General features: G+C 33.9%; 6 protein-coding genes across 13 annotated transcripts in view; 1 reads left to right on the forward strand and 5 right to left on the reverse strand.

The window, feature by feature from the left end:
• Positions 1–2,988, reverse strand: part of LOC140892142 (protein RRP6-like 2) — a 9,784-nt gene extending 6,796 nt beyond the window's left edge. The window contains exons 1-2 of one of the 2 annotated variants that reach the window (XR_012152746.1): positions 2,119–2,988; positions 1,308–1,463 (exon numbers count right to left, since the gene is read on the reverse strand). Coding sequence is in view for 1 of the 2 variants with exons in the window: in XM_073300901.1 (XP_073157002.1) it covers positions 1,308–1,463; positions 2,119–2,811 (849 nt within the window). In the remaining variant the exon portion in view is untranslated. The remainder of the gene's footprint in view (positions 1–1,307; positions 1,464–2,118) is intronic. The other variant, XM_073300901.1, reaches the window with a different exon arrangement.
• A 2,353-nt stretch (positions 2,989–5,341) lies between these two features.
• Positions 5,342–9,604, forward strand: LOC140892143 (probable inactive leucine-rich repeat receptor-like protein kinase At3g03770). 6 transcript variants are annotated; one of them, XM_073300905.1, is made up of 9 exons: positions 5,565–5,859; positions 6,022–6,077; positions 6,218–7,629; positions 7,711–7,844; positions 8,037–8,277; positions 8,360–8,565; positions 8,648–8,694; positions 8,828–8,939; positions 9,046–9,604. In XM_073300905.1, the coding sequence occupies exons 3-9, from the start codon at positions 6,279–6,281 to the stop codon at positions 9,322–9,324; spliced, it is 2,370 nt and encodes a 789-aa protein (XP_073157006.1). In that variant the 5' UTR covers positions 5,565–5,859; positions 6,022–6,077; positions 6,218–6,278; the 3' UTR covers positions 9,325–9,604. The 6 variants fall into 6 exon arrangements, with proteins under 6 accessions (XP_073157003.1, XP_073157008.1, XP_073157006.1 ...); XM_073300902.1 differs by lacking the exons at positions 5,565–5,859; positions 6,022–6,077 and adding an exon at positions 5,342–5,469; XM_073300907.1 differs by lacking the exons at positions 5,565–5,859; positions 6,022–6,077 and adding an exon at positions 5,386–5,469 and having other exon boundaries at positions 6,252–7,629.
• Positions 8,129–11,014, reverse strand: LOC140892145 (histone-lysine N-methyltransferase SUVR3). 2 transcript variants are annotated; one of them, XM_073300909.1, is made up of 6 exons: positions 10,386–11,014; positions 9,872–10,312; positions 9,615–9,781; positions 9,188–9,295; positions 8,385–8,475; positions 8,129–8,266 (listed from the first exon to the last, which is right to left on the reverse strand). In XM_073300909.1, exons 1-2 carry the CDS (start codon positions 10,975–10,977, stop codon positions 9,924–9,926), a joined length of 981 nt encoding a protein of 326 aa, XP_073157010.1. In that variant the 5' UTR covers positions 10,978–11,014; the 3' UTR covers positions 8,129–8,266; positions 8,385–8,475; positions 9,188–9,295; positions 9,615–9,781; positions 9,872–9,923. The 2 variants fall into 2 exon arrangements, with proteins under 2 accessions (XP_073157010.1, XP_073157009.1); XM_073300908.1 differs by having other exon boundaries at positions 9,615–10,312.
• A 2,927-nt stretch (positions 11,015–13,941) lies between these two features.
• Positions 13,942–14,597, reverse strand: LOC140892627 (uncharacterized). The gene has a single exon (XM_073301571.1). It carries the CDS (start codon positions 14,552–14,554, stop codon positions 14,042–14,044), a length of 513 nt encoding a protein of 170 aa, XP_073157672.1. The 5' UTR covers positions 14,555–14,597; the 3' UTR covers positions 13,942–14,041.
• A 2,489-nt stretch (positions 14,598–17,086) lies between these two features.
• LOC140893393 (calcium-transporting ATPase 10, plasma membrane-type-like) lies at positions 17,087–45,313 on the reverse strand. Its single transcript, XM_073302457.1, has 38 exons — positions 45,186–45,313; positions 39,906–39,988; positions 38,132–38,202; positions 32,763–32,870; positions 32,361–32,572; positions 30,392–30,508; positions 30,272–30,311; positions 29,714–29,832; positions 29,474–29,605; positions 29,283–29,372; positions 28,617–28,686; positions 28,115–28,185; positions 27,951–28,034; positions 27,718–27,795; positions 27,559–27,633; positions 27,097–27,180; positions 26,939–27,021; positions 26,737–26,845; positions 26,599–26,654; positions 26,066–26,108; positions 25,878–25,961; positions 25,589–25,726; positions 25,105–25,170; positions 24,924–25,022; positions 24,663–24,773; positions 24,240–24,410; positions 22,782–22,841; positions 21,734–21,898; positions 21,521–21,637; positions 20,947–21,045; positions 20,315–20,452; positions 20,077–20,177; positions 19,367–19,412; positions 18,837–18,971; positions 18,012–18,119; positions 17,798–17,889; positions 17,554–17,639; positions 17,087–17,463 (listed from the first exon to the last, which is right to left on the reverse strand). The coding sequence occupies exons 5-38, from the start codon at positions 32,520–32,522 to the stop codon at positions 17,459–17,461; spliced, it is 3,234 nt and encodes a 1,077-aa protein (XP_073158558.1). The 5' UTR covers positions 32,523–32,572; positions 32,763–32,870; positions 38,132–38,202; positions 39,906–39,988; positions 45,186–45,313; the 3' UTR covers positions 17,087–17,458.
• A 12,965-nt stretch (positions 45,314–58,278) lies between these two features.
• On the reverse strand, positions 58,279–58,759 carry LOC140893462 (uncharacterized). Its single transcript, XM_073302530.1, has one exon. It carries the CDS (start codon positions 58,630–58,632, stop codon positions 58,429–58,431), a length of 204 nt encoding a protein of 67 aa, XP_073158631.1. The 5' UTR covers positions 58,633–58,759; the 3' UTR covers positions 58,279–58,428.
• Between the last annotated feature and the right edge of the window lie 13,330 nt (positions 58,760–72,089).

Here is a 72,089-nt window from a genome sequence, read left to right on the forward strand (position 1 = left end):
AAAAAAACAAAAACACAAAAAACTCAGAAATAATGTTATGAAAGTCAAGTATCAAACTCTCCAAGTGAAAATAGAAGAGTATACACTTTTTTTTGGGTTCCACTGGATATCTCATAATTTGTATCAACCAACGTAATAATGCCTACACAAGCCTTTTAGAAATTTATAGCAACTATCACCAGATTAAGAAAATACATACCATGGTATGTTTTTACACGACTGAAAGGGGAAAAAAGTAAAAAAACTGACGATGACCTAAGCTGCTTTAATATTAGAAAATTATTTTTCATAAACTAAGTTTAAATATTCTGATAGAACCAAGTTAATATCCAAAACATGGACTATTTATTTTTTGAGGTTTTTGAAGAACCTGTCTCACTCACAAGGCAAATAAAAGAGCTTGAGCTCAAACCACAAACCCCTTGCTATGAGTTACACCATGCTTATTACAGGAGAAGTGAAAAACATATTAACAAATAACAATGCATATATATATGCAGGCAGAGAATATGGAGAGCTCTAGAAAATGTCAATAGCTAGATGTCGATAGATGTAGTTCAAGTGATGTGTTCAGTTCTGAAATGAGTAGTGACACATTAGGCAGGTGTCTGAAGGAAACTGAAGTCCCTCTTACAATAAAAATCACATGATCATAGGCAAATCCATCAACAAAGATTTCTTCTAACTAGCTCTCATCTGAAGCTCTTGAAAATTCTACTTAATATAAGATAAGTTGATATACACTAATTTGGGACCCACCACCATGAATAAAAAAGTGATAGATAAACATTACGAAACTAAAATACTTCATACATCATGACTTTAAGAACATGAAGCATGGACATCTGAGCAAGTGCTGTCTCATGCATTTGAGAACATAGCAGACGGTCCAATAAGAACAAAAATTGTCCAGTTCAAACCTTTCAAGCCTAGATGTTTCTCCTTTTGGAGCATGTCTGTAACTCAAAGGTGAGACATATTCATGATAGTGCTTGAAACATATTAAAACATTTGGGGAAGCTCTGGCATTTAATGAGTTTAGCAGGAGAAGTGATTCCATACATCGGTGAAAACAACTTTAACACAAAAATCGGAAAGCAGCTCTCAATAGGTAAGTCGTAACCATGAAGAAAGGCAACATAGAATATCAAGAACAACAAAGCCTCTATACCCTGTACTATCATATGAACCAATAATTGACGTAGATACAGTCAAATCAATATATCAATGAACAGATACATATATATATATATATATATGTATATAGTGTGTGTGTGTGTCTCATCAATAAACAGGACATAATTTACCGCAAACTCCTCCACGTTAGACAATTTTAAAGCCAGCCGTCTCAACTCATTCACATCTTCAACAAGTTTAAATGGGGTAAGTTCTATTGGAGGAGGTTTAATAGGCTCCGCAGTGCTATCATTTTTATCAACGAAGTCAAGGACAGAGAGCTTTTCCTGTTAATGTATGAGAAAAATAAGTTAGCAGTTAGCACCATTAAATATTTTCATATTTTAGCTTATTAGATGTACAATTAATAACATAATGAGCCATGAGAAACATCTAATCAAACAATCACCGAGAAGCTAAAGTCAATATGTGCATTTGGTGATCATTTCGTACCCAAGTGTGAGCAGAGAGATAGAGATATGTTGTGGACATAATGATTTCAGAAGGCTCATTTTCTCTGCCGAAACTTTTTTAAGAACATACAATATATTCAGAAAAGCATTCCTGGTCCCTTCAAACATTGTCATAAGCTAAACACATTCAATCTTAGACAAACTCTTTAACTTTAATTAAACAAAATGAGGGTTGTCACTTTGGCAAGGCAGAATAATATGATGGGGAACTGTTTGAAATGAAACTGCAAAGAAAAAAGGCAAAAGCAAACAAGAACTTACAATAGTCAACAGATAAAGAATCTGGGTAATCCAATCCAATATTTCTTGTAAGCACATAAACACAACAATCATCACCAAGACACCTAACTCTACGGCAATGCAAGAACATAAGCATAACCCAGACAAGTAAGAACACCGCAAGAAACAAACAAAACAACAGACAAATACGAACAGAAGAAAGAAGAACAAATGAAAACCAGTATCTAACCAAGTAGTGTACGAAGGTAGACCCATCTTCACTCCTATCCAACCAGACGTGCTCGAACGGCTGATTCAGATTATTTACAATGATTTTGTACTCGTCTTGCGGCCTGGGTATCGTGGGTATGTGAAATGGAATCTTAGGCTTCACCTTTTCTGCTACCTTCACTTCTTGACGCTTCACTCTGAATTCTTCCACATTGGCATCCAAACTCGAAAACATTTTCTTATTCTTCTTCCCATAAACCATCTGAAACCCACTTTCGGAATCATCATCAACAGCATTAACTTTCATCTTCCAGACACCACTCTCCTCTTCCTTCTTCCGCATCATCTTGAACTCATCCACTGACACATCAAACATTTCAAAAACATCATCATTCACATTTTCAAGCCAGTCGTTCGCCACATCGTCGTCCAATTCCGTCTTTTCATCAGGCGGGAACATAACCGCCTTTCCTAACAAATCTTCCGATGCCCCAATTTTCATCAAAAGATTTTTCGATTTCTCGCTGATTTCTCTAACAGGGTTCTTGAATTCCGGAAAATTATTATAAAAATAAAAATCCTTCTGCGAGGGTAAGATTCTCGATGAGCCGGAAAGCTTTCCGATTGACGTCCGCAAGGAACCCCTCGTTGCCAGATTCCGCAGAGTCTCGGTTCTTCCTGGAGTTGGTTCGTCAGTTTGATCAATATCCATGATTTGTTTCTTTTATCCCCTCGAAACAACACACACTGAAATGGGAAGTTACAGAGAGGGACTAGGGTTTATGGGGTTTTTATCGTAACGCCCATTTTCAGTTCAGAGGTTTCAGGTACATAACAGAATGCAGACTGTACAACGCATGCATTTCTTGTTTTTTTTTTTTAATCATTTCTTCAACGGCGTGACAAGTGTACGGTCCCGATGGTGTCTCTGAATATTTGTAGAAAAAATCATAAAAAAATCCACGCAATTATATAATTAGTTTTAAGTTATGCTTTTAATTAACTAATTAAGCATGTTATTATGATTAAACATACGAAACAAAATCAAGATCACAACAAAGCTTATAATTAATTATTTTTCAAAAGGGAACAAATATTTCAGGCCCCAAAGCTAATTAAGATTTATATGAAAAATCAAAAAGGCAAATTGTTAATTTTGATCGTATATATATTGATATGTGATATTTTTGGTCTAGCATATTTTGGTGAATCAATTATAGTCTTGTAACTATATCCTAACAATAAATTTAAATTAGTTCTTCTTTTTAAACTCGTGTAATTAATTGACTAATTTCATTATTATTTTTTGATAATTGTATTGTCAAGCATGCGTGTATGTTACAAAAGGTTTTTTTTAAAAACCATGAAGTTTAGCATAATATTAGTTATTTAATTACATAATTTAGACGAAGACTAAATCTGATAATTGAAAGGTAATTACAAGACTATAATTAATTCAATAAAAGACACCGAAATTAAAAAAAAATTATTAAACACCAATATATATGACTAAAGTTGATATTTTCCAACATCAAATGTTAAGAACAAGATTGAAGCCAAATCAAGATTAAAGTCATGAATTTTAATTATCAGAATATATTAATTGATTTATAATACATAAAATCATTTTAATTGTTTCTTTATTATATAAAAAGGAACAAAAAAATTAATGTAAAATCAATAAGAGACCATGATTCATTATCTGTTCAATGCTGATCTCAGATAAATAAAAAGAGATGTTCTTTAGAGAAGATCTCACGAATATTTATTTGTTTTATCTGTTATACCGGTTAACTTTCCATATATATAAAGTTATACATAAAATTTTTAGCATAAAAAAAATACTTCTTAATAGATCTAAACAATTAAAAGATATATCTCACAAAATTAACACGTGAAACGATTTCATAAGAATTTTTGTGAAATAAAAATATATAACTACAGAGTACATACTACGTAAGATTAATGTATGATATTAATTTACATGTACTTTTTCATGTCTCAATTTCTCCATGGGTGAAATTGAGATCAATTCTCCATAATTTTGTTATTGAAATTTCTTTATAAGTCTCCACATGCGAGCATTGAAACTGGGAAATAGGGGGAATATTGTACTGTACATGGGGCCGTACATAATTTTGGTATATTTGATTGACATGGTCCATGTTTAAAATGGCATTAGGCTTAGATAAAAGCTGATAAAGTTCCATCCTTTATTCTTTATTGTTTTTGTTTCGAACACGAGAATTTTATAATATGTTTAAAATAGGCTGAAATATATTGAGGGCTGGGTGTGCCATAAAGTTTAGATAATTTACATTTATGATATATGAGTTATTTATATATGTTGAAAATATATTTCTCTCGTTCTATGAATAAAAGACATGATGTGTTTTCAACTGCCATAATAAAATCATGCTATTTCATTAGAGTTTAGAGAAAATAATCGAAGAAAGAGCTTTAGTATTAGATATATAATAATAATTGACATTATGCCCAAAAACACCATTTTCATCCATCGAATTCATACCCTACAATCCCACAATGTACAACTAGCTAGTCAACTTCTCGATAATTCAATCATGAATTTCTATAATGGAGTAGGAAAAAACCCTACAAGAAATGAGGGGGAGGAATTGAGTGAGCAATACAAAAATAAAAAATAAAAAAAATGAAGATTATGATGTCAAATTCTATAACATAATTGATATCAAGCATCTTATATTAGCCATCACATAATTCACATTTAAATATGTGTTGTTTTAACAATATTTTCTCTGAACAAGGAGTAGAAACAATGAGGGAACCGATAAAAGGGATAATAGTAAATTTCATTTTCAAAAAATGTATTAAATCATCATCTGTTATTTATGTCTCGCTTCTATTATCTCAAATCCCTATAACTATTTTATGTGCTTTTTATATTTGTTGGATCAAGTCATCAAACACTCTCTAATCACCGAAAATTGTAAAAGTTATTTTAGTTTTTGTGAATAAAATGTAAATATGATTTAGAATTCCACAGAAGGAAAAAAGTGCAAAAGTGCCAAAGGCAAAATGACCAAGCAAATCAAGGCCACAATATGCCAAGGCAACCATATTTAAAGCCACCAAACCAAAAGCCAAAGCCCCAAATGCTTGTGACACACTGAAAGCGAAAGCTCCCTGTCCAAGACAAACGACCATTAATTTCCCATTTTTTCTTGGAAAAATTATTCAGTTTATATAAAGAAAATTTACAAGAAGAATACAAATCTTGAAATCTAACAAATTTCTCTCATGTCCAAATCCCACCATGTAAAATAAGAAGATGTTGTGCATGGAGCTGATAATGAATGAATGCTCCCCTACCCTTGAGGAAGAATAAAGGGTCAAGAATCTTTCTTTCTTTCTTTCTTTTATGATTTTTGCTTTTCCTTTTGTTGTTCAGTGCAACCAACATTGAGACTCCATTGAAGCTTCAAAAGTATTAAATATCATTATGAGCAAATGTGGGGTATAAAATTTGGAGAAAGACAAACATACCAAGACATATAATGCAGATTTTTTTTTTTTTTTGCTTAATGGTGGTTGAAATGTAGTTTACTCAGAATTTGTCACTTCAATTGTCTTGATCTCTGCGTGGTTAGAAGCCTCCAAACTTATAATATGAGAGAACTTGGAAGATTTTTGCTTTGAAATGAAGAAAATTGGGGCATTGGGATATTTGTTCAAGTCTTGTGAAAACTTATTTTGAAGTTTATGGTTGCTTCCATTGAAGGTCAGTAGTTGGTGAGGTGAGATATCACCTGATTTTTTGAAGCTATCTTGTTGGGTATTTTTGTTGGTTGCTTCATTTGTGGGTAGTAAATTAGTAATCCACTGATTGTCACCCTGGGGACAAGGAATTTCTAAATTTTGAATTTATTTTTATTTTTCCAAGACGTGTACATTTATCCAGAATCTGATCCAAGAAAATTGTTTCTGTGGCCAAGAAAGGTATCAGTCTGAATCCCAAAATGAAGAAATCATGAGAAACTTGTAAATATTTTTGGTGTCATAGCATTATCCTGTAAAGCATTTGCCCTATTTCTCATGTTAATAATTCATATGCTTGTTCGCCTTCATGACAAAAGCAGAGCAATTCTGGACTGAGAATCTTCAAAACTTTAGGTGGAAACGCAGTCGAATCGACTGTTGATGGCGCGTAATTCAGAATGGAGAAACTTAGTCCAAAATGCCTTCCCAGTTCTGTTTCTCCTGATGATTTCAATCACATACACGGAGCAGCTTGAATCATCCCAAATCCGAGCCCTTCTGAAAGTTCGACAACTTCTTGGTTTCCCACCCTTTTTGAAAAGCTGGAATAAGGCCACAGATTTCTGTAACAGTGAACCATCGTCGAATCTTACCATTGTTTGTTATGAAGAGAACATAACTCAGCTGCATATCGTGGGAGAAACAGGGGCTCCTCGATTACCTGAGAATTTCTCTATCGATTCTTTTGTTAGCACACTTGCTAGGATTCCAGGCTTGAAAGTCCTAAGATTGGTTTCTCTTGGCTTATGGGGACCATTTCCCGGTGAATTCACTAATTTATCGTCCTTGGAATTACTGAACTTAACTTCAAATTTCTTCCAAGGCAGCATATCCCCAAGTGTATCATCAATGACACGGCTTCAAAGTTTAATACTCGATAGCAATAACCTCACTGGTCGGATGCCAGATGGGATAGGTTCGCTTTCATCTTTGGTTGTTTTGAGCGTGAGGAGCAATTCTTTAAATGGAACTTTGCCACATTCATTGGGGAACTTGGGGGACCTCAGAGTTCTTGCATTGTCAAATAACAAATTTTCTGGTGAAGTACCGGATCTTAGTGGGTTGACAAATCTTCAGGGGCTTGACTTGGAAAACAATGCTGTCGGGCCTCGATTTCCTGAGGTTTGCAACAATATCGAGAGCATTGTGCTGAGGAACAACAAGTTCACTTTTGGGATTCCAGAGAAAGTCCGATCTTATTATCAGCTCAAGATCTTGATCATTTCCTCCAACAGATTCGTCGGACCATTTCCAGTATCTTTGCTATCTCTGCCACATCTCACCTATCTTGATATAGCACAGAACAAGTTCACAGGCATGCTTGTTGAAAACCTACCTTGCAGTGACGAACTTAGTTTTGTGAACTTTACAGCTAATCTGTTTACTGGAAAATTGCCCAGATGCTTCTTGTCAGGATCAAGAAAAAGGGTTGTGTTGTACGCCGAAAATTGTTTGTCAACAGGAGAACAAACTCAGAACCCGATTTCTTTATGTAAGAATGAGGCTTTAGCTGTTGGAATTTTACCTCATCACCGAAAGAGAAAGCAAGCTTCCAAAGTTATTCTTGCTTTAGGCATATCTGGTGGAGTTATTGGGGCAGCCATTTTAGCAGGTGCTACCTTTCTTGTCGCAAGAAATGTTCTTGCCAAGAGCGAAAAGGAAAAATCTCCTCCTAGACTTATATCAGAAAATGTATCAGCTGTATACACCTCAAAGTTGCTCAAAGATGCAAGTGAGATTTCTCTCCTTTGTACATCTTTTTAGGTGGAAAGTTTAATTGATTTAATGAATTTTATATGTTTATTCCTCATAGGATACATAACTCAAGCCATGAAAGTAGGAGCGCTTGGCCTCCCTTCCTACCGGACGTTTTCACTGGAAGAGCTTGAGGAGGGAACTAAAAATTTTGATACATCGACTTCCATGGGAGAAGGATCTCACGGTCAGGTACTTGCTGGCTGCTGCTTTTGGTTTCCGAATAAAATCACGTTTATGCAAAGCATACATAAACCAAATCTAAAAAATTCTCCAGGAGAGTTGTAAAAAATGTGCAATGAAAGAAATTAACATCTTTTTCAATTCAAAATCTAAAATAATGCTTGGCATCATTGGTGATGAGCTGCCTCTACATGGACTCAGATGTACAGAGGTCGACTAAGGGATGGCTCCAATGTGGCAATTCGATGCCTGAAATTGAAGAAAAGCCACAGCATGCTGTACTTAATGCATCATATTGAAATGATCTCAAAGTTAAGACATCACCATCTGGTTAGTGCTCTTGGGCACTGCTTTGAGTATTACTTGGATGATTCAACGGTGAGCAGGGTAATTCTTGTCTTTGAATATGTGCCAAACGGGACTCTAAGAAGCTGGATATCAGGTAAACTAAAAGACGTAATTCTTGTGAATTCATTTGTGTTTTTATGTTAAAAACTGCCACAGCTCATTGTCATTTCTGGCAGACGAGCGAGTTAGCCGAAAGCTTACATGGGTTCAACGAATAGCGGCTGCTACAGGGGTAGCAAAGGGCATCCAGTTCCTTCACACAGGAATTATGCCTGGTGTCTTTTCCAATAATCTGAAAATAACAGATGTTTTACTGGATCAGAACCTAGCTGCAAAAATCAGCAGCTACAACCTGCCATTGCTAGCAGAAAACACGGAAAAAGTATAAATAAATAGTTTTCCAAATTTGTGTCTTCACATCATCTTTGCACAACCTGACAGTCTAAAATTGCTCGATTTCACAGGATCGTCTCCAAAATTTCCTTGGATCCAAGGAGGCCAAGAATGCAAGGTTTGTTATTATGATTCATGAGTACATGTGGATGTATAACATTCAACAAAAAGTTATTAAGAAAATGCTTCTTCAGGAAAACAGTCTCTTCCGTCTTCAATATATTTATTGCCTATTATTAATTGATTCTCAGGGCAAAGCATCAAAACAAGTTGGATATTTATGACTTTGGAGTGATGCTACTAGAAATCATCTCAGGGAAGCCCATATATTCCAGAAATGAAGTGGAGTTTCTAAAAGATCAGGTACTCACTGAACTAAACTACATTTTTTCAGTTTTCATCCCAAAGCACCAAATGATGCACACAATTCATTTATTAATTACTGATACTTTTTTTTAACGTTAAGCAGTTCCAAGCCAGCATAGTAGCGGATGATACATCAAGAAACAGCATCGTTGATCCAGAGATTAGAAACTTATGCTCGGGTGAATCATTGAAAACAATGATGGAGCTATGCTGTAGATGTTTGATAAAGGATCCAGCTGATAGACCTTCCATCGAAGATGTACTATGGAATTTGCAATTTGCTTCTCAGGTTCAGGATGCATGGAGGGGTGATTCCCAAAGCAGTGAGAGCTCTCCAACTTCGCCTCTGAAATCTGCACGATTAAAGCGCAGCATCAAATAATAGATGTAGCAGGTGCTTCTTCTTTTCAGTTAAAAGCCTTGACCAACCAGAATTGTAATCTCTACTTTCTGTGCCAGATATTTGAGGTTATAAACTGGTATGCCAAGTTATGGTGGTATCATTTTACTTTTTCATGTTAGTGGATATGTTGATTGACAAAAAGATATGATTTTGTTGAATCTCTCTTTTCGTAGAGATTGGCACTTCCCATAAGAAAACACATCAAAACAAAATTTTCATGGTCATAACTCGTAATGCATCAAAAAAATTATTAGCGAGAGTTGACGTACGGGCTGGATGATGTTCCCTAGTTCCATCTTCTAAGACTAAATTCTTGCAGTTCTCTTTGTTGGTTTCCAAAGAGCATTTTCATCTGGAAACACGTGCTTAGGATCAACATCGATGCATCTCACTCTTGCAATGGTGGAAATCTTGTCACGTTGATCGTGTCTCCTTGCTTCCAAAGAGAATCAGGAAAATGAAGAGCTCTTTCTTTTAGTTAATGAAGTTAGGCATGCAACAGTCAAAGAAAGTTAAACTAACTTACAAATGTATTATTGAACACAACAAAAGATTATTCTGTGTCGATTTGTAGATGTTCAAGTGTGTTCTGATGGAAGGAATCCAGTACAAGAAGAAGTGTCACAAAAACATCGTTGACCATTTGGCTCAAGACTAGAACTTCCATAACTAAATGAAAGCTCTTCATTCTCCTGAATTTCTCTAGAAGCAAAGAAGCAAACGCGAGACAACAGAGACCCCGAACTGCGCACAATCACCGGGTCAAGATTTCCACCGTCGCACGAGTGATTAATGAAACGTGCAACATTCCCGATTCTTGTTGCATCAATGTTGATCCTAATGCTTACATTCCCAGATGGAAGATGCTCCTTGACAACCAACAGAGCCGGGGTCAAGCATCCATTCGATGCAAGTCCATCATATTTCTGCTGCCGTTGTCTAGATTCTTTGGTAGAGATAAGTTCACCTTCAAGTTGAAGAACACTAAAATCAACATCTTCTAAACATGGCCTATAAATTAAGTAAAAAATTTAAATTACCTGCATATTCACACACAAATTTCCCCTCAGGAATCAACTCAGCAGCACGCAATCCCCAACCTTTTCGATCATCTTTCACAATCTTCAATTCAACGGAAATCCCTCCCTGAGTCGCCCTGTTCCCACATCCAAAGTCACACATACAACTTGGGCCACACTCCATGCATGGACAGTTATCACAAATCCCACCCTTACCCTCACATCCGCAGTCAATTCCACCCTCGACCCGGAAAAGAAACGGGTCGGGACGGGTCTGCCCCTGACACATCTGCGATTCATTGTCGGAGCCCCACGGCTGACGTAAGTCGGGCTTCATCTGGAGAACCTGCGTTGGGGTGTAGAGGAAGTAAGGGTATGGTTGCGAATCGCCCACAATGGGGTTGAGGAAAGGGATTGGAAAATTCTCGAAGGTTCTGGAAGCATCCGAGGTTCTCCTCGCCGTCACTAGCTTCGCGATTTGGTACAAGGGATTACAGGTGGACGAAATTGAAGCTAGTTCGTTGGGAGTAAGGTACGGGAGGAACACGGCGGCGCACTGGAAAAATGCTTCGCCGGAGCTGTGAGCTCTCTTGTTGCTGTGTTGTTCCTCCATGGAATGGAATTGGGCAAATCAAATCATTTTAATTAATATATTTTTACAATTACATATTATCACTCGATAGAATTGTCACCTTGCAAACACTAAGGTGGGTTGCAGCCATCCACTCCAAAAAAAAATAAAAATAAAAACCTCTTGTAATTAATTAAAATTATCAGTTCGTAAATTTTTATATTGATTTCACACTTATACATTTTATACAAAATAATTAATATAGAAAATTCACAACTTTCATTTAAAATATATATATCACCATAAATTTATAATGTATAACTTTTTTTTTTTAATTTTCTTAAGCCTGCTTTTGAATTGATGGAGAAAATCTCAACTTAAATCAACTTAAATTATTTGGTAGAGGGAGCAAATTCCTTGTGTTCAAATCCAAATTAACGGCTCTATCCCTACGCAACTTGTCCAACCTTTTGTAAAGTTAAATTTGATATGACTCAAGGTCTATGACTTCTGATTTTTAAAAAAATTACAAAACAATATCCCGTCTCAATTATATGGACTTGTTTTTTTAAACCATAAAATTAAGAAACATCATTTGGAAAAAAAATTTAGTGATTATACGTTTCCAAGACTCGGAGGTATATATATTTAAAACAAACCAAAAAAAAAAAAAAACATGGTCTACATAAATTTATAATCGAGACGGAAGTCGTAAATTTTAGAAATTTAAACGTCATAAAAATTTAGAAGTGGTACATGTAAACCCGCTATAAGATTAAAATAATCAACCAAAAAACAATGCATAATGCAATTTGAATGACATAAATTAGGTGAACAATAGTTTTGACATCTTTTATTTCACTTCAAGTTCACATATCTAAGTTTGCCTAATAAATTGAAATTGCTCTTGGATCGATGAATTTTCCTAGAAACTGAACGATTAAGACTTTTATACGACCAACATCAATAATGGTTTCACAAATCATCATCTAAAACCACAAGGAAATGGATGAAGGATCACATTTAGGTGTTAATGGAGTCTCCCAATAGACAAATCAAACAAACATGATCATTAGACTTTCACAGTTTCACTTGGCAAATTGTATAAAATCACAAGGTACCGTACGTATACACATAGATGTAGGCATATCGACAAGGATGGAACCAAGTTATATACAGCCCAAAAAACCCGATACGCGTAAAGCAAGATAAAGAAAATGGGAACAAATAAATCACAAGATGAACACGAAACTCTCGTGAGATGGTTTCTCGGGTTCATTTTGTAAGACAAATATCCTATTTAGGTCATATGTATACTTTTTGCGTCAAAAGTATTACCTTTTATTTGTAAATATGGGTAGATTGACATGTCTTGCTCACAAGAGACATACTCGAAGAGAAAACTGAATGAAATTTATGTAGCCTTGTAGTTTGAAAGAATCAAAATCATTTCCAAAAGAAATTTTAGGATATCTTCATTGCCACCCTCGAGAGGTGTGTTCTAAATTAATGTGATCTATGGTTTAACTTACTGATTCAAATACCTAGTCAGCCACAGGCCTTGCTATTCGCATGAAAAAACAACAAATTCAAAATAGAATAAGTAAAACACGGGAAAATCCAAGGTGTTCGCTTTTACACGAAAGTCACAACACATCTAATGGAGGCATCACACAAAAGAAAAGGATGGTTTGTTAATTTGGTTCAGGGCTAAATTGTCAGGTAAGTTGGTTCATACCATGGGCTATGGAGTGAGTTGCAGCTCCACTTGTGGTCTGGAGACCGAAGCCTGTGCTCAATCCACAAGTAGTTGCAACTTCGATACAGTTTATAGAACCAAACAATAAAAAAAAGATGTGGTAATTCCGCAAATAAAATATAACATTTAGTTAGACCATCTAACAACTTTTGCTAGAGTATGAAATGCACTATAGTCAATAAGCCACATAAGCTAAAATCATTCCAACATTTTGAAAAACATACATTTGAGAGATGTAACTTAATATAGGAAACTAAGTCCAGCAAAAACAGATAGATCTGAACATCTGGTCTGATTTTTAAAATTCTCTGCAAATTATCCATGTCTTTCATAATAAGGCCATGGGAGATGCAGAAAACAAAGACAACGTCTTTGTGTATGCTACCATCAATCATAAATACCAGATACATATATTTGTGGACCTCACCACCTGCATTCGCTTGATCTCATATATGTCTATGTTATCAGTACAATAGTTTATCTTAAAGAGTATAGTACTGAATGTCCCTACAAAGTCTAGCAGATCTTATCTTACAGGTCTACCATAAGACACATCCTAAATTATTCCATAAACCCCAAAAGCAGATATCCCAACAAAAGTTTTCATGTTTATCTTCAATTCTGCTGGACACTCTTCACTAGTTTCACGCATAAACACATTCAAAAGCCCCTCTGCAACCTCAACTATTTCTCCGCACAAAATGAATCATGATCAACGTTTTACAAGCAAACAGCAGACTTTTGTGTGGTCTATGCAGTAAAGACGTTTCAGCAATCACTACACCCATGTAACAGAGAAGTCCAGCTCTAAATAGACGCTAAAACAATAAACGTAAAAAAAAAAGGACTTGGTAAGCGAAAAGCTCGAGTAAATCCAACAAAGATGTGTCATGTGTATCATGCAAACAATGTAGAATTTCTAATATTCACCTTATGAAAGACAAAGGTGCTCACTTTCACACAAACACGCTCTGCATCTAATCTACACTACACAGAAGAACCACATTTTAATCATTTCTACTTCAAAATACGAAGTTTTTCTTTTCAATTACAAGCAAGAATTACAAACAAAATGAGGTGCACCCATCACAAGATTTGTACTAACTTTATTTAGGGACGAAAAGGAAAAAAACCACACATTTCGGCAACAGGTTCCCAAGCATTCAAAAAATTAAGCATATTCACTGAATTGTTTAAGCCTTTTCCTTTACTTCTAAAACGTGACACACACAGCTAAGAAATAACAGTGAAACAAAAGGGTTCCTCAATCATCCAATTCTCAGCTCATTACAATCATAAAACCCCAAAAAGAACAGAAGCTAATTTTTCTTATAATAAAACTGTAAATCAGCGAAGATATGCCGGGATCTTAATGCGAATAAAGAGCATACTCATAACATAAGAAATCACAACGAAAGCAACCCCAGCTGACGCGTAAGACACCTTCACACTCTTCGCCCTGTTCTTATCCAGCGCCAGATCCAGCAGCACGATTCCGATGCCTCCCAGAACGAACATGAACCCCGACGAGAGACCCTCGATGATGTATTGGCCATTCACCCGACCCGGAAGGAAGACCACAGGTCGAACCGCCCCAGTGAAGCGATCCTGGGTGGATCCGATGCCCGGTGGCTCGACAATGACGTCGTAGACGATGCCGGATACGACCATGAAGTATGTGAGGAGGACTAAGGAGAATACCGTCATGGAGGAAGGGAGAGTGAAGGACGGCAGCTTCAGGCGGAGGCGCGGCGGCCGGAGGACAGAGAATGGCAGGACCCGGATGAGATGGAAGATCGGGTCAATGGATTCGGAAGATGGGTCGGGTTGGGTCACAGCGGCGGAGCTTGAAGTGGACATTTTGCCGGTGAGTTGAAGGAAGGAGTGAAGCTGAAGAGGTGAATTACTGAATTTAGGTTACCAATTGACTTAAATCTTTTTATGTTATATTTATTAAATTTCTTTGTTTTTGTTTATGAGGAAAACATTTATTTAAATTTTATTATCAAAAAATATAAAAAGAACATAAACATTTTACAAATCTTAATTTAATTTAGATTAGCATAAATATTCAGTATATCTTTTCTTTTTTGAAGATTAAAAAAAAAAAATCAGTATATCTAACATAACTGTTTGGCTAAATTTTGTCTGGAAGACAAATAATTAGATGAAAAATATTTTTTTTTTATTTTGTTAGTCTTAAAAGACTTTTATCTCCTAATCAAACATTTTCGGTGGATTAAAATGTATCTGTAAATTCAATATTATTTTTGTACATCGGGCGAACTGCGAAGTACTTTTTGAAAAAATAAGAGAGAACAAAGATTGCAAACTGCTTTGTGAATCTGTGAGTTATTTCATACACTTTTGGACCGATTATCGTGCATCAAGGCTCAAGCCATCACCATATTATGGCATCATCGATTCAATTTCTTCCGACTCCTTGGAACATACCGAAAGAGCAAAATTTTGATTGGATGCAATGTAAATGTTTAGTAATTCGATTCTTACCGATACTTTTTTGAACGACTGATGTACATGACTTATTCAGTATGGTTTACCTAGCTAAATTTTGGTGTGTACTGGACTCATAGATTTATCCGGTACACATCAAAATATAGCGATTGTGAGTTCTCAAGTAAATTTTTTTAAAAAAAAAGTAAAAATTTTATGCAATATATTAATTGATGAGTTTTCATCTTTTGGACAATCACTGTGGGTAACTACGTGAGAACGAAATGACATAACACATTGTACAACCAATAAATAATTAAAACGTCCACTGATGCTCACGCCGTAGTTATCTAGGAAATCAAAACTCGTTAATTGATATCATATCAACTAAATAAAATAAAGTAATTTATTAGGACAAAAGAGAAATGCAATATCTTTTAAATAAGATATATAAATTTAATTTTAAAAAATTCCATTTATACTGACTAATTTTTAATCAGTTTGCTTGATTTTACAAAAATATTCTCAAACTTATCTCCAACAATATCTAATTATTTCTCGCATACTATTTGATCAACTCATCTAAATTCTTGAATTTTTATAATATTTGTTTTAATTAAAAATTTTATAATAATTAATCTTTGAACTAAATCGGAATTTTATAAAATAAAGAATTATTATACTTAAATAATATATATATATATATATAATTATTATATAATACACTTATTGCGTGTGCTGGATACAATAGTATATATAAAAGATGATGTACCCATTAATAAGAAGGAAAAAAAAACTATATTTCATAATTGAAGAACAATCAATTTGTCATGTGAAACCTGTAAAAAGTAGATAATAATTTAAAAACAAATAATGTGTTATATGAAACCTGCAAATATATTTCAACACGTGAAAAATTCAAATTCTCGTCAAAAAAATCATCTCGAACATTGGATAACGTCCTTTCAAGAAAGAAAGAAAAATTTCTTGCCAAAAACAATTTTACTATTATCCACGAACTATTATAAGGTGAAATCAATTAAAAAAAATAAAGCTGATATTTTCAAGGCTTTTTTTTTCTTTTTTCATACAAATTGTAAGAATTGCTTTCAAATTGTAAGAACTCTTTTTAAAAATTGTATTATATTTACAAAAAAATTTATCCAAATTTGCATTGTAACATGTTTAAGTTTCAATAAAAAAATATGGTAACCTTCAACATACTATTCTTGATCTTTCAATATATCATACTTTATTTCAATAACAAGGATAGTTATGAGGTAAAAATATTTTGATGAAAAAATTAGACTTGAAAGACGTTTCGTCTGATATATCACTCGATCTTTGACGACTGTTTTATACTCTGATTGATTATTTCCTACTAATTCATGAAGTATTTATTTTTTTTTTTGAAGAGATGAAGTATTTATTTTCTTACACGCGAACCAACCATATTCGTTTGTCTTACATGCTCAATTATGAGATCACATGTGATATTATTATAAACACAAACACAAACACAAACACAAACATCTATAATTTGTTTTTCAATACGTAAGTTTTTGCTAAAGCTTATACCGAACCAAAATACCAATATTTCGAAATATTGTACCAAATTTTTTTCGATATATTGATATTTTTTGGTATATCGATTTTTTTTCGATATCTATATGAATTTTTTTTCATCCGAAATTTCGATATCGACATAAATTTTTTTCATACCAATATTTTAGATACGATAAACCGAAAATCCACCCCTAATTTTTGCCTTGTCTACATTTGAAGAAATGATGTCAATGTTGGACATCGGGGAAGGGCGTTTTCGAAAACACCCTAACAAACTTTTTGTCAAAAATAACTTTTTTTAAAAAAGGAAAAATAAATCCTCAGTCCAATCCAATTTGTTAAGTGTCAATTATTTTTTTCTAAAAAATAAAATAAAATAAAAGGTGGCCGTCAATGTTAAACCAAAATCACAAAAAAGTAACAAATATCAGACATTTTTCACTACTAATGAACGAAAACAGTCGATCTCCGGACCTAAAATCCAGCAGTGGTTCGTTTCACAAACCATCTAGAGATCTACCAAGAAACGATCTCTGCTGAAATTAAACCGAAACCCATGAAAAAATTGTCGAACAAACTTAGAAAATAGCAGTACTTTGACATGAAAAACATTAGGCCACGCTGCTACCCAGAGACCAGAAACTTGACATCGTAACGTTAGTTGAAATCTGCACTATCTTTATGAACACTTGAGTTAGCATATAATATACCACAGCAATTTCTAAAAGGATCCCTCCCTTGTCATTAACCTGTAAAACCATAGAGATATAATACATATATTAATGCACTGAAACAGTTTTTAAGGCGATCTTTTAAGACCAAATATATCTCAGATTTACCATATCGCCGGGATTTCTTCTTGAAGTATTCACCAAAAGGTCTTTCAGGAACAGGAATCAGTTTTCCAACAATAGCAAGAGGCCAGCTGGTAATCATCAAGTAAAATTCAACATTAAGCTTCCATGAATATCGTCAAGGAACTAATGGGATCTTATTTCTGTTGCACTAAAGATATTAATCCTAGCATTTTAAATAAGTCGTGATGAACATGAAACTCGAAAGTGAGGGCAATGATATATAAACCTGACAAAACCTATGGCAATAGAAACAAGCCACAGTTGCCAACTTAGACGAATTGTTGATGCAAATTTCCCCAGGAAAAAGATTATGACGACCTGGATAGCAAGAAAGTACATACATACACATATATATATAAGTATAAAAAACAAGAGTGAAGATTATAGTTCACTAAGGAAATAAGGCAGTTATCTATTACATTTGGGAAGAAAAAGCATACCTGAAGCACCACTTCGATACCGATTATTCCCATGAAGAGATGGTTCTTAGTGACTCCTTTCCAAACATTGATCTGATCTGGCTTTCGAGAATTAACTTCATTGAATATCTACAATTATAAGAGATTGAGAGAATTTTAGTTCGAAATGAAACAGTGTTTCAAGGATAATTGAATTGTCATTAAAAGTCACCAGAGACACTGGTCGATACAAATATTCATCATGCATATAGAGAGATGCTTACAGTTTTGAGTTTGGTTGTTGATTTGATTCATATTTCATCATTTATTGATTTTACCTAAATAAACATAATTCTCGTCTAACCTAGATTCAGTTAGAATTTGAATACTGAACTTCATGATAACTTCCATGTTCTATTGAATTTTCTATACAATTTCACAATTTCTTTCATGCTTCCTAGTTTCAGATTTGACTCGAGTTACTAGAACCAGTGCAAGATATTATTTGACAAGATGCCCATGGCTTAACAATTTGCAACCTGCTCTCCGTGCTTGTGCCACAAAGCTACTGTCAAATCAATACTCCTTTCACTCTTGTGAAATAGGAATAAGGAGATATAAAAAACTGTTAGAATTATCTAACAATATAGTTCACACAATCACAATCAAATAGGTTTTCCTAGCCAATTTCACATAATATCAGACACCATTAAATGAAGAGCAACAGATTTCCGAAACAAACGGAATATTTTCGCGAATGTTTCATGTCCTGTATTGGTAGATAGCCGTATTCCACGTGTCCATACATTTTCAACAATCAAGTACCATAAGCGGCAAGAAATCTTTTCACAAGACTTATCAACATACCTGACAGAGGACGAATGCGTTGAATATTAGTGTATTCTTTACTTTGAAAGCACGATCTTTGGTCTCATGCTCCAGATTCAGTATCTTGTTTCCTCGGAAATTGAGGACTAAGAGCACAGTGACTTGATAAAGAGCCTAAAATAATTCGACGTGAAAATTAGGACAAAAAAACACATGTGAATAGAATTACGACAAAAAATCAATGTAATTGTGAATGGATATAACTATTGAATATACCGCCTCAAAATAGTATCAGAGCCAAGAAAGGAATCAGAAATTCAACGTGTGAGGGAATGTGAAAAATAAATCTATTTATTGTCCCCATCAACTTGAACGTGTGCACCTAGATTATTACATTTCAGCCACATATTTACCGATCTCTAGTTTAACGTGTGAGGGAGTGTGAAAAATAAATCTATTTATTGTCCTCTCCCATGAATTCGAGCTTTTGGGAGAAGCAGTTTTAACAATACCAAAAGCCATTCATCTCCCCATCCAATTGGCATGGTCATGACAAAAGGAAATTATACCTGAATTAACAAATTCCTCCACATGATATTGGTTATCAGAGGTTCCCTAAAAAAAAAGAGTATTTCTCAATTAGTAGGTATTCGAAAAATAATCCAGAAGCAGTAAAATTTGGCAATGGATCGAGATAAAAAAAACATGGAAATCTCACACTGTAAAACCTTTATATAACAAAATCAAAACAGTACTCAAAGATTTTGGATTAACCAATTTTAGCAAGCAGATGCTCTTTTTTTTCTTTTTCTTTTTTTCTTGAAAAAACCAATTATAAACAGACTGATAAATCATAAAAGAACACAATTTACTTTTATCAACTGGCACGAGCCCTTCCCAGAGAAAGCTTTTAACTGATTATTATAAAGGATAGATAGAACATTTCAACTTCCAGATGCAGGGCAAACTATTTCTTAAGGTCATTGACAGATTTGGAAGTGAGGGAAAAACCATCTTGTCTAAAAATAAATGGACTATGGATAAAGGGCAAAAGGAGTAGGATCCTATACGATGACAATGCTGAAGTAGTAAATATAAACATCATAATTATTTATATTAGCATTAAGATCCATTTATATAATCTCAATTCCTGCATTTGTAAGGATGCATAATGGTCGGTGGACAAAGACGACAAGCCCTGTCATCATTCAAAAAACTAAACGAATTTTTACTAACACAAACATGAGCATCAGAACTCTGGCTAATACACATGTCTAACCTTCTACCAACTGGAGCTCTATGCATCAAATGATCTGTAGGAGCCTCTGTAGCTAGTGCAAGAGCTCCAAGAGTGTCCATAATAAGATTTACCCAAAGAAGCTGGAGAAAAAATATTAGAAAGCATAATATGTTTACCTGAAAACTGTTACAAACTTCGTACACTGATGAAAGCAAAAACAATACAGAGGACACCAATGCAAACAAATAGATGGAGAGGGAAGGAGAGAGATTCAAACCTGCACTGCATTGAGAGGGACATTACCAGACGAAACTGCTGAGACAACATTGATAATCAGAGCTGCAACATTAACTGTCAGTTGGAATTGTATGAACTTCTGAATATTGGCGTAAACAGATCTACCCCATCGTACAACCTGCCATCCATATAGAAATTAGATGCAGCTTTGCACGACTGATATTAATTTCAATTCTAATGGTGATAAGCTATAACAGCAAAAGTTGTAGCCAAGAAAGTTGGTTATGCTAACTCTTCGTACTCCCAAAATCAATGAATAGCATGCTTAAATCATTAAAAACTTTAATGGACTCCTGATTTCCCAAATGTTAGCTCAACTAATGCGAAACATATAAGTTTTTCATCACGTCCCTAAAATTTTATGAACCCGTAAACCAGCGCCAAGTGATAAGGATGGAGACAATTGCACCATCATAAATACACACATCCAGGCAGCAATTAATGTATAGTACATTTACACTGAGCGAAGGTTAACCGCAACAATTTCAGATTCAAAAACATAAAACAACATTACTACAAGATTGCTAAAAGTGAGAAGAGCATTCTGCAAGAACCAAACTCTTAAGCATTTGCACAACTGTCAGCATCAACATAAGAGAGACAAAAGCTAACCTTTACAACAGAAGCAAAATTATCGTCCAATATAATGATATCTGAACTTTCTTTCGCAACTTCTGTGCCTTGAATACCCATAGCAAGGCCAATATCAGCCTGCATCATTAAACAAGTATAAACCAGTTCAAGTAAATAAGAAAAAACAAAACCCAAACACCAACAGAATTATTTACAGCATAGCAACCTCGCATTTAAATAAAATCACCATCTACTGACAGGACACTGAAATTTATGAGCCTAGTACATTTGGATGTGTATCCAAAAAGTGTCTACCAAAATTCATTATCATTGGTGAGCCAAATAATATAAAGTGATCTTTTTTATAATTTTAGTAGCATGTCAGATTAGCAACCAATGTAATTTGGAAAAATCATGTTCCTTCTTGGCTTCAAAAAGTTGTATTTTATGACATTCGGGAGTAATGAATTCCTCTTCTTACTTTAAAAAAAAAAACACACACACACAGAGAGTTCAGCAAATACACATTAAAGAGTAGCTTTAACAAGCTAACATTTTCTCTCTCTAAAACATAAGAAAACGTGCAGATTCAACTAGGAAGTGAAAAACAGACCTCGTGCAGTGCAGGAGCATCATTAGTGCCATCTCCCGTGACAGCAACAACATGTCCCTTTTTTCTCAATGCTTGCACGAGCAACAGTTTGTCATTTGGTGATGACCTTCCCATCACCTTTACAAAGTGAAAACAAGAAGTTACTAGTACCACCTCCTCAACGATCAGAATTTTAGAACCATCATGTGAAGCACAGAAAATTTCAGCTCATACCGAAATTCTGTCGGCCACATCGACTCTTTGTGTCTCAGTCATGTTACGGAATACCTTTCCTTCAATAATATTAGGTTCAACAACATCTGCCTTTGACCCCAAGATCCCACATTCTAAAGCTATAGCTCGAGCAGTTTGAAGATTGTCTCCAGTGACCATGCGCACCTATAAAATTGTGTATTGTGTCAGGTATCAAGCTTCAGGTAGAACTTAGAAGTAAGAAAAAAAAGGCCAACCATTCTTAAAAAGGCCAACCATTCTTCAAACAAATTTAGACAACCATAAACATCAATTAAGAACAAGAATTTTGAAGTAATAGAAAAGTAGTGACTTCGGATTCTGCCACACAATACACTGTTTCTCTAAAATATTAGGGGATGAATAATGTAGATTTTGCACATTTAAGATGAACAGTAAAAACTTTAATATTTTCATATTTTAATACACAGGAAAAGAGGGAGAGGAGTTGGAGGCAAAGGAACCATTTGTTTTTCATGGTACTATCGTGAAATAAGGGGGAGAGCAGTCCAGCGAGCTCAACCTCCTCCCTCCAAAATTGTGCCCTTGGATAGAGGAATAAAGCTTTAAATGGGAGCACCAAAACAAATTACTTCAAAGAATTCTTTGTTTCGTGTTTTCATGACATTTAATTCACGACACAATAATCTAAAAGTTTTGAAGTAAAGATCAGCTTATTTAGCATAACTCAAGGAGGATATGAGGTGGTTGTGCGTTGAAAGGAAACCATCATGGGCTCCGATCACAGTAGTAAAATGATCTGAAGTACAGGTGAGCTTATTTAGATTAGCACAACGAAGATTGTAGACTAGACGGCAGCCTGCTGAGCATAAACCATCATAGGTTCTGTGGCCCACTGCTGATGGAAATTGCGGCAGCCGTTCATGTCACAGATGAGATACCACAGAATCACATATAAATTAAATAACAAACGAATGGTGATACATGTACTGATCCACAACAAAGATAAACACAAAACAAGAAAAAGCTAATGACTTGTGCGGGAATGTGTGTAGACATTAATACGTACCTTAACACCAGCATTAGTGCATAACAGAACCGAATCTTTTACACCTGGACGACAAGGATCCTGCAACCAACATGTGTTACTATTAACAAATATACATTAAAAATATATGCATAAATCAAATCGATTCATGTAAAAAGGGAGAAAATTTCAGGATGAAAAGCGTTAAAATCTAAGAGGGCGTTGGATGTTGAAATTATTGATGGTAAGGCCAAAAAGGAAATCACAAAAAAAAGCCGCAAAAAAACAAAAACTAGCATGCCCAAAAGAAAGACAGAAAAATATCAAAACAACAATTAAAAAATAAACTAGCAACAAACCAAATAATACGTTTTATAATTAAGATTGATGCACTGAAAGCATTATATATTTTAAAATAATTTTGATGTGATTCAATAATGAAAAATATCTACCATACTGATCAAAACCTCTCACCTATGTAAAGAGAGAACATCATACCAAAATTAAGAAATACTGATAAGAGTTTTTTGCCAACTAGCAGTCTAGCATTGCCTTGTATTTGTCAGTCTTCATGCAAAACTACATAAGATCATGTGTTCTGTGCATTATCTATTCGTTATCATTCTATTATTAAAACTTCAACATTATGTCACAGCGGGAATATATACTTCCCCGCCTAGTGTGTTGACCAAAAATCTATCAGCGCGAAAAAAGGCCCAAGATTTCAAGAAGTAGTTGGAACCACAATTCTTTCTGACCATTGATTGTGGGTGTGCAGTGCAAGCCTTGTTCTACCTCTTCTTGGAAAAAGAAAGTTTTCATGTGAATGTTAACCACAAAAAAGGGTTCCTGGTCTAAAATCAGAATAAATTGTTAAATTAGAAGACATCTTCGATATAATTCATTATTTAGCTATTAATTTTTTTAATTACATTATCCCAGATGTCAATACAAGGAGAATTGTTGTCTTCCATTTTAAGATAAATTAATTAGGGTTTGACATTATTCATAAATAATATAAGGTATTCACAGCTGATCCACGTAATCACGAGTTGTATTGCATTCTCTCTTCATTATCTAGGTATTACTTAAAATTCAACAAAATTAACATCAGGTAACAAAAATAAATGATAAAAGCCACCATTCCAGAAACAACTTAGGTAGCCAATGTCAAATGATGTTGGTGGCTCGGAGCAAAATATCTTGACCCAAATTGCTATTATTTCCATTCACATGTCAAGCCAACAGTGTTTATCAAGGATTTTTAACAAAATATTTGAAGACTAATTAAGAGTCATTCGAGAAGTACCAAAAACCACCGCTCAAAACATGTCAGCTTCCATAACAGGAATTACACATTTTATTGAGGTTAAAACAGTGAATCTTAATTTTCTTGATGCACAAAACAAACATGCTTATACATGTAGAAATTTCAAGTGACAAACATTCATCTCTGCGGAAAAAAATAGATATGCATACCAAAAACAAAGTGATACGCACCTTAATACCAACAATGGCAAGTAAAATTAGGTCTTCTTCGGGTAGCGGCCAATTATCCAGTTCCTCAGCGCTAGCCGGAACCTTTTCCAGTGGATATGAACGATAGGCTATAGCAACACAACGCAAACTTCCCGCGGCCATCTCTTCAATTGCTTTCTTAAAAAGTGACAACTATAGAAAACAAACGCAGTCGTTTAATAGCTGGTACAAACGCAGTCGTTTGCTTGAAAGGTAAAGATTGGTGTTCATCATTAGGTAATATGTGAAGGTCCAGATTAACCACCATAACATCGATCACTTTTTAACTCGACACCGCAATTTTGTTCATGCCCAGCTCAAGCAACAAAGTTATTTTAAGTACATTTTGAGGAAAAGGAACTGGTTAAGAATAAGCTGAACCAAGAAATTAGTAAACTGGTAAACCTTATCTTCATCCATCTCTGTCACCCGGTCATTTGCATCAACATAACTTCTACAAGAATCCAGCACTATTTCTGCAGCCCCTTTCCAATGCACACGAACTTCAGAATCCGACTGCCAAAACAGCAACAATTACTACTACATAAGAGAAGACAAATAACAAGCATAACTGCATAACACAGAAAAAGTCTCAATGCTGTTCAAGTTAAAGTGGATGCAGGTATGGTAAAATATGCACCATCTGAAAAATATTCTAAACCTTACCACTTTTAGCGCAACACCACCTCGCTTTTTCTCTGAGTTGAACGGAAAAGCATGAATTATCACCGAATCTGATCGTACAGCACTAAAGTCCATTCCGAGCTACATGACAACACAATAAACGGGAATGAAATAAAAAAAAAAAAAGAATAACAGACTATTCATCGGTGAAGGGGACTATTACATTCACTCCCCATTGTAGAATGGCCTTTTCTGTTGGTGATCCAGAAACTTCAAAAGCTCCACCACCCTGTCAAAGGCCAGCAACAGCAAGTGTGTAAGCACATAAAAGTGATCAAACAAAATTGATGTCACAGCTAGTACTGTCATAATAGCCCTCTGAAGTCTGAACAGATGATAATCGAAACTGTCCAAAAAATTTAATACGTTAATAGCTTCCCTATACAGGCTCAAGTGTTATGTTATATTATACTACTTAAAAAGATTGTGGGTTCATGTTTTATTATTCACCCCAAAATCATTGTATCATCGCCAAACTCATGTACTTAAAGCTGCTTGCACAAAATAGAGCACATCTTTGACAACAACACGAAACAGTGATGGAACTCATGTGATGTGTTACAAGAATCTACGTTAATCTCTCAATTAAAACATAAGTTTAAAACAAGCAAGCAATCATTTACAAATTTCATCATCCTGCTACCTACCTCAGGCACAAATACACTTCCTGTTGTGTTCTGTGCGATGCCTTCAATAAGATATGAAATGACAGGAGGAGGAAGCAGTGACTTATTGTCAGGAGGATCAATTTTCTGTCCACAAGCGTGCACCTCAACCACAGTCATCTGTACAGAACCCAAATAGTTGATTTTCATGAATAAAGAAAATGACAAAAATCTTTTCAATTATCCCACAACCAGAGGAACCTTACCCACCCACATCCCAGGTTCGCCCTCCACAATAGAAGCGTAAGAAAAAGGCCTTATCATAACTCACCTGATTCAGAGTTAGGGTACCAGTTTTATCACTGCAAATAGTAGTTGCAGAACCCATTGTTTCACAAGCTGACAGCCTTCTAACCTGCAGTTCAGATGTTTAATATAATCCAGGGATAACAATTGGATAATGGATAAGAAAAAGGGAACATGGTTAGCATCGCATTAATCGACGGTACACATACTAACCAGTGCCTTATCAGCCATCATTTTTCTCATTGAATAGGCAAGCCTACAATGCAAATATATATATATATATATATATATATTAAATATGGTTATCCAGAGAAATAGCCCTCAATGCCTTCCATTGAAATGGAAAACTAAAACAGTGATACATCAAATATCAAATGATGTGGATTGAAATAATGCATCATGGAAACATGAAAAAATAATAGGCCAACATATGATTTGTATCAAGTGGTTCATAGGCCAAATTCTTATCCAGAGAAATAGCCCTCAATGCCTTCCATTGAAATGGAAAACTAAAACAGTGTTACATCAAATATCAAATGATGTGGATTGAAATAATGCATCATGGAAAAGGGAAAAAATAATAGGCCAGCATATGATTTGTATTAAGTGGTTCATAGGCCAAATTCAATTGCAGCTATAAAAGATGAGTAATGTATCGCTATTACCATCATCATTCTTGTTTTACCTAGGGGCCCGTCCAACATACATGATACAACGGAATAGAGAACGAAAATTCTGAGACTTACGTCAGAGTTACAGCCAGTGGAAGACCTTCTGGCACAGCAACAACTACTATGGTGACCTAGAAATTTGTCTTGATAAGTTGGACAATACAAAGCTGACATAAATTAAACCAAATACCACATGTAGGAATGAATACATACCGCAACAGTAAATATTTTTACAAAACCATCAATCGCATCACCAACTTTAGTCTGTCCACGTATGAATTGCTTGCTGCCATCTGGATTTGTGGTTTTCCCCGAAAAAAATCTGCGGAAACAAAACATAAAATTCACATGTCAACTTCCACAAGGAAAATGATGGCAACATAAATAGTGCATACTAAATTCATAATTAACGTACCGGCCCACAAGAACACCCAGAACTAGAACAGCTACTGCAAGGCCAACGAAGCCAATGAACGTAGCGACCCCATTCAACCGTACCTAAACTTGGTAACAAGTGATTCAGAAACCAACTACAGTGACAAAACAAATTGTCAAGAATTTACAAAAATTTACCTGTAAAGGTGTTTCTTCACCATTGTCCTCCGATATACTTGCCATGAGTAATCCCCATTCTGTATTAATACCCACACTTGTCACCTAAAAAAAGGAGCAGCATTCCAACATACTATAAGATTGCCACATAGACATTCATCAAAGATTGCAATAGCATATTTACTTCAGGAGGATCACATGCAATCTGTAATAATTTACCTAAAAACACCAACACGCAATTTCCCGTTTTAAAATAAGTAATACACAAGGAAGTGACGACAAGAGTCTAGCATATAATAATGCATCTTAGCATCTTGTGTACTCCAGGAGAATATGTCCTCGTGAACAGGAAACAAAAAGACTCCCCATTTTAGCAACACACACACAAACACTCTTATACTTGAATTGAGTTTTTTCCTTTAAATTTATGAAAATTCTCAAGATTAAATAATAGGTAAGAGATGTAAAAAACAAGAAAATTACCAGCATGGTGCCATAACCATCAGCTACCTTGCATCCAGACATAAGATAGGGTTCTCTGGTTGAATCCTTGTGAACCTAACATGAACATAGTTGAGAGTCAATACGATCATAGAAACTAGGGTAACCATAAAATAGAGAATGCGATCATATGAAGCTTACAATTTTACTCTCCCCTGTCATACTTGATTCATCAAGTGCAAGGGAATGTCCAGCGATTACAAGTCCATCTGCAGGAATCTGTATATATGAAAGTGACCACAAAATCAATTAAAATTTGAATAAACCACCTCCAAGCTCACATTCTTCCACACAATACTCGTGGTAGAAACATTTTCAGTTATTTTTCAGGGAGTATAAAGTGGATGAGCAGCGAAACATATCTTCTTATTTACCTGATCTCCAATTTTGAGGGGCACTACATCACCAACAACTATTTCAAATATTGAAACTTTAATTCTCCGTCCATTCCTAACGACCTACAAGGAAAACCACTAAACATGAGAAAAAAATAGAAGGAAAAGTTGCAAGCATGAGGCACTATCTGTATAATACCAACCTCCATCTGTATGTTTTGTTTCTCCTCGTTCAAATTTTGAAATTGAAGTGATTGTCTGTAATCACTGACAGCTGCAAAGAAAAATTAGATGTAGCATGTCTTCTAACTGCTTAAAGTACGACAATGAAGGATGGAATAAAATGGTGATAGATAGTTTAGAAACACATAAACAGAGGCCAAGAATAATTTCACCATTCCAAATCCACTAGATCATTCAACAGAAACAAAGTCATGGCTATTACATGCAAATAAAGACAAATTGATTGAAGTATAAACAAAAATGCTAGAGCAAGAACTGGAAGCAGTAAAAATACTGGCTCACACCAGCATCCAACCTACATTATATTTCCTGCCACATAACATTACGCTGCAAAGCATACATTTTTTAGGGGTACTAAACTATTATCATCAGTATAAATCAAGCAACAGAAAGGAGAGTGAAGTAAAACAGCCACAATTGGACACAGGTCATGTTTTAAAAAACAATTCACAACCAGCATACCTGTGAATATAATGACTATAAGAACTGCTATGGCAATACTTCCTCCATCATACCAACCCTCTTTTATGCCCTAAAAATAAGAATAAATTCTCATTATATTATACCTTAAAAAAGAAACAACGAGCATGAACACATCCACATAAATGTCACTACATGATTGAATATTTTAGCATGATGATTCATGATATTAGAAACATATTTCCAATATCAAAACTACTGTAAGAAAATAACCTCAGATGGGTCAACAGCAGTAAGTTACCAAAGATACTTCTTGCAAGCAAAATAAAAGGCGAGCAAGTTTCAGTTTCATTCTACGATAATGCAAGAAATCAATAGATGACATAATACTACTTCACTATGCAGTTAAAATTATGATATCATAAACAAAACAACTAAATTCGGGAATAAAATAACCAGTATAGTACTAAAATAATATTCTCATACACACCACTGTGGTTTAAACTTTAACACAAAAAATATCCAGGAAAAACCACAAGAGATAAAGGTCGCAAACAATGCTGCCGTTACCAAATAATAAAAAAATCATTGTAATGCAAGCAGAAATAATAGACATGTAAATAATAAAAAAAAATCAATGCAATATAAGTAGAAATAACAGACATGTACACTTTATAGAGTAACAAACAGATATCTTCTTAACCTTACCTCAGTCTTTATACCCAGAGCTAAAGAAGCTGCTGCTGCAACCATCAAGATGATTAGAGTCGTGTCTCGACATGCATCCCAAACAAACCTCTGTAGGGTTCAAGCAAACCAAAATATAAGTTTTAGTATTCATTGAACATCATTTTGATGCACTAACAATACTAAGTACAGCATTAAAATCCAAATCTCACCCAAAAACTCCGCCCCTTTTTCCGAGGATATGTGTTCGATCCAAAAGCATTCTTTCGATTTACCAAGTCAGTCTCATCTTCAGGTATACCTTTTTCCGAATCGGATTTCAATTTTTCAGCCACTCCATTAACCTGATGACAAGAAAAGTAAAAGGAAATCAAGATACGTAGAATATCGAACGAGAGAGCACAAAGTTTTAATCACAGAATAAATTTAAGATGCAGCTATGTTTAACTTGCCCCTCCAATATTCTGCAGAAGAGAAAGATCATGCTCTCTGGACAATGCAACTAGTTCCTCAGCACTGATACCAAAATCCCCAAATCTAGTTGGGCTTGAAGGTACCTCCTTCGGAGTTCCTGGAACAAAGTTGATGAAAAATGACTGAATTTTCATTTGTGATTAAAAAAATAAAAAAAAATAGATAAAAAGTGACACTACAAATTGATCCTCCACAAGTGGGGAATAATAAGTCAAGAACACATCCAGAAACAAAAAAATATCCAAAACAATTGCACGTGAAACATTCAATATGTACAATATGTACAAATCCCTAGGAAAATGCGACAAAAAATATATTAATATTAATATTATGGCTCAGCGTGCTCTTACAAACTTCACTGATTCAATGATAATAAAAAGTAACATACTGACTCATGCCACCAATAACCCAAGACAACTGACAAGGTTAGGATTATGTATTGATCATAACAAAGGTGGCAAGACGCATTGTATAATACAGCCACTGTTGTTTATTGAATAAAGAACTTACAATGATGGAATGCAAAAAATAATTACCGTTTGGTCCCTGCCCGCCCGTTTGGAACAGAACTGCTGCCTGGTGAGATTTATATATACACGTGTTTAATAATCAACAAATGATCATTAATGAACCAATTTAGATTAAAACATAATTACTCGAAGGACTTGGGCGTGCATTCTGATTTTAGCAATCAATTGCTTTCTCTCCTCTTCTTTCTTCAAATCCAGTGTATAACGAAATCGCCTCGAAGCATTCAGTACAAGTGCGGCTTGCTGGAAGGAAACATTAGGATTAAAAGAAAAATAAAAGCAACACCAAAACACCAACCGTCGGCCCCGAAAAAAAAAAGGTAAACTAAACCACGATATATAATTAAATAAAATGTAATGCCCTGGTTGAAATCCAAATTAGAAAAAGAAGTAAACTACAGATAAGAACCAAATGAAGGTCATATAAAATTGCAAAAGATGTAAAAATGCTGCATGCATTCAACAATTAGACAATCCCTATGCCTTTTTATTTTAGCATATATTATCGACCTTTTTGGCCTGTTTTCATTCTTTTTTGAGGGAATAATAATTCTAAAAATATAGTCACTGTTTTGTTCTAATTCGATAAGCTCGAAGTGTCTTCTTTGGAAATGTGTTTTCTGAAGATTGCAGAATTCGAATAACGTCTGACTTATACATGTCAAATCATGAAAAATGTCTTGAATTAATCGGTTTTTTTAACATGAGTGATATTTTAAAATGTCCTAGCCCATGTTTCTCGGAAGCTTTGGATTTGTTTGGTTTTGCTTTCCAGAAAAATATATTACATCCTTGGAAAGAAAATCTATCACATCATCCTATTTACATTTTCATCCAAATAATATGCTTCCAAACGTTTCACGTATCCTATTATAATATGCATTTTAGTTGTTTTTTAATCACAAATGCTTTAAGCCAACTTTGTGCTGGCTGAGTTGGCAACCTATTCTTTGCCCTGATACATGACTGTCTTTCGACTCAGATGATAATAGTGATCGGATTAAGTTTTTGTCAACAAGCAAGCTGAGGATTCCTCGAAATAGAAAAACATTCACAGAGTCGTTTTGTGATTCGACATTTGATGAACTAAGCTAGTGTGTCTGTACTGGTATTTGATTCTTAATTCTGATGTACTTGTTATGCTTGTTTCAAAGATGCTGATTTTGTTCAGCTCAATTTATGGTATTTTGTTCCACTATGGTGAAGCTCCGTTTTCTACTTGAAAAGATTAGTTTCATTTCCGTAAATTAAATTCTATCTCAGCTACTCTTGCGGTGGTAGAGCGAGCATTTTGATGACGCACTGGGAAGAGATCTTCACTTCCATTCGCAAGTAATGTATTTACCTTGCCCTCCATCCAGGCAAAAAGAGCTCCTTCTCAAGCCCCACGGCATGGTAGGTACAATGATAAAACACAAGAAGATAAATGAGAGGCCAGGAGTTCACATTTCAATGGCATCTTATGAGAGAGACTTATTCCTGGAACGTAAATCCTACTAGGAATGGGACAAACCCGAGTCAGTTCTAAAAGTGTATAAGTTATGACCGCATTCGGATTCACACGGGAGAGAATCAGGGGAGGAAGAAGGAAACGAGATCATTCTCACGCCTCAACCACTCATCCGGGTAAGAGGACTTCTACTCCTGTCTATACAAAAATGTAAGTTCCGTTCCATGTGCATCAATGCACTTTTGACTCAACTGTTTCTCCCCACGAGAGGAAGCATTTAGTTACACTTGAATTAGCCTAAGCTCGTTTCCATTTTCGGTCTCAGGTACCCTTTCGGTTGAGTGTGTTCTCAATTTGCATTTGTCCCACTTGAAGCCATGTTCCATTCTCAGACACATCTTATCAATTCCGATTAAGCGTAGGCGTGATTAACAATTTATCGTAGATTGTACATTTTATTTCTATGTTTATGTTTCATTTTCTTATCTTATTATTAGTAAAAAATTACAACAAAAAAAATGAGAGAGGAAAGAAAGAAAACAACAAGCAATACCCGCGAGCTCCCACACACATACATAAAACATATAAACATAATAAAATTTACCAAATAATCTAAACAAGGAAGAAATAATATGATAAACTTACCCTCCACCTACGCAACCGATCAGCCGGAGCGCTTTTCGTCCGGAAAATATCGAAGGGCCCCAAGCCTTCTTCATCATCCTCAGCATAATCTCGGCGACTTCCACCGCCTTCCAGGTCATTCTGGTGGCGCCTGTACGGCGACGTTTTGTGTTCACCGCTCATATTAAGTCGCAGGAGAGATGACACTGCCAGTCACTGTCAAACCAAATCCACTGCAAAAACGAAAAGCCGCATATTCAACATCGCGACAAATGCAGCCACAATCATGTGCTTCAAAGTTGATTTACTTCGTCTTTTTTTTTCCTTATCATTTCGTCTCGACTTCATTCGCTTCGAGCAAACAAAACCGTAGCGTCTTCGATCGAAAGAAGGAAAAACGTCGGAAATTAAAGAGATTCAAACCTGCAGAATCGATGAAACCGACACGGCGGCGACTGCCGACGAAGGAAAAGCAGAATGGGCGGTGGTGACGGTGGGTGAAAGGAGAAACTTCAGAGAAACTTCCTACAACTGCAGCGAAGCATTGTCTTTGTGTTATTTTTATATAATAAATCTCGAAACGTCTTTTTCTTTTTTCAAAATCGGGTTTAAAGTATTTAATTAATTGATTATTATAATTTTCTGGATTTTGAAGTGGGCCCCACTTTGTATACGTGGGATGCTTTGCCCCGATTTCAAATTTTGTGTTACGGATTTTTATTTTTATTTTTGACAAACGGTTACGGATTTTTAAAAGAGAGATATTGAGGATCTGATAAAATTTTTGCATAAAATAAGATTGTGTTAATTTATTTTTTATTATGAATTTATACGATTAAATTTTTTTTAATCGATCCTAAAATTTATATGTTTTCCAAACGTTCCGATGTTTTTTATAAGGGTTAATAAAAAAATAGGCAAAATAAAATAAGCCAATGAACTGTTTTATAAGTTTTATAATCTATAAAATATTTATGACAAAGCATCGAGTTTGTTCGACTGGGCCTTATCTTAAATATTTTACACTCTTCGAGATGTTTCTATCTTATTATTTTTCAATAAAATATAATTCTCATAGCATAAAAACTTTAGGAAAAGTTTGCATAGAAGAGTTTGATTTGAGATTATTTACGGATATATGGGGAAAATGAGATCAATAAAGATCTGTATAATATAAAATATTATTATGTCATTTCATTAACCAAAAAAAAAGAAATAAATCTTTTGTGAGAATATCATTTCACGGATGTGATAAAAATGATTGTTTTAAATGAGTTTTTATGTTTTAAAATTATTAAATAAATATCTAATAAATTATTTTTGAAACAACATATAAATACAAGCAAACATGTTCCAAATTTCAAGAATCAATTATAACAAATTTGTTTTTCGTAAACAAAAATTTAATAAAATATATTTCTTCGAAATACACGCGGCAACCTTTGATCCCACTTGGGGATACTTTTCATTAGATTAACCATACGTGTCTAGGACACGTAGTTAATAAAAAAAATCATATCATACGTTATAAAGGCTCCGTTTGAATTTGACAGACATTTTTTAAAAAAAGCATTTTTTTAAGCTATAATTTTTGGCTTTTGAAAAAGCTCTAATTTTGACTTAAAAAAGTGCTTATTTAAGCACTTTTCTGGTCAACCAAACACTTTATTAAATGAAAAGCACTTAAAAAAGTGTTTTTTTGCCATGGCTTTTGAAACCAAACGGGGCCAAAAGGTAATCATCCTCTAATCCCATTTAAGTGATGTGTTACGCTGGAAAACGACTGGAAATTGAAATTAATATTTGACTACTCATTAGTTATTAGATTAAATAATTAATTCAATTTAATATGCTGAAATTAATGTGACTGGCATAAATTCAAAATTAGAAGATGTGGCGAGATCAAAATTTTGAAAGTTTGAATTACTCTTAGAAAGCTAAAATCATCATGCTTTCGTGGGATTATTCTATGATATACCTGGAGTACTTCTCCCCCCATGATATGGTCAAATATCAATCATTGGATCATCAATACATATGTCAATTTTCATAAAAATATATGGATCCCACGTGATCTAATGGTATTGAAATAGGGAAAAAAATACTCTCGGTGTAGCATAAACTAACCCGCTTCGCTTCCGTGAATACAAACAAATAGATAAAACATAAAAATTTAGACAAGACAAAAAAAACCTCACGAATCAATTTAATGATGAATATTCTATCCGATTTGTTCTAGAAAATAATATTTTTTTAAACAAAGCTCGTAGATATGTAAAATTTTATTTTCCTTTTTCTCGGAAAATATAATTAAAGGAGAGATATTGCATGGTGAATAAGAATTTTGGTATCTACCTTTTTGGTAGTAAAATAATATTCTTTATAAAAAAAAGCTTATAATATTCCCTCTATTTTTGTAAGCATCGACGCGTATAAGGATTTCTTTAGTAAAAAAATACAATATATAATTTGGTGGATTTTTATTTAGCTGTTGCCAGATAGTATAGTAATCGATAAATAATGTATTGAGGAAATCATTTCCTAATATGAATTTTCTTCGACCTTGACAACTCAAAAGTATTCCACATGACACGATGTATGATAATGAAGTAAAATAATGTCATCTTACTGTATATTATCAGATATTTAAATGGTAATATAATAAGTTTCCTTTAAAATAAAATAAAATAATAAATAAAAAAAGAAATAGTACCGGAAAAAGGACCTGGAATAAAATAGTGTGTCTTTTTACGTGTCGCGTTTTGGGAAATTCCACGGGAAAATAAATTAAAACAAAATTCAAAATATTATGCAATTTAGGCGAACATATACTTTGCGTGTCTTCACGATTGTTTCAGTCTATATACAGGTGGATCACATGACAAGGAAAGTGCTGTTCATGAATATGTTCGAGGATGTTAAATTAGTTATTTACATGCCGTACCTATAACGTACCAATAAGGTTTTGTTGATATGATTTTACTACGGATTTGTATAGATAATTTATCTAACTCATATTTATAATAAAAAAATAATAATATTTTTAGATCGAAATAAATAAGATATTTGGCTTACAAAATTGATTCGTAAAATCATCTCATTATAGTTTTATGTAATGTATTTGCCATTTATTTTTCTTATCAACTATAAAAATTATGATATATATGAACTGCAAATACATGAAATGTAAGAGAGGTAAAAGCATATAACATACGGATCTAAATATATGAAAAATTCGATTCAACGGTGAGATTTTAAGTGTATGATAAATGTTGTATAATAAAATGTAATATCATAAATATATGGAAAATTCGATTCAACGGTGAGACTTTAAGTGTATAATAAATATTGTTTGATCAACGGTGAGATTTTAAGCGTATGATAAATGTTGTATAATAAAATGTAATATCATAAATATATGGAAAATTTGATTCAACGGTGAGACTTTAAGTGTATGATAAATATTGTTTGATCATCAACTTAAATTCATTAGGATCGTTAGGCCGACGACGTGTAGCTTAACGGACGCCGATATTACAAGTATGAAATGAAATTTCGATTTTCGAGACTCGATTATAGGAGTCTCAATTCAACCGAAAAAAATATTAATTCATTTGGGACTCGTTTGGGATCGTTGTCCTGACTCCCGTGTAAGAACCTTATGCATGGGTTGAATTTCCTAGTGTAATATAATAATCTTAAATTCGAATTTGAAATGCTTCTATTTTTAGAAAATTTTATAGATGATAGTGACCGACAACAGATTCAATAACAGATTCATTTAGGGGTAAGCGATTCAATTAGTTATTTATTTTTTGTAATAATCTTATAATAATGCTAGAAGTACAACCAATATATCGTACAACGATATTTACAACAATTATGTCGTGATATTTTGCTATTATCTCGTGAGATTTTGATATGATATCGTGAGATTTTGCATTTAATGTATCGTGAGATTTTATAAATTAAAATTTTTTATTAAATTTTTTGTGGTGTAAAAATTGTTGTACAAATTTGGTTGTACATGTAGCATTGCTTATAATCTTATTATTAGGGGTTGGACCACAGCTATATATAGAACGCGCCAGATCTTTAGCGTTGGCAAATTTATTTATTTTTATTATTTATTTTAATTACTTTGATAATTAATTAGGATATATTTTGCATTTGGAAATTTTAATCCTGAATAATTTTTTTCAATAAATAATTAAATTAGTTATTATTTTATTTACAAGCGAGTATCTAACCATTGAATTAACATCCAATTAAAATTATTATTAATGCAAATAATCATTTACCTAAACTATATTAGTTGTTTAAATCAATTATTTATTATATCGAATTTGTTACATAAATTAATTAAACGTAGATTTATTTTATTGATATTTTAATGAATGTGTAAATGAACATTTTTTTGGAACTAAATAACTGTCGTAAATAAAAATGGACTACAGAATATTCCTTCCAAAGACGGGTTTACAGCAGATTAGTTTAAAAAAATAAAGGGTTCTATTTTTAAATTAAAAAATATTGGTTCTATATTTGGTGCAAAGAGTGATTATTTTAGTACAAAACATGCGTTAAAATAGATCTAACTACTACAGTTTTGCTATGGTAAGCAACCACCTTGAGTATTTATGTGAACACTGCGGATGTGGCATCTTATGCATCTAATAGGTGAACGCCATGTGTTGTATTATTCAGAGATATTACTTATTTAATTTTGAGGTTTATGTGGATCGAATGATTCACATCTAGAGATATGTCTCGGGTCAAATTTGATTATGTAGTAGTATGTTTGGTTTCATGAAAAATTAGATTTGAATTTGGAATTGAAATTGAAATTGGATTTGATTTTCAAAATCCATGGAATTGAAACATTTTAGTGTTTGGAAAATTTTTGAAATATAATCGTGAAAATTGACACTATAGATTTTGAACAAGTAGTATTTTGTAACATTTTTAAAGAATACTTGAAATGAGTAAGTTTTTTTATTGTTTTTAAAACTCAAATAACATTAAATTCCGTGAAATTCGACCTAAATTCCACCAAATATCAATCTCATTTTGAAACCTCGTTTTACCAAACGCTAAAACCGTATTTTCAATTTCAAATCCCCTCCAAACCCATTCCACCAAACACGTGTCAAGAACCAAAACCCGATTAGCTCAAATTTTGGAAGACCCGTACCCGAAAGTAATTAACGGATTAAACTTGTCAGATTGTCAAACGTGTGTATGATACAAATTCAATTCTGTTGGCATCTCTAATTTTTAACTAGTAAATGGGCAAATGACAGGTTGAGCAAGTGCTGAGTTTTGGGCTAACTCGTCCAAAAATGTTAAATATAACTAAAAATTAATATGTTAACTCGTCCGTCGAATAAATGAATTGAGTTGACAATTTTTCAACCAAACCAACGAGTGAACTCGTCCCATACCATCAACTGATGTATTTTAGTGGTTTGCGGGTTTATCCATTCAGTCGGTCTGTTTGACAACTGAACTCTATTATTAATACTTTAACATAATTATAAATATTTTATACGTTTTTCTTATTTCATTCAAGTTAAAATAATCGTATATGATTAAAACTTATAATAAAAATCATATATTATATTATATATATAAATATATGGAAGCGTAATGCATGCTCCATAAAACTAATGTATTTATATATTTAAAATTAAAATTAAAATTAATATATATATATATATACATATATATACACACACGTATAAGCATAGGAAATAAAGGAGAAAGATATGGAAAATGAGAAGAATACATACCTGCAATGAAAAAGGGGCCACTCTCAGTTTTATTCGGCGCAAGTACTATATCTATTTTTGAAAAGGGAAAGCTGCAATTTACCAAAAATGGAAATATGGTTACATTTCAAACCTCCTCCTCTTTTCCAATCACTGAACATTATTGCATTTGTTTTTATTCACCTTCAATTCATAGCCCAAAAAATTTTCCATTTGCAGATTTAGTTAGTGTTTGACAAAGCTTTCAGAAATTTTGTTAAAAAAAAGTTGATAAATGCTTCCTAAAAGTTCTACCAAACAATACCCTAAAGCCCGTTTGAAAATTGAAGCCAGATTAAGAAAATCACTTTTTTTTTTAATGAAAAGTGCTTTTGTAATTAAATTTATGTTTGGATGAGCTTCTAATTGATTTAAAAACACTTAATTAAGCTGAAACTGGGGTTTTTTCAAAAGCTCAAATATGTGACTTTATTCAAAAGCATTTTTTTTAAATAAAACACTTATGAAACCAAACGCACTCTTAGTCTAGTTGAGTTGGTCGGTTTTTATTTCTAATGTTTTTTTAATTGAGTTCTGACGTTGGCTACATTACTAACATCTAACGCCACATTAGCAATTTACAATCGAAGATGAACTTGATATGAGTCAATCGGGTCAGACTCAAGTCTAAAAAAGAGCCCAAAACAAAATGCAATCTACATATTGTTTTTTTCCCTCAATTTTTATGATACCTTGAAAAATCATTTCAAAGTAATTTTAAAATTTTACTTAAGATGATTTTCATGAATTAGTATATACACGCACGTACATAACAATTTTGTCACACACACACACACACACATACACACACACACATATATATATATATGTATATATATATATATATATATTCAATAAACAATTATACTAAATCATAGATTTTGTTTAACTAAGTTTATGCATTATAAATTTAGTTTAAAAAATTCATATATAATCAAAAAGAAAAAATGCGTTTTTTTTTTCATTAATTGTTATGAAGCTCAATTTTTAGAGTCAACTCAGCCCTTAAAATCTAAGGTACGGAATTGTTTAAAGTACCAAATCATCAATTTTCGATGACAAATCAAAACTCGATGACATATAACTAAAACCGATACCAAAAACCAACTTATTGTACTAACATCGCAAACCGAAAAATACTTCTGACTAAAAATGGAAATGGACAAGCTTGCATCACCAAATCCTCAATTTTCCCCTCTCAAAACGAATAAAAGTCATGATTAATTTACAAAACTCCGATTTCTCGAAATATATTAAGATCAATCATTCAACTACAATATTAAGGCAGTGTTTGAGAGAGATTTTAGAAAGCATTTCTCAACTTTTTATTAACAAAATTTTAAAATTTTGTGAAATTTTGTTAATAAAAAGCTGAAAAGAGCAACCTAGAAGCTCTCCCAAACACTCCGACTCTATGAAAACAAGAAATCAATTAATAAATGCACTTTCTAATTGAAACATTGTTATAAATGACCATTAAGTAATCAAGCTAGCTAGTTTTGAAATGAAAATGATAAGTACTTCTTTTTTAAACACATATAAAAATAAAAATAAAAATCTCACGTAAGTCAGCGAAATATTACACATTTAGGTAGCGTTTGCAACCTCTAAAAATAAGTGATTATGGAGATTCTCTTCACAAATTAATGAAAAGAATCTCCATAATCACTTATTTTTAGAGGTTACAAACACTACCTTAATTTTCCAAAATAACTCTTATCATAAAATTAATTAATTATGAAGAGATTATGCTCACCAAATTTGTGCGGCAATTAATGGAGCAGCTAGCTCCTCTCTCTAAAGCTGTATTATGAATTTTTGATCGTCGTAGAGTTCTTCCTGCAGACACAAATGCGACTTTTATACACGTTTTGTGGGGGTCACTAAATTCCACTTCAAGCAAAGTATAACGCGCAGATGAACCAAAAACGCATTTATTTATTTATTTATTTATTTATTTATTTATTTATTTATTCATTTATCAGTATCTCCGTTTTTAAAAAATAAAATAAAATTCATTACCATTGTGATAATATTTTAGTTTGAAAAGCAAAATAAAGGAGTGTCTTTTGAAATTAGATAAAGTGAAAAGCTCATGTAAGCTTGCATTCGGATTTATGGATTTCGAACTCGTGATTTTATATTAGTTGGATTAATATGGATAGAACAATCTCGAATGAGTTTCAGATTTATTATATATCAATTATCAAAATCAAATTCTTTCGTCCACGTACAATCTAAAATTACGGTAAACATGACATTTTTCATATTGAATATATTTCGACAAAATTTGTAAACTTTATTGATTAGTAGAAATGTCACTGGTTACAAGTTAGTCTAACCATAATGGAGTGTTCCCAGACACCCCAACAAAAAAGTGTAAGAGAAAAAACAACAAATTTTGCCAAGAAGTAAGCAACTTTATTTGCTGATCTCCTAGCATGAAAAAACGACGAACTAAAAAATGGACAAAATTAAGGGAACATGTGCAATCACCGAACCCCTCGACTCCGTCTTTGTTCGACATTCTACGGAAGTTGGAATTCATCACCTCTCTTGGTTTAAAATATTTTCGATTAAATGTAATATATCACACAACTGGAAAATATTATATGTATTTTAGTTTTATCTTTTCATACTCATCGAGTCATCGTTGGAGATTACGATATCACTAAGAAAAAAAAATCAAATTTCATATACCAAAAATATTATTTATAATATGTCTCTTTTTTCTTTTATTTTTATATTTTTTAAACCAAAATTAAAGGCATGAAACTCGGTGGGAGATCACGGAAGTCGTTGCTCGACAAGAAGCAAGATAATTTGTGTTTTTCATGAGTACATATTAATGTAAGGGAAATTGCTTTTTTTTTTTTTTGAATTTTGTCACTTTGCGATTTAAGTCTTTTATATTTTTAGATTTTAGTTTTAGCCCGCTGTCCTTATTTTTTTTGGCAATTTAAGTTCTTTTTTCGACGTGACGCTGACGTGTCACCAATTCAGTGCTGATATGGAGCTAACGTGTACAGTGTCACGTAAGCATTTTCGAATAAAAAAAGACCGAAATTGTAAAAAATTAAAACGTGCAGGACTAAAACTGAAATATGAAAACATAGATGACCAAAATCGCAAAGTAACAAACATACATGACCAAATTTGCAGTTTTTCCTTAATGTAATGATGTTGTACGTTCGTCATGTATGAAACATATCAATGATATCAGTGATATATATACTCTAAAAAAAAGATATCAGTGATATATATTTTTTAATATGTATAGTTGTTAAGAAATTAAAATTTGATCTATCTTGACCCCAAAAGTTAGCTCAAAAGAAGGAGGGTTGTCCAAGATCATATATTGAAATCTCAGGAATTTTATCCTACAAACGTGGAACATATTTCAACACACCCTCCCACGCTCAGGAATGAACATCTGGAACGTGAAAATATTAACGGGTTGCCCAACTGTGGACAACCTAATTATGGACAGTCCAACACATTCTGCGGGTATGAGCTCTGATACCATGTTAAGAAATTAGAATTAGATCTAACTCAACCCCAAAAGCTAACTCAAGAGACGAGGAGGGTTGTTCTTGTCTATCCAAAGGACTCTAAAAAACATTATACAACCGATGTGTGACATATTTCAACAATAGTCAATCAAAAATCAAACATATTGTATTTTACTATATCCATTAAAATTATCAAAAAGAGTTTTTTCTAGAGTACTCATGCATTATAATATAGAATAGATATTAGTCTTCGTGTGCACACATTACGTGCATGCCCAATCGTTTTTTTTTATATATAAGGACTCTTATTAAAAATTTGAAGCAGAAGTTGAAATCTGAATTTTTTTTCATTTTACATATGTTTTTTATGTATTTTTTTACATATGTTTAATTTTTCATGAAACAATAAATAAAAATAAGGAAATGAAGAAAAATTAAAAAAAAAAGATATTTTGGGGACAAAAAATTATACCAAGACACTTTTGTCTCGCTTGGAGCCGTCAATTTGGGTTAGGCCCGTCGGATCTGCCCGGCCCGCCACACAATTTAAGTGGGTTGAGTTGAAATTTTTTCAACCCAACAAAAGGTGGGCCTAGATGGGCCAACCCGCCTAGGCCCGTGACCCGCGCGGGTTGGCCCGCGGGCCTGGAGAATTAATATTTTATTTTAAATTTTATTGTGATAAATGTATTTATTAATAAAATTTAGTGAATTTTTTTTATATTAATTACTTTATATAAAATTTACATATATGAAATCAATAATTAAAATTTTTATTAATATGTTTCTATTAATATTTATTTATGAAATGATATTTATAATTAATTATAATAATTTTTATTTTTTTTATTTGTAATAAACCAACCCCCGGGCCGGCCCGCCTAACCCGCAATCTACCTTGAGTTGGGTTGGGTTGAGGATTTTCAGCCCGTCGAGATGGTGGGTCGACCCACCCTCGACCCGCAAAAGGTGGATTTTTGGGTGGGTCGACCCGCCCCGCCCCGCCATGAGTTGGCCCGTCTGAGATTCTTGCTATATGAGTAAGTCTATTGGAGTACGTTTATTTAGGTGTAATTGTAATTGGGGGGAAATGCATTTACTTTATTTTTGCTATAACGAATTATATTGTGTTCATCTTTTGGTGCATTAATTTGAATGAATTGATGAATTTCAAATTTTTGAATGGATTCCCGCCTAACCCGCAACCTACCTTGGGTTGGGTTGGGTTGAGAATTTTCAGCCCGCCGAAATGGTGGGTCGACCCGCCCTCGACCCGCAAAGGTGGATTTTTGGTGGGTTGACCCGCCCCGCCCCACCCCGCCCTGAGTTGGCCCGTCTGAGATTCTTGCTATATGAGTAAGTCTATTGGAGTACGTTTATTTAGGTGTAATTGTAATTGGGGGGAAATGCATTTACTTTATTTTTGCTATAACGAATTATATTGTGTTCATCTTTTGGTGCATTAATTTGAATGAATTGATGAATTTCAAATTTTTGAATGGATTAAATTTCAGTATATTGAAAAATTATTTTATATCAAGTTAAATGTTTTCTATAATAATTGTGATTGAACTAAAATATTGCATCCATCTTCGACGACATCATTTGGAATACATCCACATGTCGGTGAGATGTCTAAGATCTTATAATATTTTATTTTATTATCGAAAAAAATTTATAAATATTTTCGTCCCTAATTTATAAATGGAATAAATTTATATGATTGAGTGATCAAATGATTATTTAACTTATTTTTAAATTTAAAATAAAAATTTTAATTCATCAATCTTCAAAAAAAATTATGTAATTGTGTGAGTTATTCACTAATTTTGGTGAAGTTGATGTAAGATCGTAGTACGTGGCCAAATACACTTTTTGGTGAGTTTCTACCTGTAAAATCCACTATCCAGCAATGATATTTCATAAGAACAACACATGCTGCTTTCAAACTCCGCCTTTCCCCCCTCTCTCTCTCTCTCTCAATAAAAAATTATAAATAAATTAGAACTCTTGGAAGAAAACACATTTTAAAGGTTATTCTCAAATGATACATTTTAAATATAGATATTTTTCATCATACGTGAAAATCAGTGGAAGAAAAGTAAAACCCTCATCATACGTATATCGAAAAATATTCATTTTTAGATACACATTTAAAATAATAACCCAAGGCATTTCCTCCCGAAGATAACATGATTAGAACAAGAGTGTTTGTCACGACCATTTAGTGGGCTGCCACTTTTAATTCAATTAATTATAACAACAAAATAGTAATAATAGTACTGTTTGTTATAATTTATATTGGCGGGCCATCGTGATTCGTGGCGTCATGTCAACCGATGCATGCATGCAGCTTCCACTAATAAGTTCAGTACGGGATCAAAATTTTCCGAATTTCATTAAACTATTATCTATTTTTATATTATTATATCTTATAACAATAATAATAAATTAAATATAAAAATCTTGTATATCAATAAACTTGATATATATTACATAAGTATAAGTATGCGGTAGAATATGTATGTCTTGGCGTTTTGAGTCTCGACGGTACATATTTGAACTTATAATTTTGGATATTCAACATGTTTACGTTCACCTTAAATATTATTAAATATTTTTGGGCTCGAAGACTCTAGGCCTAAACTGTTTTTATAACTTATATATTAATTCAGACGCAATGAATGGCCTGTTTTGAACCAAATAAGAGTGTGAACGAAGTAAATATATAATGAGTTCGAGTAATTCGTTGGATCCAAATAATTAACGCCACCTAACTCTAAAATAAATCACAATATTTAGCAAGTACTTCTCACTTTATAGTTTATATGTAACTTTCGACGAGAAACATTCGATTTTGATTTTATATGTTTGTTGCTTTGTAATTATTGGTCTTTTGTTTTTCAATTTTAGTTTTAGTTTTGTATCTTTTAATTTTTGACAATAATTTTATTGGAAGAGATTATATGACAAAGCAATGTCGCAATCACGTCGGTGCTATGACAGCTTCACGTTGGGGAAAAAAAATAAAATTGCAAAAATGATAATGATAATAGATCAAAACTGGAATTTAATAACATAAAAAGCCAAAATCTCTGAGAGACAAACATATAAAAGTTTATGACTGATATTATAATCTTCCCAATTTTTGAGTCAAAACTCGGTAATTTCTGGCCTTTTTCCTGCTAACAAAAGCTAGAAATTTATCTGGTTTACGTGTGATAGATCACCAATTGTATTGTTGGATATTACAGAATCTAGCTTATTATAATTGATTGGTCATAATTATAAACTTTCAGTACTGCTGGAATAAATACCCATAGATTATCAAATCTTTAAATCGATTGGAGTCCTCAAAACTATATATTTAAAATAACTGGATTAATTATTAGTTTCCAAGCCAAAAAATCAAATCTGGAATAAAAGGATAAAGAATACGCGCTTGCTTAACGAAGACTTAATGCTAATTTGATGATAATATATATATATCTATCTATCATATTAGTGGGAAAAGCGTCGCATACCTTTAAATTAGAGGAAGCAATTCCATGCTTTTTCGATGCAACAAACACCTCAACTTTGATATATATGTTTAACCTCAACTTTGAGAATTCTTTGATCCCTCTGGCTTTACTCCTTCCATATTTATATATAGATAAAGAAAGAAAGAAAGAAAGAAATATATATCATAAAGAGAAAGCTGAAATATATATCATGTTTTAGTTGATTCCAAAAAAAAAAAAAAAAAAAAAACTCATGTTTAGTACATACGTACATGTTTTAAGGAATTTTTAAAACAGTGTTTTGTTTAAATTGTTGTATATGAATATAAAGATTTAATGAAAGTAATATTGTTGGGGTAATAATTGTCTCTGCTGGGTAGAACAATCGAACCATGATACTTGAACCACTGTGTAGTTTAAAATATTTGAGTTGCACCGTTATCATGCCAACTAATGGTAAAACCGCAAAATTCAGTCCTGCAAATATAATTGAAGTCAGATTAGGAAGTGGCCAATTATGAGTTGATGGAAGTCATAGCACTTGTTGCGCGGAAATTTCCTAGAAATTTAAAGAGCATAATGCATATTTACATGTTCCCCACGCAAATATATATCAATCATCGAAAAATTTCCGTCCATCCACGAAAATGATAGAAAATCAATATTTACAAATAAACTTTCTATTTTTATTTTTATATGAATCACTCAAAACATCATCTTACATTTTTCAAAACTTAGCTAATAGAATTATATTAGTAATGTTTAACGGTTTCACGGATCTAAAATTATTATTTTTAGCATAAAATGTAATATTTTTTTATTGTTTGGTTTGTGTAGAAGATATCATGTCTTACAAAATTGATTAGTGAAACGGTTCCCTATATGTTTTTGTGGAAAAATAAATGCTACTAAATATAAAAACTGAACTATGTATTCGAGACAAAAAAAATAAAAAATGAAGCCTATATGAGACGATGAAAATAAAGTTTATATTTTGGGGAGTCATGGTTTATACGAGTCTTGAACTTGAAACTTTGTCATATTTTACGATTTTGGGTAGAATTGACTCAAGAGGCCCGTGGTTTACACGGTTCTATACCTGAAAGGGCCGAAGTCGGAACAACACAGTGGGACCCGGACTTTAGCCCGGGTGGCTCCAAATTTTTTTAAAATTTTATATATATTAATTTTGTAAAATTTTAGATTAATTTGATAGTAGTTCGTGTGGTTCGATTCAAAAGATTAAACAATTCTAGAGGCTAAGATTTTAGCCCGGGTAGTTTAAAAATCCTGATTCCGCCAATGTGTATCTGCACATCCCACGACACTTGTGTAGCAATGGTACAATATATCCAAGTATATATGGAAATATATGTAGGAAATTTCAATATCTCATCGAATATCGATAGCGATATCGATACCAGGATCCACCCATCTTAATTTGAGTTGTACCACAACATGGTCGATCAACAGAGGAGGGTGGTAGGGATAGGAGAACTTGATTGAGGAATATGATTTGATAGATCGTTAATCAAGGAGACACGACAACAAACAATGAATATTTAAGAGTGTCACTAATCTATAGACATGTTTTCATCACAAAATTCCGAGAAACATTAACTGAAATTTCACTCTTACCACTAAGCTAAGAGATCTTTAACATTAATTTTGATAATTTGTTTTCTATATTCCTTTTTAAAAGTGTTTTCTTCCTAACCTAATTGTTTTTGTTTTCAGTTTTCACATGGATAAAAAAAATCACTAGAAAAACAAGTTTACTAAAACAAACTTCCCACTATATCCGTGATTAAATTCATTGCAAAAAATATACGTTTTCAAGACTTATTACTTATATAATGTATTAATCGTGAGAAAATAATATTAAATATAGAAAATAAATTATATTTTCGAAACAATAGAAAAAAAAGAAGGTATGAAATATCATATCCAATTTTTTCATATTTAATTTAATATTTTTCCCCGTGTATGTCCGAAGGAAAAGAAATTTAAACACGGGCAAATTTGAGGTAGGATGAGAATGATAAGGTGGGATAACGAATAAATTAAAATAAATAAATAATATTTCATGGAAAATTATAGGACAATAAATTAAATAAATAAATATTTCGTCATGACAAAAAATATAGAATAATGCTAGAGGTACAACACATATCGTGTACAACGATATTTATAACAAATATATCGTGAGATTTTGTTATTATGTCGCGATATTTTACATTCAATTTATCATGAGATTTTGATAAATGAAATTTTTGTATTGATTTTTTTGTGTTGTATAAATTGATTTATAAATTTGATTTTACATGTAGCATTGCTAAAAAATATATAGGTGGCATGAAATAGAGTAATAGACTGAAAGCGAGCGAAGTAAAGGTGAAGTTGGTTCACCGGCCCATGTGCTAACTTAACAAACTTAAAGCGATGGGCCCCAATACTGGTCAGTTAGGTCCGTTGAAGACCCGATCCAATCACGTGCAAATATAATCTAAACCAAAAAATTTCACGATTATTTACAATTAGGCTGAAATACTTGGAACTCAAATCTCCGTCACCTTTATTATTTTTACTAGTAAAAAATACATACGCTTCGCGTGTATTATAAAAGCCGAGTTTTTTTTTCATGTGAAATGTGGAGTGAGTGAGAGGTTTTTAGTGGGGTTGTGGGTAGGAAGGGTAATTATAGAATAACATGTAAAAGTGAAGGAGAAGGACAAATATATAAACAAACGATGGTGTCCACACATAAACAATTTCTCTAGGTCACTCAACTGTTATAATATAATAGAGAAGTAGAGATAATTTTAGTTATTACCTTCTGTGAATTTGATATGGCGTCCATCTGACGCTTATTTTGTTCCGATATAGCGTTGATGTGTACAATATTTCAAATTATAAATGACTAAAATTGTAAAAAAATATTGAAAACTACGTGATTAAGATTGAAGTTGGACAATATAGAGGATCGAAAATCGTGAAGAAACAAAATATAAGACAAAAGTTTCACGTGTGCATCGAATCATGAAATTTTTCGGTTTTTTTTTTCTTCACAAAATAATTAAAAACAAATACTGGCAATTTATTCGGATCATAAACGAGAAATCTTGACAAATATCATATTTTGTTAACGTTTCATTAAAAATCAAAATAGTTTAATATCAAGTTGAATGTACTTTGAGACAATTATCACATCACATAAAAAAATAATTTAAAAGTAGATATCTTGTGAGACGGTCTTATGAGTTATTTATCCATGAGACGGGTTAATAAAATTCATATATAAAGTAAAAATAATATTTTTAGATAAAAATAATATTTTTTCGTGAGTTATGTAAAATAAAAGTTCGTCTTATAAAATTGATCCGTGAAACAATATTTTTGTTTAAGATTAATTAGGTGATAATAGCAATATTATCTTCATAAATTTTGGGAATATAAATATTTCCTAAGTTGTAATCTCGATTACCAAATAAAGAATAATTTATCCTTCTGAACCTTCTTATGTATATAAATAATTAATCCTGCCGAATCAATATATATATATGTATGTTTTTGTGTGTGTGTGATAAGCCAAGAAATGAAGAAGCCACATAAAATAAGAGAAACCGGCATACTAAACCAAATATCACATGCAAGATGTATCATGTATGGGTAGAAGTTACAAAAAAGTTAGCGAGAGTTAATAGTTTAGTAAAATGTGTAGAAAAAATGTATAAATATACCAATACCGTGTAACTCATTGAAAACATTAATATGATAGAACTTCTCTTTCTTCTCTAATTAAATTCTCTCCATTCTCTTTATTATCTTCTATGCTGATCTTTTCTTGTTATCTTTACTATTTTATAATAGTTCAGAGGTGTTTAGAAACTGCTTCAAGGAGGACACCAACTTTTGCCTTTTGTTTCCGATTTTGCCCTATTCTTCCACAATTATTTTTGCATTTTAACACATATTTTTATCCACTCCTCGCTCCACGTCTAAAGCTAACCTCTTCACATTCTCTCTCAATTCCCACGCTTCTTCTCTGCCTTCAATTCAACTGACAACTTCTTCTTCAAAACTCATATCTCCGCAAGCCCCATACTTCTACCGCAGATCTGCTCACGTGGTCGGAGATTCCACCGGAAAACTCTCCCACCACAGCCTCCGCCACCCGCTCACACCAGGTGATGTGCATTTAAAATCAATTGATTGATGAATGTGGGAGTGTTTTTTTGTTTTATTTCCATGGAGTTTATGATTTTGAGTTTTTTGGTTGACGGATGCAGCCGTCGAATGGGATCAGCAAGGTGGTGTTCGGGGGCCAGGTTACTAATGAAGAAGTTGAGAGCCTGAATAAAAGTTTGGATATATAGCTTCGTTTTCTCCTGTTTAAATTCAAATTTGTGAGCCTGAATAAAAGGTTGGATATCTTGCTTCGTTTTCTCCTGTTTAAATTCAAATTTGTGAGCCTGAATAAAAGGTTGTCATAAAAGGTTGTCTACTTTCTTCCGTGCGACAGGAGAAGCTATAAACTTTTACTTGATGCGTTTTTTTGTTTATTTAAACTATGTGACTATGGCCTACCTCCGTTGAAATCTTGCGTGACTTTTGGGTTTTGTTCATTTTGCGTTGCTTCCGAGTCGAATTAATTTTCAAACCTAAAAACCTTCTGACGTGGGAATTGTCCACACTTTGTTACATGTGCAATAATTGTGTTTCTGCAGACCTACATGTTCAAGTATTATAGTGTTCATGGACAATGGAAGCACAATGAGATCACTCTTAAGGATGAGAAGACCCAGCCCGTGCTTATTATTTTTTTTTGGTATTTGGTTGATGATTATTTCTATGTTGTGTACAAAGTACAAACAACGCCTTACTGAAATTTTAATACTGAAGGAACCTGGAAAAGATCCCTTGGGGTTTAGAATGCTCATTCATGTTTTTCAATTTTATTTTAAGCATTTACACAATATATTTAGTGTTTTAAATTGATTTTTTTTCAATTTTTTCACACGATACTCTTATTTTATTTTATTTATTGCTGATTTTAGGATCCCACACAATCTGCATTTGAATAATTTGAATATTACTTCAAATTTTAAATTTTGGAATGAGAATCATAAGTCACTCAATCTGCATTTGAATTTTAAAATTTGAAAATTACTTCAAATTTTAAAATTAGGAATCAGAATCATAAGAGATAGGAACAAATATATTTGAATTTCTCAATCAGGTTAAATTATGGATACAATCTATATTTTATTTCTCAAATTATTTACATTTTATTTGTATTTTATTTGTTATAAATTTACAAATTCACTTTAAATCATTTATCGTTTTTTTTAAGTTTTCATATTGATGATGATAATGACTGCAATACAATTATTTTACACCGATGAGTATATTCTATATGAGTAGATATCACACAATATTTTAATAAACATATCATCGTATCATATTAAAATATATATTAATATTTAATCATTTCACACACGCATCGTGTGTGCCACGGTCGCTAGTATATATTAACCTTTAATCGTTTCACACACGTATCGCGTGTGCCCCGGTCGCTAGCTAGTATATATAGGAGATCGGCCATCTCGAATTGACAGTCTAACAGTGTGTGTAGACATGTAGTTTTGAAAAGAATGGCCATCTTGAGAAGTATTTCCATTTTCCTTGCCATACTTGCGATCATATTCTCAGGTAGGTCCGATTTCTGTTCACAATGTATATTTTAAATTTAAATCTCATTCTTTTTGAAGAAATTTTAGTTTGACGAGGATCCTGTTGCTCCGGGTTAGTTAGATATATCAACACATCTTTCTTAATTTGCCATGATTTTCTTGTTTTTCTCACAATGTTTATAGATCAACCTTAAAAAAATGTATTAAACTTCATTGCTAGATGTTAACATGATGAGAAGATCATCACGCATCAGAATCTAGAATATCGAACAAATTAACTAACAAATTTTTAATTTTGTATGTATGTGTGTGTCTATATATAAAGTAAAAGAGTGACACAAAAACTTTGTGAAACTGTCTCATGGATTAATTTTGTGAGATGAGTCTCTTACTCGATACGACTTATGAAAACATATTACTTTTCAATCAGTAGCCTCTTCTGAAACAGTCTGACGGATCTGTATTCCAGAGATGGATCGACTCGAACCATATCTCGAGTGAGAAATAATACTTAATATTGGTATAAAGAGTAATGGATCCGTGAGACCGATCCATATGTATCGAAAATTAATATATATATATATATATATATATATATATATATATATATATTTTGCATGTAAAAAGTAATAGTATTTCTATGGATTGGGTCGAGTAAGAGATTTGTCTAATAAAATCAACATGTGAGACGATTTCACAAGACTTTTGTGAAAAATAATAATTTTTCATGGGTCAAGTGAGATCAGATTGAAAATATGTTTCAAAAAATTGACACATGAGACAATGTGATAAGAATTTTTGTGATTACTTTTTAGAAGAAATATTTTTTTGGTCCATTAACTTATCATGTTTTGGTTTTAATTCATTAATTTTTTAAAATTTGGTTTTGGTACACTAACTTTTAATTTTCAGTGATTTTGGTTCAAATGCATGCGTGCCAGCTAGACATTGACACACGTCATCCGAAAAATGCTGACGTGTGCCAATGTCTAACTGACCGTGTGCAGTTGGACCAAAATAACTGAAAATTAAAAGTTAGTATACAAAAACCAAAATTTGAAAAATTAACGAACCAAAACCAAAAATGGACAAGTTAATTAATTGACCAAAAAAAATATTTTTCCTACTTTTTATGTCAAAATTATTATTTTGGTGATAAAAAAAATTGATTTGCACTCTATATGGATTGAGTCAATTCGTCTCACATATAAATATTTGTAACATTAATGTTTCACAAAAACCCACCCAAGCAATAAATATGTGTGAGTCGGTCTCATGGATATTCTAGATGAGTCGAACTAATTTATATTTATAATGAAAAATAATATTTTGGCATAAATAATAATATTTTTTATACTTGTTAGGCCGAGTCGGATATCCATATCATAAAATTAACCCATGAAATGATCTAATCGAAGTCTTGTGTTCCTTAATAAGATTTTACATACCTGTGTTTCATGGAATTTTGAACCCAAAAAACATCCCACATGATTGAACCAACACGGTCTTGCAGGAAAATTTTTTTAATAAAAGAGTTAAGATCTTTCTATCAGAAAAATAATTTATATTTTTGACACATTCCCATATAATATCGAAGTGTAATTTGAGTTTTACTTCATTTTATTGACCTTTGATTTATTTTGCTATTATCACAAGTTTCGAAGTAGTTTTTAATTAAATGCGGTCTTGCTAGAATTCTGGATTTTTGACTTTTACTTCTAAATTTATTTAAAAATTTTAATAAAAAACGTCAAAACTGCTGCTACTTTTTTTTTAAAAATATAATTAATAACACTTAAAAAAACTGAACTTATTTAAAAGTTTTTTAAGTTAAAAATTTTGTATCCAAACTGACGGTTAGTCTAGAAATTCCAACCGTCCGTAATATATGATAATAATTATTCATGATGATGGTTTATGAATTTTTAGAAGAAGAAGCTTAAATTTTATGATACAGCGATTAACTATAACTAACTTGAATTTTAATAGGTATTTAGGGCAAATATAGTTTTGCAAGATGTTGTCAAAAAGTTCCTCGGCCAATGCGATCCACACAAGTGGAGATGACAATAAGTCGGGTTTAAACCTAACCCCGCATCGAACCCGATCAAGCAGGTCTACATGCGGGTCCGGGGTGGGTTTTGGTTTGGCCGTACCCACCCCGCCAAAAATATATCTATTAATATAAAAATATAAAATATATATATGTATATATATATGTTAATAATATATAATTATTAACTTATATTAAATAATCAATAAATTTGAGTTTATAATATTTTTGGGTTGAAATGATTTTAATATATCATGATATTTTTAATATGAAAATATATTATTATAAAATTTATTTAGTTCTTAATTATTAATTAAATAAAAAATTATATATTTTAACTTGTGAGAATATTTTTGTCCTAAATATTGTTAATATAAATTTTAAAAATAAATGTAATGATTTTTTGTGATTTTTTTTTTACTTATTTAAGTTTTTTATTTAATAATATTTAAATTATATAAAATTTGACGGATCCAACATGTCTAACACGAATTGGACCCACAAAATTCGCGAGGCGGGACGGGTCTCGGGTTTGCCCAAACCCGCCCCGCTATCATTCCTACACACAAGCCTCCTCGGCCTAGCTAGCTAGTACGAGTTTCCTTAATTTACTCATAAGGAGTATTTGTGACTCAAAATTTTATTGCTAAAAATAAAATCTATGGGATTAATTCACTTGATATTATGATATTTAGGTAATCAGTCCTAGCTAAGCAAGTTATGTGAATCATATTATATTGTTATTATTATTTTTTTTATAGCTAGCTCATTTAATGACTGAAATTTTATTGATATTGATATTGATACATAGGAACTTGATTTCACTATCAATTTTTAGGTCTTGTTCTTGTCAAATTATCAAATATTATAATCAATGGTAAATGCATGACTATATATTATATAGCATCTACCTGATACTTTTAAGATTTGAGTCGAACTTAAAAAGTTTGGATCCCAGAATAATAAAATATATTATTTAATTTTCTTTTGATCAAAGAAGATTTTCCAAAACTAAACTTATGGCATATATACTTGGAATGATTTTTCGATCGCAAGATTGTAAATTCACGTATGAAAATCCAATGGCAGCCAAAACCAAAACTTTGTTATAGCATAAGTTTTCGCTCAAATCAACCTGGCTAATATTCTTTCGAAATATATCGATATTTATACAACAAATTTAGGAGTTTAAATCATCAACAATATTTTTGACAAAAACTACTCTCTCTTCACAAATGAGCAAAACCTTTTTCAATTTAAAAACATATGTTGGGGTTAAAACGAAGGATTTGCCTCGATAAATGCAAATATGCAAAACTGTGTAACTATAATAATTTTTTCGATCCGCTCTTCGACACATATATTCACTCGACTCATATCAGGTACGAGTTTAGATAAATTGTAACAACGCAAGACATATTTTACACTAGCTCAAATGCCACATTTTGATTAGTACTCTTCTACCTAGTTGGGATCGGATCATCTTATTTCATATGTTATATTTATTATTATAATTTTCAAAATGTATTCACCAACTTTTGACTATAGAAGTCCATCATGGCGGCCACGTACTAAATCCCTCGAACGACGTTGTTTTCTGATCCTGGAAAAACTTTATGGATAATCCAAAATTTTTTTTTTTTTGGAATCAATAATTATACGTACAATATGCATGAAATGGATCAAAATTAAAATTTACAAGAATCAGATGGGATGCAACTGAGAACACAAAACCAGACGTTTGGAACACACTGCGCAGAAAAATTTCTTCTTGATTCTGAAACAAAGTGGGAGATTGAAGAATTTGCCTTTGCTTTGGATGTATACTGCTTCCACTTTCCCTCCACAATTGGGGCATTTTCCCGGGGCTTTTTCTTTCATTATCTCATCGTCTTCTTCCTCGCAAACGTAAACTATTCGCATCCAAATCGATTTGATCTAATTCGAAAGCTTTATTTTGGTTGCTATGGAAGGTTGGATTTGTGCGTGCGTCCGTGTGTATATAATATATGGGAATTGGGTTTATGGATTTATATATATAGAAAAAAGGTCAAATTAATACATATTTTAATTACCAGAAAAAAAAGGACTTTGAATGACGACCAGCTTTTCAACTAATGTACTAGAAAAGAAGATGGAAAATTGAAATTTTACTTTAAAAAAACTACATTACGATGCATCACAACTTGTTAATATTTTTAATACATGCGCCACATCATGTTTTGAAATAATTATCATCGCCATGTCATCCGGTTTGTTCGATGCTACCCTCAATGACTCATATTTTTTGTCGGTGAAATGTTAATATATGAGCCATTAGATTATGCCTGCAGGGGTAGCATGGAACGAGTCATGTCATCCAGTGGTGCTTAAGCATCATCGAGTTGCGAAAGTCTATGCTACCCTAAAGGCACTGCTTTTGGGGTGGCGTGGCAATTCGTGATTGGTTAAAATTAGTAGGCCTGACGTGGGGTCTACTGATTTTAACCAATCATACTCTATCATGTCACTCAAAGACAGTGCCCTTGGGGTAGCATAGACTTTTCCGATCGAGTTCGTAACTGGACTATATAAAGTGGTGCAAAAACTAAATTGACGTTGAAAAATAATACATTGGTTAAAATTGTTGGGTAATTAAAGCTTCAAATGAAAACGGGAATTGTACCAAATTTTTTGTTAGTTGATGCTGGCTTCACCCTACGTTCGCCTGTCAAAGTGGAAGATAATTAAATCTCATCGATCCATTTACTCCCCACAACAGTGATTAACAAGAATTGGAATGCAGTTGACAGATATTACTTTGGAATATTTATGCAATTATTGATCACTATTTTAATTTGAAATATCGTACAATAATTCAAAATTATTTATATTATTAACTAACTCGATGTTATCTTATATTTATTTCACTAATAACTCCACCTACTAGGCAATGATATTGAGCCCGTTCGAATATATGTGAGGCCACTGTTCCACATCAGAAAAATAAAAGATTTAAAATGAGTTTAAAATGAACTACAATAGACTTCTATAACAACTTGGGTTAATTATTTTCGTAAAGCGAGTACGAATACGAAATAGTTGCTATAGGAACCCATTGTGTGCAGTCGCGCAAGCGCGAACCTGGGCCCGGGACGTGACAATATAAAATGAAAAACTTAAAAAACAAATGTAACCATTTAAAGTGTTTTTATTTGAAAAAAATAAAAATGATTTTATCGTTTGAATAAATGTGAAAAGTGTTTTGTTTTTATTTTTAAATATAAGTTAAAGCAAAAATCCAAAAAGAATTAATCCTACTATAAAAAATATATATTTTAATCAATACTTCTCCCACCAAACATCGTTTGTAATAATCTTGTAAAGTCACAGTTTTTATGGATCAATTAGAGACGGTGGGCCTGAGCTTGTAGCCCAACTCGTATTCCTTTTTGAAAAATGAGATTTGATTCTATCAAAAGTTCCATCCCAAGTGAAAAATGAGATCGATCATAAGTAAATCCGATGAATTTTTTTTTATATTTATTTATCCCCATGACTAAGCTTGGATCAGCAAATTATATACTGAAAGAGAGGATCAAGCACATAATTTTGACTCATAACTGTGAAAAAAATCATCATATTTTATTATATTAATAAAATATTAAGGTTTGCGAACTATTCGCGAACTATCGAACAAATTATTTTAGCTCGATCTCGGTTCGAAAAAATGTTCGAACATGTTCGAATTCGGCTCGAGTTCGATAAGTTCGAATTCAAATATTTATCGAGCCGACTCGAAAACCTCTCGAACCGGTTCGATTCGTTTATACCGTATTTCCCACACGAATTTTTGAAATACACATGAATGTTCATTTCATGTATTACTACTCTATTTCTATTTTTTTATCGCAAATTATAGTTGGTGATAATTGTGTAATTTTAATATTTTAAACAATATGTACTTACCATATTTGTCGAACTATTATCCCTCCCAAGTCCCAACTATATCTCCTCCTCCTAACAATTTCAATTATTTAGAGGAATTGAACACATGAATTTTAACTCTAATACCGATTATATGAACGAATGTAAATAACTGATGGTAATAATATAACCTCATGAATATTTTGAACCGCACATACAAGAATTCAAAAGTCACATTTTGATCACCATCATAGAACAATTATCACTACCAACAACGATCATCTCATGACTTGAATGGATAATCCAAAACTCAACGGTATATACAATTAATATTAAAAGGAGTTCACAATGAAGATTTTTTTGAAATAAAACTAAATTAGCATCAAAAATAAAATAATAAGAAGGATTCATCAATTGTTGTTCTACAAAATTTTTCAAACAAAGATGGCGTCCAACCCCACAAATTTATGGTAAAGTCGTCGGTATGTCATGTTCAGTAGTCAGTACCTAGCATCGTCGCAAAAATATTCTAAAATATCAATGAAAATAAAAGAATTTATAAATGGGCATTGATAACTTATCCGAATATTTTATACTAGATTCCTTTCTGGTCATGCAAATTAATTATAATATACAAATTGATTGAAAATATCGACTTAAATTGAAGTAAAATAATTCAACACTTGCCCGGATGTCTTTGATGAAGTAGGTGAACTCTTGAGAGTTCAACTGCGAATTTCACGTCACAAAAAAAAATAATTCAACACTTGGCTTTTGGTCTCTGTCCACATTAAATTTTAATATAATTAATACCCTCTCCAATATAATATTGACTAAATTATTGGATTTTTGGATATGTATGAAATCTATCCACCTATGTAGCTCAACAAAACATAGCTGAATTAAAAAAATAAAAAAATAGACAACAAATAAACAAAGGGTCTATTGAGGTTTCTATTTTAAAAATCATAAGCATTTTAAAACCATAGAAATAAAATATTTGAACATAGTTTTAACCAGCTTATTAAAGTATTAAACAGGGTATATGTTTAGGTCGGATTTATTCTCGAAAGATTTGGTTTTGATTTGAATTCAAATCAACATATACTTGAAAACGAAAGGATGTATATATATGTATAATATAAAATATAATTAGTTCAATTTGTATCATAAGAAAAAGAAAGAATATAATAATAAATGCATAATTATTGACATGCAAGTGGGTTTAAATTTTAATTACTCTCTGCTTTTTCCTAACTTTCAATATTGACAACTCTTTGTGATTTCTCTTCTCGAATTAAAGCTCCAACTTCGACTGTATAATATTTCGAAAACATGTATGTGTATGCCTGTTTAATAATAAATTTAAAAAATACTCAACTATCGTTGGTTGTGCGGATAGTTTCAATAAATTGTTTTAATTAAATATTAGTTATAAACTTGTACTCGTGCTCTCAAAAAATCATAAATTTAAGAAATATATCAAAAAATTAAATTGGAAACAAGAAAAGTAAAAAAAAAAAAAAACAATATTCCAATTACAAATTCCATCGATCCCTCGATCGCTCTATATATCCAATATTTCTTGTGATGTATATTTGATATATTTTAATCAATAATCATACAAAACCAAGCGCTTGGAACAGAGAGTACAAGAATAGTTGCGTTTGAATCTGAAGCAAATGGGGAGAAAGCAGAATCTGAATCGGCTTCCGACGTCCACCGCATGCACCTTTCCGCCGCAGAAGGGGCAAGACCCCGCCGCCTGCTGCCGCCCCACCTCCGTCGCCTCCTCATCGCAGCCCAGAAAACACATGCTCGCGCCGCCGGAAAAGAGACGACTCTTTCTCTGGTTCTCAGCTGGGGAATTTAAAGACTCGATCTCTTGATTTAACTTATATATATATGAATTAGGAATGCAATTAATTAATTATTAGTTATGTGGTGTATGGAAAAGGGTTATATATATATGGGCGAGGGTTGGAAAGTTGGATGCAATGTCGGTCTAGGGGCGTGGCCAACGTGCGCCAAAGGTACTGGTTGAATCAAGTGTGCCCCAATTAGTCGCCTTTTCACATTGATCTCACCCGATTTATATATCCTCGGAAAATGATGAAATGACATTGTATATGTTATAATTGGTGAAATATATATGACTTACGTTGTGATGCGGACAATAAATTTATTATTCGATTGAGGGTTTTGTTCATGCCGTTCGCAGGATACTATCATACCGGCAACGTGTAACTTCATGATTGATTAAAATCAGTGGGTTCCATGTGGGGTCCACTGATTTTAACCAATCATAATTCGCGACGCTGGGTGACATCGACTTAATCCCGATCGAGTTAGTAAGATTCGGGAGGTTCATCAAATCAAGAGATCCGATAATGGAATGACCTCATGCTCTAACGCATTACGTACTAAAAGATTAAAAATATAATGTTTGATCCCTTCGGGATTGCAGTCACCTGCTTAACGAATGAATGTTAATTAGAGACGTCGAGTGATCGGCGAAAATAACCATCCGATGCTTAAGTCAACGATCACCTCTTGAAAATTAAATAGTTTTTTAATATTAAAAAAATCACTTATTTGAATGGAGAGTATGCTATAAGTATTTACGGAGAATTGAATGATCTTAAGAAAAAAAAAAAGGCCTTCTAGGGCCAAATAAATATATTATCAACTGGCCGGACCTTTCAAGGGTAAATATTATAAATTGAGTTTTCCTTTTTCTTTTTCTTTTTTTTTTTGCATTTTTTTAAATATAGAATTAAGGTTGTTTAGTGCAATATTATGATGTCACAATTAAAATAATTAAAATGACCTACAACCATCACGATCGACGTATGGTAATTGATCAGAAACATTTACCGAGAATTAAAATTACTTGCAAGTTATATGATAAGAAAAATAAGTTCATGACATTTTTTTTAAAAAAACAATTAATTACAATGTAACAGATGGCCGTCGAATTTAATATCGATTACTTGTATATATTTTTTGAAGAAAGGGTCGATGCTACCCTGAAGATAGCATGAACTGTTCCTTTTTTGAAAGGATTAGTTACTTGTGTTTTGATATTAGTTACAGCTTCAATTTGAAATTTTTAAATGAAATTTGAATTTTGAACTTGTTTTGAGTGGATAATTTGTTGCAGGGACGTAGCTAGGATTTGTATTTTGGGAGCGTGAATTTAGTATTCTGGAATGATTAATTTTAAAAACTATAATATATATAAAATATTTAAAAATAGAAATAAATATTTTTTTTGAGTTGTATCATAGAGAAAGTTGATTCTAATTTTAAAAAATACACTCAATTTCTTATATTTTAATCAATGGAACAATAATATTCAAATTAAAATCTAAGGTCTGGGGAGTCTTTAAGTTAATGTAATTGAGAAGGGCGAATTATATTTGATCTTTGTCATGACCTAGCTTAGTTAGGAGAATTGCGCGCATTGAATCTTGCATATATCCTTAAGAAAGTTACTTAGATTTATCCTCAAATATGTGGACACGTCTGTCTGCTTATGTAGAATTCATGTGACATTCGTGTAGAAATCCATTACAAGTCCATTTATTAATTAGTAACATGCATGCATGTTTTTGGTTTTGGGTTCGTTGGTGGATGTCAGGCAATTGACATCCACCAACGAACATGCCACTTAGACCAGATTGGCCAAAGGCCTTAATTAGCTGGATATGTCTTGGGCAAGCCAAGTATGCTTTAGCTGATGCTAAGGCATGCAGAGCTCTTAGACCAGATTGGCCAAAGGCCTGCTAACGAGAAGGGTAGGGATGGCAATGGGTCAGATCTAAACTCGACCCCGCATCAAATCCACACCGACGGGGCAGGTCTAGACACCCGCCAAAGCGATTCCACAAGCGGGTCTCGGGTTTGGCCAAACCCGCCCCGAACCCGCAGGTCCGGACCTGTAGTTCTAAATTTGAGGCAATTGCCTTGGGCCCCAAAATTTTGGGGGCACCAAAATTTTAAAAAATTATTAGTATAGTATAGTATATATAATTAATTTATGACCTCATCCTATGAATAATAATTAATTTATAGTAGCTTGTGATGAAAATTTGAGGTCTCATTGTCCATTTATCTTTTTATCTCTCGTAAACATTCGGCAAAAATTGATAATCAATACGAATTATCTATCTACCAAGTTCCCGCTAAAAATCAAATCCCCACTATTCTATGATAATCAAGCTCACTATCACTCGATCTCTATTTATCGATTCTTTTCAGGATATTTTCCAACACTTGACTGAATAATTTTTGTGATTCATCAGAAATTGTATTTACCGAAAGAGGGGTTTTCAAGTTGCTATATTATAAGGAAGATAAATGATCATACATCAATCAAGAAAAAAAGTGTTTGATAACGCTTATTATGCAAAATTAATCAATATTTCGCTTTCAAAACTAAGAGACAATCAATATTCAAGTGAATATTTATCGGTTCAAAACAGTAATTTCATATTTTGTTTGGATGATCTTGGTTTTATTAGTATTTGTTTATGACATATTTTTATCTATTTTTAATTTTTTTGAAAGGTATCAATTTTTAATTTTATTTGTAGAAGTCATGTTATTTATATTATCATATTTATCGATAAAAAATATATGAATGTTAAGCTTTAAGGGCACCAATTTTTTTATGTTCGCCTCAGGCCTCACAAAACTCAGATCCGACACTGCGGACCCGTCCCGCCATAATATATATATATATATGTATATAAATTTAACATATGCATTTATATATAAAAATATAAAATATATATGTAATATTAATAATATATAATTATATTTTTATACTAAATAATTAATATTTTATCCATAATATGAGTGTATAATATTATTGGATTGAAATGAATTTATTTGATTATGATATTTTTAGTATAAAAATATATAATTATAATATTTTTTGGCTAATAATTATTTATTAATTACAAGTTGATAAATTTTAACTTGTGAGAATATTTTTTTTGTCTTAAATATTATCAATATATATTTGAAATTTAATTTAATTATTTTTTTAATTTTTAAACTTTTTAATTTAATAAATTTAAAAATATTTAATTTTTGGCGGGTCCAACGGGTCTAACCCGGATTGGACCGCCGGGTTCGTGGGGCGGGAGGGTCCAAAGGGAGGCGGGGCGGGTCCCGGGTTTAGCCAAACCCGCCCCGTTGCCATCCCTAGTGAAGGGGCTGCTGTTTCGTCTCATGTAGGTACAAGAACTGGCCCTTTAACGGAGTCAAAGGTCTGGTACCAAGTGAAGGAGTCGTCGTCCGCAGAGTTTTTCAAAGCCACATGTATTGATAAATCTTCACCTCTATATGTTTTTTGACGTAGTACCCATATAAGTATGATCTAATTTATCGTTTATGTGTATAAATACCAACTAGTTATGCAGCTTATGCTACTTTTTTCAATTTTTTATAAAAGAGATAAACAAAATAACTGAATGTTTACTTCGTCATTAATTTCAAATATTTTTGAAAATGAAAACGACTTATCCTTCCCAACTCTCATTCTCCGTCGATTTGATCATATCATATAGGGCCCTGTCAATGATGTTTGGATCCTCCTCGATGACGTTGACGTTGGGATCTTCGACGACATTGGCCTCAGGATCGTTCAATATCTCATCCTCAATAACATTTTGGTAATCATAATAAGGTTGTTCGCTTCAAAATGGATATTCACTGTCAGAATATGTGTCTTGATTCAGTTAAGTTATGAAGTTGGGTGGCAAATCATTCGTGGTCGTACGTCGACTACTTCGAGACGAAGATGGTGCATCCATATAAACTCCTGGAAACGATGGACGTACGGATGTAATTTTCCCCATGAAAGAACCAATTGTAGTAGTTAGGAACAAACCCATATCTGCACAAGTAGGGGTGGCAAAATTCCCGAAATCCCGACCCTTCCCGAATTTCATCCCATTCACGTCCCGAAAAAATCCTAACCCAAAATTTTCTCGACCCGAACTTTCGAAACAATAATCCATTAAAAATTCGCCGATCAATCCAACTCCGGTCATAAGTCATGCGGTCCTACAATAAATTAAATATAATGCGGTGAATGTTCGTATTATAAAGAGGTGTCAGAGACTACTTTTACATAATAACATCACATTATATATTAAATATTGTTGAATCCGACGTTTTGGTGATAACAAACAACAACTCATTGTATAGGTATGTGCTGCCGATCTTTGTATTTCAGGAATCTACTACAACTCCTACCGCAACCATCTAAAGCTTGTCAACCGCCTTTGTCTCTCGACCGGTTGCAGTCACAAGCCTATCGACTGGTTATTCAAACCAGCTGAGGATAAATCTATCTACCGGTAGAATGCCAACTGCTTATCAAGATATCTCAAGACAAGTACTTGTGACAAGACGTTCTTTGCAAGATCTTTTATTAAAAGCAGAACCGGAGTATCAGAAGATCTGATTAACTCTTGCATTGAGACAACAGGTTGCACTAAAATGGCAAAAACGCAGAATGGCTACAGATAAAGCATTCGACCGTTTATACCAGTTTTGGACTCTGGAAGTTGTCTGCATTTAAAGAAGTGTACGATCTTCATGCAGAATCATCAATGCATTTATGAAGCATTAAATGTGCATTCAATGCAGCATCAGAACGTTCAAAATAAAGACGTTGGTGATTAACCTATATAAAGGGAAGATTGCTCAAGAAGTGAATACAACAAACAGGAGACAAGCAACTCGAAAAATCTCAATCACTTGTATACTATCAGAAGTCCTCATCTGATATACTGAAGCAATACTTGAGCACACTTACAAGATCATTCATTTGCTGCTCAAATAAACCCTCGTCTACAGTTTACATATCTGATCGTCAAGGATCATCCTAGGGTTTCCAAGCCTCTCGACCGCTCTGCAGTTTGAGAAGCTCAACTCAACTATACTCATTATTGAAGAGACTTGAAGCTACTCTGAAAGCATCCATCAGTCTGATAAGAACTGAGAATCTTATCTGTGTAAATCTAGGAGTTTCGGATTAGGCATTGGATAAGTCCTAAGTCTGAAGTGGGTGTATTGCAAGACGTTGTAATAACCAAAGTCTTCTAGTGAATTCCTTCCTAAGTGGAAGAAGGGGAGACGTAGAAGGATTAAGCCTTCGAACTTCCATAAATCGTGCCTTAGTCTTTACTGCTATTTATCTTACATACTGCTCATACATTGTGTTATAAACTTTGCATCACTAAAACCTCTGAACTATTTCCGCACTATTTAAGTTGTTCAAACCGTTTTAGAAGTTGAGAAAACAGATTAAGTGAACTAAACTTCACTTGATCATTTTGAAAGGAAAGAAGAAAAGTTTCAGAGTGTATTCACCCCCCCTCTACCCTCTGAACCGATCCCAACAAGTGGTATCAGAGCGGGTTCCTTTCTCAACTGCTGATCTAAAGTTTTAAAATCATGACTTCTTTCAACAAAATTCCTATGTTTTCTAAAGAAGATTATGACTGAAAAATTCGCATGCAGGCACATCTTGCAGCACAGGACGATGACATGCTATATGTCATAACAGACGGTCCCATCAAAATCATGAAGGTCAACCCAGCTCTAACCGATGGTGCAGGACAAATGATTGAGAAACCAAGAGCTGAGTGGACTACTGAGGACAAAAAGAAGGCCAATCTTGACAATGTGGCCCGGGACATCCTATACAAAACACTGGACAAGAACATGTTCAGCAAAATCAAGTCATGCTCCACAGCAAAGGAGATTTGGGAGAAGCTCACTCAGCTGTGTGAAGGAAATGACCAGACTAAGGAAAACAAGCTCACCATGGCCATTCAAAAATATGACAATGCCAAAATGAAGCCAGGGGAAACCATGGCTGAATTTGATGAACGGTTCAGTAGTATCAACATGAGGACAGAGGATGAACCATCTACCTCTCAACCAACCAAGGCCTTAACCTCAACGGTGATGCGTCCACCGGTCGAGGAAGCTCCAAAGAGATCAGCTGAGCAAATCAGCAACGAAGCCATGACACTCTTTGTCAAAAAATTTGGTAGATTTATGCGTAAAAACAATTCTAAATTTAAAAATTTTCATAAATCGGACCATATAGACGATGGTCCTACTAGTTTTAACTGTGGCAAGCCAGGCCACTTCATTGCAGATTGCACCAAGCCTAAGAGCAATGATCAGAAGCAATTCTTCAAAAGAAGAAGGGGCAAGGAGGACAAGAGGACGGTTAGAAAAGGAAGAGACCAAAGGGTTCTAGTAGCAGACGAAAGCAAAAGCAAGTGGGCTGAGTCTGACTCTGACAACCCCAATACCGGAAGCTCTTCAGATGACAGTGATGATGAAAAGGTGGAATGCCTTATGGCTGACATCGAAGAAGAAGCTGAGGAGGTATTTGACTTTGGTTCACCTGAATTTACTCACAGTGATCTAGTTACTGCTTTACACGAAATGGCTAATGAATACAAAGCATTATCCAAGGAATTCGAGGAGGTAAAGGCAGAAAGAGCTGACCTAAAAGATAAGTCAAGCGAATCAAGCTGCATGCAGCGAAAAGAGCTTGATGGTCTTAAGGTCAAGCTAAGTATGCTGGCTACTGAGAATGACACCTTGAAAAGAGTGTTCCAAGCAACCTTGACTGAGAACAAAAAACTACTTGAAACAATTAAGGCTTGGAATAAATCTTCTGTAACCATTGACAAGATTCAAGAAATCCAAAGACCGGCACATGATAAAACCGGTCTAGGGTTTGGAACAAATGAACAGTCTATGGAATCCTGTATTCAGTCAAGCCTGGACAAAGGCAATCTTAACAAAATAAGATTTGTCAGGTCCAGCACGATATATGAACACGATGAGTGCAGCTTTGACAAAAATCAGAAAGTTTATAACGAACGAAGCTCTAAGCATAGAGGGCTGGGATATGTGGATCCCCAGATCTCTAATCAAAAAGGAACTTGGATTAAACCAAAACCTAATGAAAGAAGAAAGGGAAACCAATCTAATTTCAAAAGGCCATGGAATGAGTCTAACTACTCTAAGAGAAGATGGTCAAAGGAGAAGCCTTACCAGTACTTTAATTGCAGGCCAGTTCAAAAGAGGTACAGGCTAACTGATAAAGATAAAAAAGGCAAACAGCACACAGCAACCTCACAAGCACACACATTTACTGCTTATCGACCGCACAGATTTCTTGAAAGAGTGGGTGCCCAGTGAGCCAACTTGTGGCTATGGGCTTTGATGACTCTTTGTATAAACAATCTTTTGTTTAATATAATTTACACTTTTATTAAAGGCAATGACTTTATCTTTCTTCATATTGTTATATTGTGATATACTATTGTTGTTTTGATAAAGACCTTGAATATACTATAGTGTATGTAAGATGTGGTAGAACATGGAGATGTCTATCATGAAACACATCTTATAGTCACTGTATATTCTAAACCGTTCCTAGTCGATTGAGCCGTCCGATAATAAGGATAATGATCGCTCGAGTTTGAGACTAGCATTTGCGATGCAGAGTACCACGTTTCATTGGTAGGGAACATGGAGATGTTCGAAGCATGCAAATGGATATTCATATGATGAATGATCGAACTATCCTATCCGGACTTTCCAAGTGGTTATCACTTATCGAGTGGATAAAGTCCGCGGTTTTGGTTGTACACCATTAGTCCTTACTACTTGAAACATCATTGAGACTCTATATGCTAGTACTGTGCTTTGACTCGTTTACCGACTCTATTGGGGTCATCAGGTGTCGGGATTGGGTACAGTTACAACACATATAGGAGTCGATGCATTGTTGTCAAGGATTCACCACATACTTGCGAGTGTGGATATCCTATGCGATCTGAGGAGATATTAGTGTGACGAATCTCTGGCCAGAGTACTTGATGTGATTTAAGAAATGGTTTCTTAGTAGCACATGCGATGTCACTAATTTGATCTTCAAGATGTATTGAATAGTTATCGAATCTCGAGCGACTCTCGATATACCAATGGTTGTTGATTCGATCGGGATATATGGATGAAGGGACCGTACTGTACGCTAACCAAAATCTACTGGTTCTTGTAGGCACTATCAGTGATACCTAGGGAATCATGGGGCGATGTTGCTAGGCGCTTTACCATGATTCGATGGGCAAGTCGGAAATCGTTGTTCCGAGTCACAAGGAGTTGTGAGCCCACGGCTAGCTGTATCCCTGAACCATTGAGGGTCACACAGAGTAATGGATTTTTAATCCCCGTTGAGATAGTTAAATTTAAAGAGTTAAATTTAATGAACAAAGAAGTTGGACTTCTTTATTAAGAGTAAGGGAGTAGGATTTCCTAAAATGACATAGGGATGGACATTTTTGGAAATCACTGAATTCGGATTCAGAAAAATTTATCTTGACTTTAAAAGGTGCAGAAATGGTTTTTGTGCACGTTGGTGAAATCGGTTTATCAATCGGAGTCACGATGAATTTTATATTAATTTCTGAACATGCGGGCTTTGCTTGTCGGGCCTGAACTTATGACTAATGGGCCCTAAGCTGTTAGTGGCCTGCATTATAAATAAGTTATTGCAGTACAGAAATTACACACAACAGGTCACAATTGAGTGAGGATTTTCGAAAACCCTAGCCTCCACTCTCTCTGTAGCCGTCGCCCCCTCCCTTCTCTGCCTGAGAAATTCCGGTCTGTGATTTTGAATTGCAGTCTGGAATAGCGAATCAAATTCGTTATTCTCTTCGTAGAAAACTTCTGATAGATTTTCTAGTGCAATCTATCAGAGGGATTAAACCTCTATTCGTGGACCTGATTGAAGAAACGTTTGATCATCAGTTCCAGGGAGATACAAGAAGAGCAGAGAAATCTGTTTGGTGTCCATAAATCTCGATTCGAGATTGAAGGTAAAAATTATATAACTGTTATTTAATTTTTACACACACATAATTTAATCGTAAAAGTTTTGATACCCACACTATGGAATCGTTCCATATTTAAATTTTTAAACTTCCGCTGCACCGGGTATCAATTCTGATTGATCTGAACGCCGCGTTTTCCGTTAAAAGTTCTATCGTATTACTATCAAGTTTTTGCTTATTCTCTGCTCGAGTTCTTATCTACAGCTATCATGTCGATCCAGAAGACTTGCCTTGCAATCAACTTTGATTCCGTTATTAAGGCAAACAATGCAGGAATCACTGAGGTCTTCACCATGCTTGAAGCCTCTGGACTAAAGAAATTTCTGGAATGCAGCGCCATCTGCGATCTGCCTGTTTTGAAGGAGTTCTTTGCAACCGCTCAAATCGAGCATGGGACTGTCAAATGCTTGACCCGACAGAGTCCTACTCCTTCAATCAAAAGTTCTTCGCCAGCACATTTGATCTGCCCTCCAGGGGTTTGACAAAATGCGCGGATCTTCCCGATGGTAACTGCTCATACTGGTTGAAGGAGTTCTCAACCACTGACGCTCCGATCAAACTGCCGGCTCAGAAGACATCTTTTAAAGCTCCATTCAGGCTTTTGACCAACATCGCGGCCAAGAATCTTCTGGCCAAGGCTGGATCATACGACAAGGTGACGATGGAGAAATTCCAATACATGGCTTGTATTGCCTCCAAAATCAACATCAACTGGTCAGACATACTGTTCAATACTTTATGTGAAATGATCTGGGGCAAAGGGCAATCCGAGGGATTTGCTCTGCAAATTTGCCACATCTTGAGCGTCCTTGGAGTGGACTTCTCCAAGACTGAGCCTCTGCATCCCACCAAATGGCTCAACAAGTCTACAATCCTCAAATTTCTGAACAAGAAAGAGACTGCGGTCGACACCTTGCCTTCAACCGCAAGTGTTATTGCTATCACTCAACCGCTTTGAACGGTTCCGGTAGCGGCCAAACCAGTCCATACCAAGAAATCTGCCAAGCGTCAACTAATCATAGAATCTGACTCTGAAGACGAATCACGTGAGAATGTTCCACTGATTCAAGCTTTCAGCAAGTCATCTCCTTCTGTCTCCAAAGCAGCTGTGTCATCCACGCCTGCAGGCAAGAAGAAGAGGCAGCACAAGAAGTTAAAGTCTCTTTCTGGACTTGCTCCTACCGTTCCAACACCAATCCTGTCAACGGTCGAGACTACTACCGCTGCTGCTACTACTGCTCCACGTCCTACCAAGGGTGTAATAATCAGGGAAGGTGCCTCATCAACTCCAAAGGTCACTCTCGCTGATCCCAAGGACAAAGGAAAAGGTGTGATGATCTACTCACCTAAGGCTCAACCAGCAGCCACTGTAGAGCTCAACTTGATCATCTCTCACGTTCTCCGAACTGTCAAGCGTCACCTACAACGCTTTGACAGATGGCATCACTCCCGCACTCACTTGACACTTGCTCAAATATTTCCTAAGGGGAAAGCTTTAAACGTCATTGAGCAGAAGATGCTTCTTTTTGCTGATACTGAAGACATCGTGGAGGCTCTGGGAAGAAGACAGCTCATCGACTTGAAGCTTCGAGGAAGCCTGCTATCTCTGCTGATTAATGAGCGTGTCAAGAACTTCAAATCCAAGAGTCCTACCGCCGCCGATGACTTTGTGATTTTGACTGGACTACAGGATAGTCTACGACAAATCACTCAACTACTTCAGCACTTCCAAGCTCTTAACAACGTCAAAACGACAGCTTCAGCAGCTTGTTTACAAGCTTATGTACTGGAAGCACAGGTGATGATGAAGACTTTTCTTACCCAATATCAGGGTGAAGAAGACGTCTCTGCTCTTACTCCTTCAGATGGGATTCTGACCGGTCTCATCACTGCTGACTTGTTTCAGTCATCCGCTTTAGGATCGATTGTGGGAGCATCTTCATCGGTCGACCCCTCCTCAACCGCAGTCCAAGTAGTAATTCAACCGGAAGCAGCTGTGACTGCTCACTCATCTCCAGTGGCGACCGCTCACACCTCTCCCAGTCGTCCACAAGATGTCTTAGAAGTGATTGAACAAGAGATTCCTGTCACCTCGGTGACAGAGGCTCCCTGCAGTAGTGAAGCAGTAGTGCCTCCAACAGAGATACCAAGCACTATTGTGTCACCTGCACCTCCAGAACAGCCAGTGACTGATGCTGACCCAGCACTTCAACCGTCTCCATCTACTGAAAAGTTTGTGGAATATCTCATAATGGATGAACCAAGTGCTGATCCTGCTACTCCACCAACCATCTTGGCTGCAGTCGAGACTCTTACATCTCAAACTATACCACTATTGGAAGGTACATCAGCTAGCTCTCCAGCCAAATCACCAACACCACATCATCTTGAGCCTGGCCCGGTTTCACCAAGGAATGACCCACAAGGTCAAATGCTTCAGACTGATGACTCATTAATTGAAGCCATGGCCGCAGCTTTGGATCACACTTTGATAAATAGGCTTCATGAGCTCATGCAAACAGTCCGATCCTTCTCTCAAGACATCACGAACTCATCCTTATCGGTTGATAATTCACGACAGACGATGATTCGGCATTTTGAGACCGTGTCTCGAGACCTTGCTCATCTATCCAAAGAGATTACTACCCATCATCGCACTCAAATCCAAACACTCTACCGTCTTCGAACAAGTTGTCAGATCCGAAAACCGCCTTCATAGGCAGTTGAATGATCGGATGGACACTATGCAAGCTACTCTACTTGCTCAACTAGATGCAAAAATTGACACTATGCAAGCCTGCCTTGGCACTCAACTCACTGAGATTATTCTTCGACTCAACCAAGGTGATGCCAAAAAGGGGGAAGAAGAGCAACGAAGAGCAGCAGAGGCAAGAAGACATGAAGAAGAATCCAGAAGAAAGAAAGAAGCCGACAGAAGAAGAAGAGAAGGAGATAGGTCAGGAGGAGCCAGTTGGTTCAAAAGATGAACAACTTGTCTCTTCCTTAGTTATCGCAGCTGCATCTCATTTTGTCTTTCTTCAGTAGGTGTAATAAGAATGCTTACTGTAATTAATGAAATTCATTCTCTCAATGAAGTTCATTTTAATGCTTTCATATTGTTCTTGGAGCACTTAAGTTTTGTCATCACCAAAAAGGGGGAAATTGTTGAATCCGACGTTTTGGTGATAACAAACAACAACTCATTGTATAGGTATGTGCTGCCGATCTTTGTATTTCAGGAATCTACTACAACTCCTACCGCAACCATCTAAAGCTTGTCAACCGCCTTTGTCTCTCGACCGGTTGCAGTCACAAGCCTATCGACTGGTTATTCAAACCAGCAGAGGATAAATCTATCTATCAGTAGAATGCCAACTGCTTATCAAGATATCTCAAGACAAGTACTTGTGACAAGACGTTCTTTGCAAGATCTTTTATTAAAAGCAGAACCGGAGTATCAGAAGATCTGATTAACTCTTGCATCGAGACAACAGGTTGCACTAAAATGGCAAAAACGCAGAATGGCTACAGATAAAGCATTCGACCGTTTATACCAGTTTTGGACTCTAGAAGTTGTCTGCATTTAAAGAAGTGTACGATCTTCATGCAGAATCATCAATGCATTTATGAAGCATTAAATGTGCATTCAATGCAGCATCAGAACGTTCAAAATAAAGACGTTGGTGATTAACCTATATAAAGGGAAGATTGCTCAAGAAGTGAATACAACAAACAGGAGACAAGCAACTCGAAAAATCTCAATCACTTGTATACTATCAGAAGTCCTCATCTGATATACTGAAGCAATACTTGAGCACACTTACAAGATCATTCATTTGCTGCTCAAATAAACCCTCGTCTACAGTTTACATATCTGATCGTCAAGGATCATCCTAGGGTTTCCAAGCCTCTCGACCGCTCTGCAGTTTGAGAAGCTCAACTCAACTATACTCATTATTGAAGAGACTTGAAGCTACTCTGAAAGCTTCCACCAGTCTGATAAGAACTGAGAATCTTATCTGTGTAAATCTAGGAGTTTCGGATTAGGCATTGGATAAGTCCTAAGTCTGAAGTGGGTATATTGCAAGACGTTGTAATAACCAAAGTCTTCTAGTGAATTCCTTCCTAAGTGGAAGAAGGGGAGACGTAGAAGGATTAAGCCTTCGAACTTCCATAAATCGTGCCTTAGTCTTTACTGCTATTTATCTTACATACTGCTCATACATTGTGTTATAAACTTTGCATCACTAAAACCTCTGAACTATTTTCGCACTATTTAAGTTGTTCAAACCGTTTTAGAAGTTGAGAAAACAGATTAAGTGAA

Source organism: Henckelia pumila, chromosome 3, assembly GCF_033568475.1.
Source record: "Henckelia pumila isolate YLH828 chromosome 3, ASM3356847v2, whole genome shotgun sequence".
Taxonomy (NCBI): Eukaryota; Viridiplantae; Streptophyta; class Magnoliopsida; order Lamiales; family Gesneriaceae; genus Henckelia; species Henckelia pumila.

Bases quoted from the DNA above. Each gene is read 5' to 3' on its own strand.
- LOC140892143 (XM_073300902.1), top strand. From the start codon at position 6,279: ATGGCGCGTAATTCAGAATGGAGAAACTTAGTCCAAAATGCCTTCCCA. The intron at 8,278-8,359 runs GTAAACTAAAAG...CATTTCTGGCAG, and splicing joins TCTAAGAAGCTGGATATCAG to ACGAGCGAGTTAGCCGAAAG. The intron at 8,566-8,647 runs GTATAAATAAAT...TCGATTTCACAG, and splicing joins TAGCAGAAAACACGGAAAAA to GATCGTCTCCAAAATTTCCT.
- LOC140892145 (XM_073300909.1), bottom strand. From the start codon at position 10,977: ATGGAGGAACAACACAGCAACAAGAGAGCTCACAGCTCCGGCGAAGCA. The intron at 10,313-10,385 runs GTAATTTAAATT...TTCAACTTGAAG, and splicing joins ATTTGTGTGTGAATATGCAG to GTGAACTTATCTCTACCAAA.
- LOC140892627 (XM_073301571.1), bottom strand. From the start codon at position 14,554: ATGTCCACTTCAAGCTCCGCCGCTGTGACCCAACCCGACCCATCTTCC.
- LOC140893393 (XM_073302457.1), bottom strand. From the start codon at position 32,522: ATGAGCGGTGAACACAAAACGTCGCCGTACAGGCGCCACCAGAATGAC. The intron at 21,046-21,520 runs GTCTGTTTTTCA...TTAATGATGCAG, and splicing joins ATGCTCCTGCACTGCACGAG to GCTGATATTGGCCTTGCTAT. The intron at 18,972-19,366 runs GTATAATTTCCT...GAATTATTTTAG, and splicing joins GGAGGAATTTGTTAATTCAG to GCTCTTTATCAAGTCACTGT.
- LOC140893462 (XM_073302530.1), bottom strand. From the start codon at position 58,632: ATGTGTTTTCTGGGCTGCGATGAGGAGGCGACGGAGGTGGGGCGGCAG.